Source organism: Perognathus longimembris, chromosome 13, assembly GCF_023159225.1.
Source record: "Perognathus longimembris pacificus isolate PPM17 chromosome 13, ASM2315922v1, whole genome shotgun sequence".
Lineage (NCBI taxonomy): Eukaryota > Metazoa > Chordata > Mammalia > Rodentia > Heteromyidae > Perognathus > Perognathus longimembris.
The window spans coordinates 53,057,050-53,129,138 of record NC_063173.1 but is presented as its reverse complement, the minus strand read 5'-3'; the positions used below and the strand labels follow the sequence as shown (position 1 = coordinate 53,129,138).

The following is a 72,089-nucleotide window of genomic DNA, read 5'->3' as shown; positions in this document are numbered from 1 at the left end:
CTGATTATTTCAGACTTTCGTCTCCACACCCCCATGTACTTCTTCCTTGGTAACCTGTCTCTGGTGGATTTTTGTTACTCTACTACTGTCACTCCCAATGTCATGACTGGCCTCCTTATGGGAGACAAGGTCATGAGCCACAATGCCTGTGCTACCCAGTTGTTCTTTTTTGCAGTCTGTGCAACTGCGGAGAATTACCTGTTGGCCTCCATGGCCTATGATCGCTATGCAGCAGTGTGTAAGCCCCTCCATTACACCACCACCATGACAACAAATGTGTGTGCATGTCTGGTCATAGGATGCTATGGCTGTGCCTTCCTGAATGCTTGCATCTACACTGGCAATGCATTCAGTGTCTCCTTTTGTAAGACCAATGTGGTCCATCATTTTTTCTGTGATATTCCAGCAGTCACGTTTATATCTTGTTCAGATAGCCATGCTCATGAACTGCTTGTTATTTATTTGGCTGGCTTCAACATCTTTTTTGCTCTCATTGTAATCTGGATATCCTACATGATCATTTTTATCACCATCCTGAAGATGCGCTCGGCTTCAGGGCTTGGGAAGGCTGTGTCCACCTGCGTCTCCCATTTCACTGCCGTCTTCATTTTCTACAGCACTGTTATGTTCATGTACTTGCAGCCCAGCTCCAGTCACTCCATGGACACGGACACAATCTCATCTATGTTTTACACAATGGTCATCCCCATGCTCAACCCTGTGGTCTACAGCCTGAGGAACAAGGAAGTCAAGAGCGCATTCACAAAGATAGTTTTCAAAAGAACACAATCTTGATTGTTTCTTTAATTTCTTAAAAGGCACAATACTTGTAGATTAGTCTCTCAGCTCTTCACTGTAATGAGTTATAGTCTAACAACTGAACTAAATTCAAGGTTCTGAAGTGCCGTGTTTACTTCTGCAATTGTTTGTTGTCTGAATGAAGCTAATATTATGTTCAGGTATATAAAACAAGTATATGACAGCTTTGTTTCTTCAAACCTTTACTGACTGTACTGATGTCCTAAATCATTTTTTCTCTCATGCGATTGATAGTTTGCATATGCAAATACATAAAGTAGCCCCCAAACAGAGGAAGTTCATGTAACTGCCGTCAGAGGACACAGATAAATGGATGTGAATGTTGGCCAGAATGCAATGTGCCTGTTCATGGTGGCTACATTTATGGGGTAATTTGACTGGATTAATAGTTACCCAGAGTCAGGCCTGGTGGCTCATTCTTGTAATCCTAGCTACTCAGGAGGTTGAGATCTGAGAATGTTGTGTTCTGATGCCAGCCTGGGGAAGGAAAGTCCGTGAGACTCTTATCTCCAACTAACCACCAGAAAACTGAAAGTAGAGCTATGGCTCAAAGTGGTATAGTGCTAGCCTTGAGCAGAAAATCTCAGGGACAGCACCCAGGCCTTGAGTTCAATTCCCATGACTGACCAAAAAGAAGTTACCCGGATAAGTAGTGAATTAATTTCACAGGTGTAGCTGTGTGAATGGCTCCAAAAGCAACTTCTATTTTTAGGAGTAGACTTTCTGAATAAGACTTTTTATTAATGGGAGTGGCTAGTTTCTAACCACATGGAGAACTCACCTTATGAAAAATAAAGTCTGCAAAGGGTGAGACATACCTTTTTACTCTCTCATATGTCAGAACTGCCAACTTTCAGGTTCCTACTTCCCAAGATGGACTCTGGTCCCATCTCACCACCCTGATTCTCAGGCCTTAAAATGAATCAGATCTTAAAATGGATCACAATGGCTGCCTTTCTGATAGCACAGGACAAGGCTTCATGATGTTGACAATCACCTGAGTCCACGCTCATAATAAATCCAACTTCATGTGTCTATGCACATTCTATCGATATTTTAAAAATTATTTTGGGGGACTGGGAATATGGCCTAGTGGTAGAGTGCTTGCCTTGCATGCATGAAGCCCTGGGTTCAATTCCTCAGCACCACATATGTAGAAAAAGCCAGAAGTGGTGCTGTGGCTCCAGTGGTAGAGTGCTAAGCTTGAGCAAAAAGACAGTACTCAGGCCCTGAGTTCAAGCCCTAGGACTGGCAAAAAAATTCTTTTTTAGTTTACAAGAGGGTTATAAGTTAACATTTCCATATATATATATATATATGTATATATATATATATATATATATATATCACATCTTCATTACAGTGATCTCTTCTCTTGGCCTCTCCCACCCGTCACTTCTCATATCAGTCATATCCTTCCCGCTTTTTCCCACATGTGTGAGATGAATTTTTTTACTGTAATCACCCATTTTGGATTCCATTTTCTACTCATCTTCGCCTTCTCACTGACTACCTTCCACCCATTGAAAACACATTCCAGCCTTTCGATATTCATTTTGTTAAATTGTCTGTTGCTTGTCAAAGGGTTTCACTGCTGTCTGTAGTGTACTGTAGGTGAATTATATGTATCCACATGCTCTTGTGTGCCACATGATCCACATAGCTGCATACTGTCACTACAGCTCACTAGTTTCAAACAGCAACCCAAAGTTAAATAAAGAGAACTGTAAGATTAAAACTATGAAAATCCTAGAAGAAAGAAAAGCAAATGCTTCAGGATATTGCAATAGAATGTGTGTGTGTAGGTGTAGTGTGTGTGTGTGTGTGTGTGTGTGTGTGTGTTATTTAAGAATATTCCCCAATGCCCAGTAAATAAACACAAAAATAGAAAAGGTGAATGACAACAAACAAGATAAATTCTGCATGGCAACCTATGTAGGAAATTGTGCATGGCAAAGGTTCTTGGTTCAAAGCCATGGTGAGCAGGAAACTGTGAGATTATTATGTGCTATTACCTATCAAGTAAGCCAGAAGTGGAGCTATGGCTCAAGTGGTATAGTCTTGAGCAAAAAAAAACAACGCTTGGGGACAGGTTCCAGGCCCTGAGTTCAAGCCCCTGGACTAGCACACACACACACACACACACACACACACACACACACACACACACACAGAGTGTGCAATATCACAAATTATCAAGGAGAGGCAAATCAAAACCACAGTGAGGTAGCTCCTAATGCTAGTAGCATGACTTTATCAAAATGATAGTAACTATCATGGGGAAGGATATAAAAAAAGAGAAAGCCTTACAGACTGTGGGAATTTAAACTACTAGACAGTTCTGAAAAGTTTTTGAAAATTCTTATGAATTTTAGTGGACATATTCTTAGGACTGTACATTGAAAATATGGGTCTCACTAAATAGAAGTAAAGCATCTACTAGAATATTTTGAAAAACCAGAAATGCCACATAATACAAAAATATGCCTGCATATTAAGATAATGAAATTGATCCCCACAGGTGATCTAATTGCTGCTTTCATACAAAGCAGGGTCAGGAGTTCCAGATGGTCTCACAGGGAAAATCTCTAGAGCTCTCCCCAAGACTTTAAAATTCTCTGCAGATCTTTCGGTATCAGCCTCTGACAACCTAATTATGACCGTACACCACATCTTTTTAAGCGGATATATCCATGGCCATCCCTCACCAGGCTTTATTATTTTTCACATGAGTGATATTTGTGGTTGGTAAATCCAGGCCTTGTTGTGATCTGAGGACTTGCTTTGTTTGAGCCTGTGGCCAAGGTCAAGGGCAACAAACTAGGAAAACAACAATAATAAACAACCCTGTACCACAGGCTTCTTCAGATTTACACAGAAATTTCTTTTCTGTTTATTTACAGACACCATCTCAATGGCATGACAGATATTGCCTTACTGTGTTTGCTCTGCAAATGAGGGTGGGGGGGTGGGCAATGGCAGGGGACTATTCCATGAAACCGAAAGAACTTCATGATAAGCTTAGAATCTGATCTATGATAATAATTTTTCTGCCATTTTCCCCCACCTCAGAGAGGGTACAACATTTTGACTAGTTGAAAAAGAGGGTGCCTCAAATCATGCTTCTATAGTATCAGGTGACTGATTTTACAGTTTTAGACTGCTTGGATTGAAGGATTTTTCTCCTCTAATAAACTGGTAAGCATCTGCATGTGATATCCATTGTTACTAACAAGCATACTTCATTAAAGGGCAAAGGAGAAGTGAATATGGGTTAAGAAGTGGGAGAGATGGCATCAATGTTTTTTTCTGAAACACATAGGTGTATGTTTAGAAAAAATGTAGACATTGCTATCATTAAATAATCATGATTATTTGGCAAAATATGAACAAAAATTAAGGCAAATAGAACTGTTGTGGAATATCTGTTCTTTTTTGTTACCTGGTTTTACTGCATGTTTTCCTATCATAAAAAGTTAGGAAACCAACAAAAGAAAAAGAAAAGAAAGGAAAAAAATTGAAAACTAAACACAGAATATTGAAATGGCCACTTTTGAACTATAAAAGTGTCTTAAGTATTAACATGCTTGAATAGAATTTTAATCTGTTCCCAAAACATTACTTAGAGGATACAGTGACATCTATAGTATCTACCTTTAGCCATTTTTGGCAGGTGACCATTACTGAGTTTTGCTAAGCGTGGAAGAAGCGAATTGGCAGATTTGACTACACATGACAATCATTCACAATTCAGTTAATTTACGCATATATTCTTTGACATCTTGTAGATGATCCATTAAAATTCTCCAGAAATAATCATCATAACAATAATTAATAATAGGTAACCTTATACATGAAGAGTCCACAAAAATGGGTTTCATTTCCATGCTCTTCTTGCAAAATCTTGAAGTACTAGTTGTTGCTACAGTGAAAGCGGATAATCTGTCCTGATTATAACTTTCAGCCTCAATTATGCTGTGTTTTTTTAATAATATCATTCCCCTATGTCATGGCTACAGAACATCTGGAGATTGTCAGGAAAATGCAATGGAGAACAGGACAGAAGTGACAGAGTTCATTCTACAGGGACTGACCAGTGACCCTCACCTGCAGGTCCCCCTCTTTATCATCTTCCTCATCATCTACATGGTCACTCTGGTTGGGAATCTGGGGATGGTCCTGCTGATTGTCTTGGACTCTCGCCTCCACACCCCCATGTACTTCTTCCTCGGTAACCTGTCTCTGGTGGACTTTTGTTACTCTTCAGTCATCACTCCTAAAGTCATGGCTGGGCTCCTGAGGGGAGACAAGGTCATGACCTATAACACATGTGTTGTTCAGATGTTCTTCTTTGGAGCCTTTGCAAATGTGGAAAATTACCTCCTGGCTTCAATGTCCTATGACCGTTATGCAGCGGTGTGCAAGCCCCTCCATTATACTACCACCATGACAACTAAGGTGTGCATGTGTCTGATCATAGGCTGCTATACCTGTGGTTTACTGAACGCCTCCATCCATATCATAAACACGTTCAGTCTCTCCTTCTGTGGGTCCAATGTAGTCCATCACTTTTTCTGTGATGTCCCGGCTGTCATGGTTCTCTCATGTTCTGACAGGCACATCAATGATCTTGTTCTTATTTATGTGGCCAGCTTCAACATATTCTTTGCTCTAGTGGTCATTGTCATATCCTACCTGATTATTTTTATCACCATCCTAAAGATGCACTCAGGTGCAGGCTATAGAAAGGCTATCTCCACTTGTGCCTCTCACTTCACTGCAGTCTCCATTTTCTATGGGACAATTATCTTCATGTACTTACAGCCCACCTCTAGTCATTCCTTGGACACAGAAAAAATCATATCTGTATTTTATACGATGGTCATCCCCATGCTGAACCCTCTGGTCTACAGCCTGAGGAACAAGGAGGTCAAAAGCGCATTCACCAAGATTATTCTGAGGGCAAGATAGCTTTCATGATTTTAACTTTAACTTTTTGATATGTTCTTTACATCGATGCTTCCCTCTCAGATTGCTCCCTGCACTTAGTATTTTTAAAATCCATGCTAATTCAAGTGCTGCTATGATCCACTTACAAGCTCTGCCATAGTCTATTCTTTTGGGGGAAAAGGAAAACACATATTCAGAAACATAAAATCAGAGTGATGTTTTATATTTTTGAGTCTATTGGTGAAAAAATTATGAGCGATATTTCTATAGTTGATCATTTATGTATGATTTTTAAATGACATTTAAATACAAACATATGTAAATCAAATGTAGAGAGAAGCCCACAAATAGGGTTTCTAAAATGCATGTGTCTACTGAGGGTATAAGCAAATGCTTGTGGCAGATTTTCCAGAATGAAATATGGGGTATCTAATTAATACTGTGGTTTATACATATCAACTGGATAAAGGGATACTCAGATAGCTAATAAGAATAGTTTCTATGTGTTTTTCTGTCAAAATAGTTCTAAAAGAGAGAACTTCTTGAATCAATAGACTTACAAAGGCCTTCTCAGTGATAAAGGTTATTGACCTATTTTTCGAGGTGTAGCCAGTTGGAACAAAAAGGTTGGAGAAAGGAACAGTTCTTTCTCTTTCTTAACTGGGATATCTATTTTTTTCTTGGATATCTGAGACATTCTACCACTGGTCTAGTACAAGTTATTAAAATTTACACTAGCCATACCTCACTGCCATTCACTTCTCAGGTCTTTGACATCAGAGTGAATTGTACTGTTTAGCCTTCCTGTTCTACAATTTACCTGGAATACATTATGGCTCTTCTCAGATTTCAGAATCATTTGAGATTCAACCCTTAACAAATATCTTCTTATAAAGACATACATTGATTTCTGTTCCCTGATCAACAGCAATAGTCTAGCATTTAAGAATCATTATTTATTTTTAATTGAATAAAAGTACATAATTTACACAGGATGTTTTTGTCTTTTGTGCTACTTTTTTTGAGCTGATCCTGGGGCTTGAACTCAGTGTCTGGGCACTGTCCATGAACTTTTTAGCTCAAAGATACTGCTCTACAATTTGAGCCACAGCTCCACTTCCAGCTTTTTGGTGGCTCATTAGAGATGAGTCTCATGGACTTTCTTGCCCAAGCTCTCTTTGAACCACAGTTCTCAGATCTCAGCTTCCCAATTATAGAACTACAGGCATAGTAAGCCAGCAGAGCCTGTGATCTCTGCTTTACTCCTGTTATATCTCCAGTTATATATTTCACATATTTTTGTGGGGAAAGAAACCATACATTTTTTATGTTTGTAAGTTTGGACTTAAATTGCTTAATATAATTATCTCAATTCTATCCATTTTCCTACAAACTTCGTAATTGTTTTCTTTTTCTTTGTTCAAGTAAAATTCTTTTGTCAATAGACATTTGCAAATGTCTATTCAAATGGACATGTTGAATGGAAACCCCTTTTACTATTTAAAGATAATAAAAATTGGGCTGGGGATATGGCCTAGTGGCAAGAGTGCTTGCCTCGTATACATGAGGCCCTGAGTTCAATTCCCCAGCACCACATATACAGAAAATGGCCAGAAGTGGCGCTGTGGCTCAAGTGGCAGAGGGCTAGCCTTGAGCAAAAAGAAGCCAGGGACAGTTCTCAGGCCCTGAGTCCAGGCCCCAGCACTGGCCAAAAAAAATAAAAATAAATAAATAAAATAAAAAAGATAATAAAAATAAATGAGTAAATAAAAACATCCATTGGTTGTGTGTGTCTGTATAGAAAACATGCAAGAATAAATATGGATATGCAGGGATCTCTGTAGTAAACTGTGATTCTTATTTATATGTACACAGATAGAGACTTTCTAGATAATAGTTATTCTATTTTTATTTTCTAAAGAACTTCCATACTGATTACTATAGTTGAAAAATCAATTTATATTTCTTCTAATAATATATAGGGTTTATTTCCCTTTGCATGCTCAAAACATTTATTTATGTCGTCTTGATAAGAGTTATTCTAACTAGGGTAAGAATAACAATATCATTTTGACTTGGTTTTTTTGTTTATTTACTAAAGAATATAGAAATACCTACTTTAAGAATAATGAAAGGGGTAAAATTGAGCAATCTGCATTGTACTCATTAATTGACATATTGAGTTGAAAACCTTTTGTATAACTATTTAAAGACAAAAACCTGCAAGAAAGAAGAAAAAAGAGGAAGAATGGAAGTGTTAAAAGGGAGACAGATGGAGTGAATACAATGAAATTATATTAAAGACAAGTATAGCAATAGTACATAAAAACCCTATATGGTACACTTAATGAAACTGAGAAATAAAGGTGAAAAATGTCATTGATAAATGCAGTAACATATATATGTATATATTACTTTTATATAACTTATATTTATAAGCTTTGACTACATTAGAAATAACAATTATCCACCATCAAGATAGGGAATCAGCCCAGATGCCTCTCAATGGATGAATGGATCAAGAAAATGTGATATATATACACAATGGAATTCTACCCATGAGAAATAATGACATTGAACCATTCATAAGGAAACAGAAAGACCTGGAAAGGATTATGTTAAGTGAAATAAGCCAGACCCAGGGAAACACAGGTGCCTGGTTTCCCTCATTAGTGGTAACTACAATGTGCCTATCTAAAGTAAGAACACTGAGTCTAAAGTAAGAACACTGGGTGGCACCCAAGTAGTTACAAATGAATTAACTGAAGTATAATAGAATCTATGGATAACACAAGCAGTATCATTCTGTAGAAAGACTAAGTCAAAGCCCAATACAATGAGTACTAAGAAATGGATACTTGTGGGGGTGGGAGTTGTAGAAGAATAATTGGAAAAAATGAATAGAAAGCAGGCAAGAATGCATTGTATAGGCCACAGAACAGAAAAATAAGGGAAGGGGTAGATGGAAAAGGGGACTGAATATGTTGAAGGGATGACATGGATCAAGATGTGTTGTATGTATCAATTGCTGTGTTAAATGGCAAACAATTCAGTACATAACCTAGAAATGAAGAAAAGTGAAGGAAGGGGTAGTGTTGGAGGGGTGGGTGAGAATGTTAATAGGAGTAACATTGATCAAGAGGTACTGCTCTGTTGAATGGCAACTCTTGTATGACTACCTAAAGAAAAAAGAAAATATATCTTGAAAAACCCATATGGTATACCTAATATATACTAAAAAATGAAAAAAATATGTCACTGATAAATGCAGTAATATATTACATGTATATGTATTATTTATATTTATAACCATTGACTACAATGGAAATACCATTTATTACAATTTTGAATTTCTTGGGATTAGATATCAGTGTGTGTTTCTATATTTGTTGTTTTTTTTTCAAATTTTTATTATCAAACTGATGTACAGAGAGGTTACAGTTTCATACGTTAGGCATTGGATACATTTCTTATACTGTTTGTTACCTTGTCCCTCATTTGTGCTGAGAACATTTGGACAACCCGTCTAGTCAATTTTTCACCATGCTGTTTGTATAGCAATAAACACTATATATGCAAATGCATATTTATATAAACATTTATGAACTGAACCCAGACCTGGTCTTTCTCCTGTTAGACTCGCATCACTGCTACCAAGGTCATGTGACAGTGAGGCCTGTTTACTTTCTATATCTAGCATTGCTCTTTATTATGAGAACTTTCTCATTAAAATAGGAAGTGAAATTATTGCTTTCCCATGGATTATATCCATAGAGTTCTCTTCTATATGAGTCTTTTCATGTTGGTTGGTGTAAGGAGCATGGATGACTGAACACTTTCACACATTGTTTACATAGAAATGTTTCTCTCCACTGTGAGTTTTTTTTTAAACCTATTTGAAAGGAACTGGAACATGTAAAGGCTTTTACACTTGCAGACACACACAGAGTTTCTGTCTACTGTGCATTTTTGCATGTCTTAGAAAAATCTTAGACCAGGAAGCAGGTACTTGAAAAGGGATGGGATGGGGTGAAGAGGAAAAGGATAGACAAATGAATAGAAGAAGAGGGGAAGAATGTACCCAAAAAATTCAATGTATATCCTACAAAATTAGGTAGAATGAAGGAAGGGAAGGGATGGGTGAGAATATTGAAAGGGGTGACATGATCAAGGTGCATTATATTCATAACCTGCTTTGTTAAATGGAAACTCTTTTGTACATTTACTTAAGATAATAAAAAATAAAAAAGATAATCTCTAAATGAATTGGAATATTTCGAGGCTTTCCCACATTGTGTATATCTGTAACGTCCTTTTCACGTAATGATTTCATTTAATACAATGTAAGTGTAATATTTTCAGATTCTTTCACATCGTTTACATAGGTGGGATTTTTCCCCACTGTGATTTTTCTAGATAATGGTGAGACTGAAACTTCATAGCAGAAAGTAGGTGGTGGGGAAAAACCAGCTCACTCCATTTCAGACAAGATGTACCTCAGGATAGAAGGAACCAGGGCAAGACAGAACCAATGGTACATGTATCAATGACCTGCTTCCTCCCAGGAGGCCTGACCTCCTACATTTTTACCTGCCTTTCATCAAAACACCGTAGCTCATTTTCAAGGCTTTTTGTTGATCAAAGTTTTTCCTTCCTCTATTTTCCTTTCGGATGAATATTTTTCTAAATCACTTTCTTCTGCATTCATTAGGTTCTGCAAGTCTTTGATATATTTCCCAGAGAAGGAATGAATCCATTTCTGGAAGAATTTTCTGTTGGTATGTTTGTGTGTTTTCCATTTCTCTGCATTAAAAGGCCCTTTGAAACCTTTAACCTGAGACTTTGAGGGTCTATGTTATTAAAAAAACAAACAAACAAAAAAATCCACCTAGTAGTTGCATGTATAACTCGCTAAATTATCCAGACGAATCTTGCATCGATGAACACCATCGCCGTGGCATACTATTGCTGTGCACAAAACGTTTATTTGCTTTTCTATTCAGAGCTCTAGTCCTGGGGCCGTTCTTCAGCTTCCTGGGGGCCTTAGCATCCTGCAGATGTATTTCTTAGGCTACTGCCAGCATATTGCACTGTTTGCATAGGAGAGTGTAGTTCTCTCTATGTGGTGTCTCTTAAGTGTATTGGCTGGTGAAGGAATTACCATCTATACAAACCCCTATCAGAAAATGAATCCTAGTGATTACCATGGAAGGAATGAAGACAATTGTAGGGCGCTGCAAACACTATAAGAAATCTTATAGTAGTAACAACAGTACTAATATTGATAACGATGATGATAATAAATATTTTCTCCACAGTCCATAATGCATATCTGTTACTCTCCTGTTTGGTGAAATTGGGGATGGAAGATATAGGAAACTAGATGGATTATTGTAGTACTAATATTGTCACCTATGCTGCACAAATATTATAAATATATATTATATATAATATATTATACATGTGTATTGTATATGTAATGTATATTATATGATATATAATATTATATATAATCATATTACCTCCCTACAACCCCTCCTAACAGTCTAGATAACAAGGCAATATTTTCTCCTTCAAAGAAAACTTAAATTTAGTGACGCAAACTAGATGCACAAACCCAATGTTTAAGCTCCATACGTCTTGAACTGAGATGGTGAGATAAGCCAACTGAGCAGTGAGGACTGGCATGCACTGTGCAAATGAAAGAATTAATCCCCCTTTTTCCTGCAAGAAGAAAACAAGCTCCTAACATTCAACTGTGATGGTAACCTAGATACATGTTGAAGAAGAATTAGCAATGATTTTCAAGTGTAAGTGAAAATGAAAGCAAGATAAAAATAATAATGGAAAATATTCAGCATGAAATATGGATTAAAATGTGCAAGTTTGAATTGATTCCTGATGGAAGGTTAAACAGTAGCTACTTTCAGAAAGTAGCTGTTTGGCAATTTCCTGTTTGAATAAATAAAAACTGCCATTTGCAAAATCAACCTGATACCCACACAACACACTTTAATGGATGGAAAAACAGAACCCTGCACAAAATTCTTCAGCCAATATTTAAAGCACCCTTTATAATAACACAACCTTATAATGAGTTCATACGTTCTTCAATTGCACAATCAAAATAATTTCTATTGCTCATGTAATAGCATACAAATCTCCAGTAAATAAAAGCTTCTAACAATAAGGATGGATCTTAATTGCTAGGTAAGTATGTTACAATCAAAGAACACGTATTCCAGGATTAAGCCCGCTATGGGAAAGTCAAAACACTGAATACAATTTTCCTTATTCTTAGGGCTCTAGGCTGAAGAAACAATAATAACATAGTTTAGTTGAATCTTGCTGAGGTTTATCTGATCATGAATTTAATAAAAATTTTAGAACTACATACTTAAGAAAGTGTTTGCCTAACTGCGTGGGCATTATATACTAAATGGATTCTTTTTTAAAAAAAAATGAAGAGATGACAAATAACACAAAAACGTGTGCCCATTACAATAACCAGAATGATCCCCACAGGTGTTTTAATTGCCTCTTCCCCAGAAGGTGGCATCAGGAGGTGAAGATGGTCACAAGAGAAATCTCCAGAGTTCTCCAAGTCTGTATAATTATCTCCAGATTGCACTTTAAAATCCTCATACAATTCCACATCACATTAGGGGGCATACAATAAAGCCATACTTCATTGGTCATTATTCTTCATTTGAATGAAACTCATTTAAAAAATAGTCCTTCCTCTGGTCTATGAATTTGCATTGAGTCTCAACAATGGTCAGAAAAAATGCACCATGATTCAAAACTATATCGAAAGGCATCTATTTGGCAATCTACATACAAGGTACATATAGACATCTCTTCCTTTTTTTACAGGCACAATGTGTGAATATGTGACAAATATTATATTATTATTTTTGTGTTAGAGATTGGTAGTGAGGAGACAGAAATGATTGTTTTGGTAGTCTAGGTGTTTGAACTCATGGCCTTATCTTTGCTAGGCAATACTCAACTATTTGAGCCATGCCACCAGGCTTTACAGGTTTTTGTTTTAATATAGAGTTTCATATTTATTTGGCTAGGTCCGGCTCTGCACAGCAACCCTTCTATCTATTCCTCCTAAGCAGTGGGACCACCATGCCTAGTATCTTGGTTGAGACGAGTCTCATTAAACTTTGTGCCTGAACTGACTACAATCCTCCTGATTTCTAACTCCCAAGTCGCTGTGATTACAGATGAAACAGAAATAATTTAAGGTAAGTTTAGAAACTGATTCATGTGGATTCCCCCTTTTTCTACTTATTTCTGCCTTGAAGAACTTGGCATATGTTAGGTACAACCTGATGGAGAATGTATCTCTGGTCATACTTACTATTAATTTCCGTGGTTGTTTCTACGATGTCCAATTAACTCTTCTCAATTGGTTGTATTTTTCTCTTCCAACATACTGATCATCTTTTGTATACATACACATTATTAGTGTGAAGTGTCATTTATACAAAGTCAAGCATACATACTGTGGCCTACTTAAAGGATGAATGAGATATTCAGTGGTTTTCTTGAAACATTGATAGAATCTGTCAATGTTTCTGTCATAGGAATTTACACAGTTGTCAGAGAACATCTTTTTGCTGTTATAGGAGGTTAGGAAACAAAAACGAAAGAAGTTACTAAAATGAAAATATAAAGGACCCAGATATTGTCCTAAATAAATTAACAAGCTTATAATGCACTTTAGTTTTTTTCTCCAAACTCATCCTATTAATGATAGAAAGAGTGAATGCTCACCCAAGGTGTCTAGAGAAGTTCCTTACACACACACACACACACACACACACACACACAGTGTAAAGGTGATATACAGAGGGGTTACAGTTATATAAGACAGGTAATGAGTGCATTTCTTTTTTAATAGTGTCACCCTTTCCCTTGCTCTCTCCTAGTAACCCATCTGTGCATCACCTTTACAGTGTGTGTGTGTGTATGTGTGTGTGTGTGAACTTCTCTAGACAAGTTATATGGTTCATTTTCCACTGAAACAAATCAGCATGTCACAATATGAAATTGCTTACCTCAACAGATGCATGCACATTTAAATTACATAGACTACCCATTGATCTATCAGATTCAATGTCAGGTAGCTTTTTATTATCACGTAAGTATTCTTCAGAGTCCTGGTGCAAAAACTGTTTTTTCCATGAAGTGATTCATACTGTACTTCTTCATTTGAACTCTTCATCATTATGTCTCTGTCCCTCATGCTACAGAATCTACTGATCACCAGAAGCAACTAATGGAGAACAAGAGCAGAGTGACACAGTTCATCCTGCTGGGACTCACCGGTGAGCCAGCTCTGCGGACTCCCCTCATAATAACCTTCCTCTTTGTCTATGTCATCACTCTGACTGGGAATGTGGGAATGATTCTACTAATCATCTTGGATTCTCGGCTCCACACTCCCATGTATTTTTTCCTTGGTAACTTGTCTTTCGTGGATTTTTGTTACTCTTCAGCTGTCACTCCAAAGGTCTTGTCTGGACTCACTGTCGGAGACATGGCCATCACCTACAATGCTTGTGCTGCTCAGATGTTCTTCTTCTCAGCCTTTGCTACCACAGAAAATTATCTCTTGGCTTCCATGGCCTATGATCGCTATGCGGCAGTGTGTAAACCTCTCCATTACGCCACCACCATGACAACAGGCGTGTGTTTGTGTCTGGTGATAGGTTCCTACATCTGTGGTTTCTTGAATGCCTTCATTCACACTGCGAACATATTCAGCCTTTCCTTCTGTTTGCCCAATGTGGTCCATGATTTTTTCTGTGATCTTCCGGCAGTCATGGTTCTCTCTTGCTTCAAGAGGCACATTAATGATCTTGTCCTTATTTGTGTAGGTAGCTTCAACATATTTTTTTCCATTGTGGTTATCTGGATTTCCTACATGATCATTTTTATCTCCATCATAAAGATGCGCTCAGCTGCAGGGACCCACAAGGCTATGTCCACCTGCGCCTCCCACTTCACCGCAGTCTCCATCTTCTATGGCACGATCATCTTCATGTACTTACAGCCCAGCTCCAGTCACTCCATGGACACCGACAAAATCGCATCCGTGTTTTACACCATGGTCATCCCCATGCTCAACCCTGTGGTCTACAGCCTGAGGAACAAAGAGGTCAAGAGTGCATTCATGAAGATAATTTTCAAGGCAAGATAATCTGTAGAGTTTTACATTTTAGTGTTTGGCATGCTCAAGCCTAGATGACCTCTTTTTATAGTCTCTCTCTGTTTCTTATTTTAAAACGAAAGTAGGTTCAGTGTCAAGAGGTGACCTAATTACTATCTGGAATTGGAATACTGTATTCAGAAACATAACACTTGAGTGTGAATATTTATGGTCTCTTTAGATTAGCTTTTTCCTAAATTGTATTATGATATTGGTATCTTTGATCATGTTCCGTGCATTTTTTTCTACAGCAGGTAAACACAAATATGTGATGTAGATGCATAAGGAGAGCTTAATATGGGTGGAGGGAATAGGATGGATGTTGTCAAAATAGTTTGGCTCCAGTATAAAAAAAGGCCACTGAAACTTATTGAATTATACTAGGGGAGGGCAAGGGTGAGTTATAGAGGGGGTGATTTATTAGAATATAGTGTATACAGACTTGTAAATGTAACAATGAAATCACCCTTGTGTAACTAATGTATGCTAATAAATAAGAAAAGAAGGCTCACGAGTCTCTGAAGTGCACGCAGGCTCCAATGAAGGCAAATGCAAGCAAGGGTGGAAAATTTGCTGGAAGAAATTGTGGTGTTGTGGAGGTGGTTTCTTTTTTATATTCATTTAACTGAGTAAAGGACTAACCACACAACTAGTGAAATTTCTCTCTGTGTGAGAGAATATGGAGAGAGAGAGAGACTACCATTTGTCAGTAGCCTTAGAAAAGAAGGTCTTCCCTCATCACAGGGGTGATCATCATCCCATACTCCTAGGCTTGCCCATTACAACCAAACCTCTATTCTCACATTATGGAACACAGAATGAATCACATCTCCAACTACCTTCATTCTGTAACTCACTTAAGTTCAATAAGTGCACAGTGTAATTTCTCAGCTTCAACGATCGTATGAGCTCAGACACTTAGCAAATAACCTTATATTAGTCTATATTTACTTATTTTAATTTAATTGTTTTGTAAAGGTGATGTACAGTGAATTTACAGTTATATAAGTAAGGTAATGAGTACATTTCTTGTCGAACACTATGTTACCCCTTCCTTCATTTTTCTGTTCTGCTCCCACTCCGCCGCCCCCTCCTCCAAGTTGTAAAGTTCATTTCCAATGCAGTGTCTTGTGAGTATTGCTGTTTCATTGTTCACCCTTTGTCCTTTGTCTCACCATTTTGTTATTCCCCTCCCTTTCCCCCAATCAGATAAACATATATACAAGACACAGGGTACCAAAATAAAAAACAAAAGAGGCTAAACCAAAAGGGGAAAAGTGAAAGTAAAAAGAAAATTTTGCACAGTACATTAAAAAGGAAAAGAAAAACAAAAAAAACCTTTCTTGTTTCCGTATCTTTGAGTGCATTTTGCTTAGCATTATTTTATATGGTCATAAGTACATAGCTACATATGTTTATTTATTTTTACTGGACAAAGTACAGTATAAAGTGTTAAAAATTATTTTATTGAGTTATTAATATATGAAATTCATAGAAGGCATTTACATTCCTTCCTTACTAGTGTCGGAGTCCTAGTTGGCAAAATGTTATGTACTATTACATGAGTTATGTATCCTCCTTGATTATAATATATATGTATAGATATTCTATCTATCTATATATATCTGTATATATAGACAAAAGACTCTAGTATGAGTTACTACATTTGACAGGTCTGGAAAACTTAAAACTTCTCCACATTGTTTTCAGAGATAAGTGTTTCTCTGCAATATGAGTTCTTTTCTGTATTTAGAAGCAATCAGGCTGACGAAAGGCTTTTCCACATTGCCTGCGTGCAGAATGTGTCTCTCCTCTGTGAATCCTTTACTGGCATCAATGAAGGCTTTCTTTTTCACATTGCTTACATAACTAAGATATTTCTTTTCAAATTTTACTCCAGTAGATTAACTATCTGGAATGCAGTTGAATAAACCTCAAAATTGGCTTCTGGGTTAGCAAGTACTTTCTCAAATGAAAATGGCACGAAGCAAACAATTTAAGAAATGGAAAGATTTGTTTCAGCTCCTGGGTTCAGAGCTTTTAGCCCATGGTTAGTAGGCGTCATTGATTTTGGGATAAGCTGGGGCTAAAGATCATAGCTCAGAACATGGAGCAGAGCAAAGCAGGTCACTAATGGCAGTCGGAAAGAAGTGCAGGACTATGTGAACTACCAGATACAGGCCGCAGTGACACAACCCAAGTTTCCACCTTCCAGAAAAGCCCAGCTCCTGAAGTTTCTAGATTTTCCCAACATAGAACATCATTTGGCTCTGGGTGTCAACACATGAGACTCTAAGGAGGGTATAACATTCTGTTTCTCCTCAGAGATTTCTAACCTCTTGATTTCTGAAATTTCTCCTCTTGTTGTCTGTTGTAAAGACTTCGGAAATCCCATTTTTACCTATAAAGGCAAACTAGGTTACATTTAAACAGGATTTTTTTTTTTTTGTCTGAGAAGGGACCAGAAAAGCACTTATCTCCAGGGTGAGGTTCAGACAGTCATGATCGAATGTCACTGACTCCTTTGCACACTGGAGTCCCAGGCACCCTCCCCCTAGCTCCTACAGTGACTGGAGATCAAGGCTGTAAAGACACTGAGCGCCTTCCCTCTCTCAGCAATGCAGAAGAAGTAGTAAGTATTGCTGGAAAGGAAATCAAATGCAAATTTCTCAACAGTATGTAATCTCTACTTGGTGTCTGTTCTCTGCATGCTTATTAATTTATCATCAATTCTAAAAATTCAGATTCTAATAAAACAATGATTGGAACCCAATAGTACTAACAATGCTACCAGATAAATATCTAGAATAAATAACCAAAAATAACATAGCAAAGAGTAAAACTGTCATTGTAAGAGCAAATCAATTAATCTCTATAATGAAATTTATAATGAAAATTGGCCAAAGACATGGAATACATTTGAAAACAAGGTAGCAGACATGTATGTACACCTTCCTTATAAATAATGTCATAAATGAATTGATTAAAGTTTTTCCAATTGAAAGGTATTCAATGAATAAGTGCATGCAATTAAGATCCAACTACATATTGCTTATAAAAACTCATTTCTCAAAAGATAGGTATAGAATGTATGTAAAGGATTGGAATAAGCTATTCCATGGAAGTAGAATACAACAACGAAAATTAAGAGTAGACATAGAAGTAACAAACAATCTTGAGTTAAAAATAGTAAAATGTGACATGAAAACTTCTCTACAGAAATTAGAATTTCAAAATTATGAAACTAAGAAATAATTGGGCTGAATAACTAAGAAAAAGAGAGCTTCAAATAAAATATAAAATAGGTAAAACTGATGCAAGAAAACACAACATCATATCATATAAACAAAATCAATGATGAATTGAGAAATACTACAATTGACTTATAGAAATACGAAATATAATTAAAATGAATTGTGCACAATCTATGCAAATATCTGAATCCTATAAATGATGGACATATCTATGCACAAGTATGCTGACCAAGACTGGATTGGGAAGAAATAGAAAATCTTAAACAGTAAAATAAAAACTAGCAAATTTGAATTTGTGAACAAAATATTCTGTCAAGGAAAATCCACAAGCCAAGATGTCTTCACTCCAGAGTTTAACAAAATTTTTAGAAGGACTCATACAATTTTCCCTTCAGACCTAAGGAATTTTTTCCAATGGACTGTTCAGATATTTATGGAATCCTTTACGTGCCTAGATTTGTTCATTTTTTGTTTGTTTTTTTGACCAAATGTTCTGCAGGCTTTTTATTAAACAAACTATTCTCCAGTTTTGAGTAATGAGGAGATTTTTTTTCCAAACACGTTCTTCAAGATTACCCTGAGTACATTATCCTCAGAATAGGAGACAATATAATAAGAGCCACAGATTAATATCTTTGAAAAGTATAAGTCCAAATTTCCCCCAAATTACTCACAAGCTAAACTCAGGGGCATGTAACATTTTGCACCAAAACTCAGTGGGACTTATCCCCTTGTATAAGGATCGCTCAACATATACAATCAATATAATAAGAGTACACAAAGAAATTAAAACAATATGATCATATTCATAGATGCAAAAATGCATTGGGGGAAATAATAACATTCCCTCACAATAAGCAATGTTGAACACAATTAGATACAAATAAACACAACTCAATACATGAAGACCACTTATAACAAGGCAGTAACAGCTAACATTGTATCAAGTGGTAGATATAATGGAAGTTTTTACTCAAAACAGCATGGTAAGAATGCATGCCACCACAACTTTATTTAACATAGCTCTGGAAGCCTTTGCCTGAGTAAATAGGCAATAGAGACTAAAAGACACTCATACTGGAAAACCATGGAAGCAGATGCAAATTTCTCCTTGACACCTGTATTCCTTGTTCCTTTCAGTGCTACTCACACGAGCTAAGAAGTGGCACCGCCCGCCCATCTATCCCCTGATCATGCATAAAGAAGACGTGGTACATACAGAACATGACATACTACATCAATGAAACAAGAATCAAACCCTGTCATAAAGTAGATCATTACTTTAAAAAAATATACAAACTAGAAAGACAATTGTGAAGTGAGCTCATTCATGTCAGATGTGCTGTTACAAGGTATGACGTAATAACAGTAGTAGATGACAAAGACATACTCTAGTTCCCCAAAATCTAGAACAGAATTGTAAAGTTTTAAAGAGGGCTGGGATATGGCCTAGTGGCAAGAGTACCTGCCTCATATACATGAGGCCCTGGGTTTGATTCCCCAGCACCACATATACAGAAAATGGCCAGAAGTGGCACTGTGGCTCAAGTGGCAGAGTGCTAGCCTTGAGCGGGAAGAAGCCAGGGACAGTGCTCAGGCCCTGAGTCCAAGCCCCAGGACTGGCCAAAAAAAAAAAGAAAAAAAAAAGAAATAGCACTGTACAAGAAGTTAAACCTGCCTAAGCTCACTTGAACATTCTATAATAAATATTCATATGAAAACAAGGAAAGGTTTCTCACTAATCTATACAGTTTTTATTATATATGTTAAAATAAATGTAATTTTTTAAAGTTAGTAATCAGCTCAAGTCCCTCAGGCAGAACAATTGCTTCTTCCCTAGAAAAGCAGAGTGAGATTTATATATTCTCATGAGGGAAGTCTCCAGCACTCTCCTAGTCTCTCTGAAAGAAATGCAGTCATTTTAGAAGGGTCACTCTCCTTCCTTTGTAGAATTGGAAGTAATTTATTATTTGAATGATAATCACTTGAGTACAAACAGACTTGGGGATTGCTATGTGCCTTTGACCATGGTCAGAGAAAACACTCAAAGGTAATCATGCTCCTTGACTTCTAAATGATAAACTCCTGACAAGATACTTTAAAGATTTTTTTAAATTTGTCATTCATAGACAGATTTTGTGAATTTCGTGAGAGAAATAAACTTACATTTCTTTACTTATGAGAATAAGGTAAGTAATTGTCAAATGGCAGAGAAATGATTTATGTTAAATTCAAAAGATGATCTTAGATCATGTTTTTTTCCTCTCTTTTCCATGTCTCACAGATTAGGGTCTTGTGACTACTACTGAGAAAATGCAATTCTAATAGAACTTATGGAACCTTCTATGACTTACCATGATTTCAGACAAACCATTCTGTATTTGACTGTTCCTCTTTTATAAAACATCTGGTAAACTTCTCTGTTTAATAAAAAATTTAGTAATAAGTGCAACTCATGCAAAGGAAATAGCCTATATATATAACCACTATGAGCTATCTGAAAATTAAAGGCATTATTTTTTATGTATTTCCAATGGTGAACTGTGTCAGGAATGTAAATATCAAAAGTTAGTCATAGGAGCTTCAGTGATTCATACTTGTAGCTTTGTTCCTAACATATATATATAGGAGTGGAGAAATGGTGCTTTAATTGATCAGTGATTTTTATAGTAACTATATATTTAAGTTTATGGGATGTTACAAAAAACAAACACTGGCAAACAAGACATAAATAATACCTCTTCAAACTAAAAAAAAAGTACCAAGACGAATAAACATTCTGTAAACGGCATTCCAAGCCTTCCAAAAATGTCTCAGGCTTATTGTTAGACATGGCTTCAACTAACTCTCCTTTTTGATATTGCATATTTTTCTTCATTTATTTATTTCTAATTAACATAGCATAAAGGCTACATGAGGTTTCATTGCAGTAATTCCATATATGCATACAGTATTTTTCAAGTGAGTTTATTCCCTTCTTTATATTTTCATTCCCCTGCCTCCTCCAGCCTTTATCAAATAGTTGTTATGAGATCCATTATGTTGTCTTTGTACATGAAAACAACATATATGAACATATTATTTGTGTGGGAGGATAGATATATCTATGTGGGGGTATGTATGTCTATATTTATGTATATATATATGTATTTATTAAATTTTTATCATGCCATCTGCATAGCTTTAGAGTATTACATAACTTCTCAAATCCTTTATTTTCTTAATGTAAAGTAATATAAATAATATTATCTCCCTTACATATGTATACATTATTCACATAAATCCCTATCATTAGCTACTAAACATAGTATACGTTAGAAGTAACCACATGTGTTAAGATTGGCAGTCATAATATCTACAAGAGTAGGTCATAAACTGAAGGTACTAAAAATTTAGGAGAATAATAATACGGAATAGTAACTAGTTTGGAATGAATATTTTTCAAAATGTTTGAAAGCCAAAAGAAATTTGAAACATTTTAATTATCTACACACGAAATTTTGTTGTTGTTGTTGTGAGGCTTGAACTCAGGACCTGGGTGCTGTTGCTGAGTTCTTCTGCTCAATGCTAGCACTCTACCACTTGGAGCCACTATGCCATGTACTGTTTTCTGGTGACTAATTGGGGATAAAAGTCTCATAGACTTTCCTGCCTGGGCTGACTTAGAACTGTGATCCTCATATCTCACCCTCCTGAGTAGCTAGGATTACAGGTGTGAGCTACCGTGTGTACACCAATCTCAATGAAACAAATACGAAGCCCATTATTCCTAATAATAACCTGACAGCTGGCACTGAACTGAGAATTTTGTCATCTTTTTTTATGCACTGTCTTATTTATGTCCTCAAAGTAGGTTTTATTACTGCTTTTGTGTTGCAGGTAGTTGTGTGATGATCATGGAGGTGTATTAGGAATAATGACCCGTGGTTAAGTTGAGTGAAAAATGGTTGCTGTGAGACACATCATGACTAGGAAACTATCTCACCATCAGCTATCCCCATGATATGCCCTTACTTAGAATTTGTATCTGCCGACTGTGCATATCCATACATAACACAATGTCACTTCTCCATCCCTATCACTTATGGATAGTTATCCTTCTTTTAACCTTAGACTAAACTTTCTTCAACCTAAAGTTCACATTCATAAGAAGCACAATTGTGAACACATATACATGTGTCTATGTGCATGGAGTTTTAAGGAAAAAGCCAAAATGCAATTCAAACCATTTTTTAGGATCTTGTGTTTTAAAGAGAAGTCATTTATCTGTTTGACTATTTTCTTTGTCTGATTTTTTTTTACCTCTAAGGAAAGGTAAACAGATTGTGGATGCCATGAAATTCCCACCTAATTAATCATTCAAGTATGGTGATATCTCAAAGAAGGAGGATGAAACAGAAGCAGACATCATTCTTGCAAATTGAGTTAAATTCAATTTTATTTGAATTCATTTTAGACCATTAGGTATAGGAACCATTTTGCATGAGTCCAAAGCAGAGAGGAATAATTAATATTACATAAATAGGAGTAAATTATTCAATATCTTGTGCTTCGTAATTTACATTAATGTGATCACCAACCATAGCCATAATACTACTGAGAAAGCAATGAATATATATGTGTGAATGTATATATATATGTATGTATATATGTATGTATATATGTATATATATGTATACACACATGTTCTTGACAACTGAGCAACATGGAAGTGTCACCTTTCCCTGAGCTCAGGAGAAGGTAACTGGAAGATAGAATCAACCATAAAAATCACATTTATCAAGTTATCAACTTATAAATTGGGTCTATAATCTGTGGTGAAGATTTAACAGCATTTCTCCCCAGTTACCACACATGCACATGATTGTATTATCAAGCCAACAATTCCACTAGTAAAAAAAAAATCTCCAATGACAAATTGTTCATATACTTTCAAAAGTCAATTCTATTTCGTTATTATCATTGTTTCTCCCCCGTAGTTGGAGTGCACTGAGACATATTCAGATAACACCAATGGAGAAGAGGACAGAAGTGACTGAGTTCGTCCTGCTGGGACTGACCAGTGACCCACACCTGTTGGTTCCCCTCTTCATCACCTTCCTCCTCATCTACATAATAACTGTGGTTGGAAATGTGGGGTTGATCCTCTTGATTCTTCTGGACTCTTGTCTCCACACCCCCATGTATTTCTTCCTTGGTAATCTCTCTTTGGTGGATTTTTGTTACTCTTCATCTGTGACTCCAAAGGTCATGGCTGGACTCCCCTCAAAGGAGAGGAGATAAAGTCATGTCTTACAACACTTGTGCTGCTCGGATGTTCTTTTTCGCAACCTTTGCTGATGTGGAAAATAACCTCTTGGCCTCAATGGCCTAAGAGCGCTATATAGCAGTGTGTACACCCCTCCATTACACTACTACCATGATAATGGGTGTATGTGCATTTCTCATTGTAGGCTCCTGTGTCTGCAGTTTTTTTAATGCCTCCATCTATACAGGGAACACTTTCAGTCTCTCCTTCTATAAATCAAATCTGGTCCCTCATTTCTTCTGTGCTGTTGTAGCAGTAATGGTTCTCTCTTGCTCTGATGGACATACGAATGAACTGGTTCTTATTTGTGTAGCCAGCTTCAATATCTTTTTTGCCCTCCTAGTAATGTTGATCTCATACCTAACCATTTTCATCACTATCTTAAAAATGCAATCAGCTGTGGGACTTTGTAAGGCCTTATCTACCTGTTCCTCCCACTTCCTCCCAGTCTCCATTTTCTATGGAACTGCTATGTTCATGTATTTACAGCCCAGCTCCAGTCATTCCATGGACATGGACAAAATTGCTTCTGTATTTTACACCATGGTCATCCCTATGCTGAACCCTGTGGTCTATAGCCTGAGAAATAAGGATGTCAAGGATGCTTTAACTAAGATTGTTTTCAAGTCAAAATCATCTTTAAAGTACTATTTTTAACTTCTTAGGATGCACACAATCTAGGTTAATAACTTCCCAATCTTCTCCTTTTAGTGAGATTATTTTAAAACAAACATTGAGCTCAAAGTACTCATGGGATACCTTTCTTGCTGCAATAGTCTGAGAAAAGAGAGTGAGATTTTGTCCAGAAACATAGTACCTGAGTCAGAATACAATATGTTTGGGACAACTTGTAAAAATATTAACTACATCAATGCACTCAATCATTTTCCATGCAATCTTTCTATCATATACCAGTGAAAAAGTAAAAATGAAGCATGAAAATAGAGGTGCACCTACAAATGTGTGTGGTCAATTTGTCACAGTTAAATGTAGTTTGGGTGACCAAAATATCATACTTTATATGTTAACTTGAGAGGATTAAGGATCCCAGATAAATGGTAAAATGTTGTATGAGTGTCTGTTGAGATGTGTCTAAGAAGAGTTTTTATTTTATTTATTTATTTATTTATTTTTTGGTGTGCTAATTATTTTTTTTTTCAAATTTTTATTATCAAACTGATGTACAGAAAGGTTACAGTTTCATACGTTAGGCACTGGATACATTTCTTGTACAGTTTGTTAAGAGTTTTTATTTTAATTGGTAGAATTACAAAGAAGGTCTCCCTCACTAATGTGACTGTCACCCCATCCATTGATTGCTCACTTGAATGGGAGAAACAGTACATTTTGTATTCTCTTTTTAAAGCAATGCATCTGCTTCTAACTGAACTGTCTGAAGTCACAACTGCTTCCACAGTCACCAAACACAGGCCACATCATTTCATTCCTAATTCTCAAATCTTTGATAATAAATTGAATGACAGCATCCATCCTCTCAGCTGTCTCACTTGCAGACAGAACATTGAGTCCTCTCAGCTTCTCTAATCACAAGGGCCCATACCACAATAAGTCTGCTTTTATATGTTTATGTACACCCTATGTGCATCATGTTGTCCAAAACAGAAATCAGAAAAGCAACTCTATTTTAAAAGTATATATAATAAAATAATGTATGTATATGTACCACATTTTCCTGATCCATTCGTCTACTGAGGGGCATCTGGGTTGGTTCCATATTTTTTTTTTTGGCCAGTCCTGGGGCTTGGACTCAGGGCCTGAGCACTGTCCCTGGCTTCCTTTTGCTCAAGGCTAGCACTCTGCCACTTGAGCCACAGCGCCACTTCTGGCCGTTTTCTGTATATGTGGTGCTAGGGAATCGAACCCAGGGCCTCATGTATACGAGGCAAGCTCTCTTGCCACTAGGCCATATCCCCAGCCCCCATATTTTAACTATGACAAATTGTGCTGCAATGAACATTGTTGTGCTGGTGGCTTGTTTGTGGTCTTTTGGGTAGATGCGCAAAAGTGGGGCTGCTGGGTCATAGGGAAGATCTATGTTTAGCCTTCTGAGGAATCTCCATACTGCTTGCCAGAGTGGCTGAACCAGTTTATATTCCCACCAACAATGAAGTAGGGTTCCCTTTTGGCCACATCCCCTCCAACAATTGTTATTGTTAGTTTTCTTGATATAGGCCATTCTTACTGGGGTGAGATGGAATCTCAATGTTGTTTTGATTTGCATTTCTTTTATGGCCAGTGATATGTCTCTTTGCCATTCTCATTTATATAATACATAATAAAAATCTATGGTAACTAATTTATCAGGACATGAAAGATTTCCCTCTTGAAATTTATGAAAGTTTAGATAAAATGTTTCAAAGTATTCCCTAATGATCATTTATATGTTTTGTATATCCACTCTCATCTCTAAATTTACTTGTGTGTGTCCTCTCTTTTTCCTGGTTAAATTAGTCTAAGTATTTGTCAATTTTATGTATCTTTTCAAAGAACCAATGTTTTGTTTCATTGACTATTTGTATTGTTCTTCAGATTCTATTTTGTTAATTTCTGCCCTGGTAGAAATGAAATATATTTATTACTCTTGGAATTGACTTAGTCTTATTTTTTAAGAGATTATAATGAATCTTCATGTTTTTTTTTTTATCTGAGATTTCTCTGGCTTTTTTAGTGAAGGCATATAAATGGCTGTAAATATCCTTATCAGCTACTAGCATTGTTGTGCCCCTTATCATGGAAAGTTTGCATTTCTCCAACTATGAAGAATAACTTTCTTAGGTACAGTAGTCTGGGTTGGCTGTTATTCTATCAGAGCCATGAATTCATTATTCCATACCTTTTCTCAGTTTTAAAGTTTCTGTTGAAAAAATCTATTGTTATGGGTTTACCTACATAGTTTGACACTTCATTCTTAAAGCTTTCAATATTGTCTCTTTTCTCTGAATGCCTAAAAGTTTGACTATGATATGATATGGGAGATTCTTTTTGAATCTTTGGTCTGAGTCCTAAAAGTCTTATATATCTGGAATATGATGTCTTTCTCAAGATTTGGAAAGTGTTCTGCTAGTTTTTTTTTTTTTATTGAATATGTTTTCTTAGCTTATTTCTCTTTTCCTATACCTATCATTCATGTTTTTTTCCTTCAGTGATCCCAAAGGTCTTGCATTTTCTATTTATATTTCTTCAGTCTTTATTTCTTTATCTTCATCTCCATATTCAAGTACATGTATTGTCTTCAGGCCCCGATATTCTTTTTTTAGTTTGATTCAGTATACTGGAGAAACTTTCCATGGAAGCTTCTTTAAAATTTGAATTTGGTTCATTGAACTTTTTATTTCTAGAAGATATATATATATATGAGCATATATATTTACACACACATATACATACACATGTGTGTGTTTATACATTAGGAATTACATATCATTGGTTGGAAATTTTAAAAACCTGTAGTCTTTCCTATAGGTTGGTTAGTATACTGGCAGGGTTAAGGTGCTATTTCTTCCCATTTACCCAGGGATATGGCTTACTAGCTAAACATATATTCATGTGCTGAGATTATCAGACCTGATCTCCAGCCCTGCTCAGATCAACTAAAACTTGCTGCAACCTCTTATACAGGCATCTCAGATGATTTTCCTATATAAGTTTTCCTTCTTTGTATATCAGTAACCACTGCTGGATGCAGGGAATTTTGTAGCATGCCTTCTATACCAAGGCTAGACTATATCACACAGAAAATCTTAACTGTCTCAACAAATAACAACACTGGGTTAAGACTTAAGAGAAATATAGTATTATTCTGAAGCAATGATTATCAGTCTCTTACCCCAGACATCTGATCTACCTTGTAATTTCTGGCTCCTCTATCCTGGGAAGCCTGGGGTGTGACTTGGAGCTGTTTGCAGTTTTTCTCTGTTGGCTTTGTTTCTCCATGATTTTTGCTATCCTGCTACCTCTTTCATTATTTCTGAAATCTTTCTTCCTCCCTTCACAATATAGTCTTTCCTATGTCACCTGGCTCTTCTTATTCACAGAGAAAATCTGCAATCTGCAATCTTGCCCATCTCTTAATTCCACTTTTAGACTTTTAAAGTAGTAACCTATCAGAATGATTTACTTGTTAAAATAGGCTGAAAACAGAACTTCCAATTAATACTTGTGAAAATATGAATAAATTGCTGAAATTCTTGTGCTTCATAATTTACAGTGATCTACCCATCAATGAAATTTCTAAAGCTTCAGGAAGCATACAGAAAGTATACTTCAAAATTGTGTATAGTAGTAGCTGTATAGGAGCATCATGTTGGCTTTTACTGAGGTTAGACTGCCGGAGCCAGCCGGCAGCGAAAAGGGAATCCTGAAAAGGGAATCCTGATTGAGGGGGGTGAGGATTAAAGAAAAAGAAAGATAGACAAGAGAAAAAAGAAGAGACAAAAGATGGGGTTTGGGAGGTCTGCAGTTTAAGATTGTAACTCAAGACTGCAGCCCCATTTATTCTTAACTTCCAGGTTATATTCAGTTTAGGAACCAGGGAATAGCATAGGGTTGCTAAAATTCAAGAACACAAAGGGGCTTTGAAGTTCGCAACATCTGATGGCAGTAAAGACAGGATGAGGTCGATTAACATAGGAATGTACTCCAGCGGACATAGCAAAGCAGACATAGCAAAGCAATTCCGGGTAGTGGCTGAGATGCTAGTAAACAAATGTCCTTGCACATAGCATATCCTAGTGATAACAACACAGCCAGAGGTCAGAATGAGATTAGCTGCTCCTTCGGCTCCCAACATTAGACGAGATTACTTGGCACATTATTTCATCCACACAGCCATTTGGATCAAGTTGTTAAATTGTTTACATCTCAGCATACAAATGAGTGAAAATTTAAAACTGTAAATATGATCCAGATTACTCAGTTTAGATAGTAGGTAAAGCTGAATGTCCCCACTGTACTCAAATGATTCTGAATACAGGGCTTCAAGTGCGGGGACTTGCATTTGATAGAATATGTATTATACTTGTACCTCCCAATTTCAGTTCAATATCTTTTTCTTTTTAATTTTTATTGTCAAGGTGATATACACAGGGGTTGCAGTTACATATTTAAATGTACTGAGTACATTTCTTGTCAAACTTGTTATCTCCTCCCTCATTTTTCTCCTACCCTCCCTTCTTCCCAATCCCTCCTCTCCCCAGTTGTTCAGTTGGTTTACAGTATATTGTCTTGTAATGCTGTTGCATTGGTTTACCTTTTATCCTTTGTGTCACCATTTTGATATCCTCCTTCCCTTCCCTGAGTCATACTAATATATATACAATTCCCAGGGTACCAAAAGCAAATACAGTGACAATAGGGACTAAACAATAGGGAAGATAAACAAATGGAGTTCTAAGCTTCCATCAGAAAGAATGACATTGCCCCATTTGTAAGCAAATGGAAAAACTTGGAACAAATCAACTAAGTGAAGTGAGACAGACCCAAAGAAACATAGACTCCATGGTTTTCCTCACTGGTAATAATTAGTATATGTCTAAGACAGTCCTAGCAAATGATCACAATAGCTCAACAGCTATGTATATTTGATCACGTAAGATGATGCTAAGCAAAATGAATTCCAGGATATGGAAACAAGGGGTTTATCATTGTTGTTATTTTTAACACACTAAGTGAAATTATGTCTTTTTTTTTCAATTCAATATCCTTGCCATTCTGCTGCTTATTTCCATTGCTACTGAATCTTATATGACAATTGTGGAGAACAGGACAGGTGTAGCAAAGTTCATCCTCTTGGGTTTAACCAGTGATCTTGATCTGTAGGCTACATTCCCTATAGCCTCTCCTAGATCACCACTCTGACTTGATTCATAGGGATGGTTGTGTTCATTTACTTGGACTCCTGGCCAGCATATGGGGCATCACCATAGCAATATACCGTATTTCTACCTGGGAGAGGCTTCTCAGGAAACAGTACCTGTGAGTGTGCAAGCAAGCTTTTTTGGATGGGTTTCACAATGAAGAATTCCTAGTGGTGATAAGCATGTACCCAGATTGATTCTAAGAAAGCACAAGATACACAGTACAGAGCAAGGGGAATAGCCTAGGAATACAAACTCCATCAACACTGAGCAATTCTCCCAGGTCACTGAGCTACCAGTGATTCCATTTTGAGTTAGAAGCACAAAGGGAACACTCAGAATGGCGATGCCCTACCATCTCAATGATATACTTATTTTTACTTTGTGCATAGACTCTAACTTGTCTCATTATGGTTGGGGTTAGAAACAAGGGTAGGATGAGTTCTTTACACTGTTTGGATTTTTTAAATGTCTTTCCACTTAACTATTTAAAAACCACAGAAACATTTTTAGGAGATTTTGCTGTCCTACACAAATGTTAGACTGACTCAACTGCTATCTAGAACTCAGGAAAGGGACAGATAGAATACAATTTTTCATGAATTCTTGTTTTTTGAACTCTCTCCACTTTTTTTATTTTGTTTTTGAGGAACAGATGGAATACAATTTTTCATGAGTTCTTGTTCACTGAACTCTGTCCACTTTTTTTAGTTGTTGTTTGTTTTGTTTTCTTTTTGAGATAGATGCTTGCTGTGTATGCCAGGATGACTTCAAGCAGTCGATTGTCCTATGCCAGTCTCCTGAGTACTGCAGTTACTGAACATTTTTTGATCTCTGAAATTGAGGAACTAAATAAATTTACATTATATGCCATCTGTTATTACTCAGACTCACTACTTTTTCAAGCATGAGATCCAAGATGTGGATTGTAGAGATCATTCTCTGGATCTTTCTGTGTCACCACAAACATAAAGAAGATTATTTTGAAAGAGAGGCTGGGATCCCACATTTTTGCAATAATTGTTAAGAGCACTAGTGCCTGAAAACTCTGGCTCCACAGTGCACACAAGAATCATAGCATGATTCTAAAATCTGAGAAGTCAAAATGAAATGTAAATATAAAATATAATTCTGAAATAATTACACATACAGTGTGTATTCATGCACATTTTATGCCAATAGTGAGATGTAGTGGCATTTGACAGTGCCTAGAATGATAATTTCTGTAGGTATCCTTTTACTGTGGCTTGAACTCAGGGTTTCATACTCTTGCTCAGGTTTTTGCTCATGGATGGTGCTCTGGCATTTAAGCCATGACTCCAGTCAAGCTTTTCTCTGATTAACTACTGGTAGAGTCCCACAAACTTTCTAAAGTGTTGACTTCAAAGTGTAACCATCTGATATCAGTGATCATACCTCATCAGATTTCTGAGTAGTTTTCATGGAAGACATGATCCATCTCCTGGCTGTAATATAATTTTAAATTGAAGCAGAAGGGCTAGGAAAATGGCCTAATGGTTAAGTGCTCCTCTTGTACACATGAATCCCCAGGTTCGATTCCTCAGCACCACATATATAGAAAAAGGCAGAAGTGGCACTGTGGCTCAAGTGGTAGAGTGCTAGCCTTGAGCAAAAAGAAGCCAGGGACAGTGCTCAGGCCCTGAGTGCAAGGCCCAGGGCTGGCAACAAACAAACAAACAAATAAATAAAAATTGAAGCAGGATTCCATTTCTGGGAAAAGATACTTAAATTTTTTTCTAACCAGATTATTGGCAGGAGGGAGTGACTCAAGTCATCTTCCTAGCAAGCTCAAGGCCCTGAGTACTGTCAAGCCTCAAGTCTCAGTACTGTCATTAATAATAAAAAAATAATAATCTCTACTAATTAAGGACATAGTTATGAAGCATGAAGAGAATCGGCCTTTTCTCTAAAAGAACTGTACAGAGAAGTTAAAGAAAATAAAATAATTATAATTACTGTGTGAAGACAGAACAAAAGTTTCACGATTGGCAATCCCTTTGCAATTCAGTGACTATGCCCATTGAAGATTTTGCTTTGCCAACAGCCTTCTTGAATGCACCTTTGACCTCCTTGTTCCTCAGGCTGTAGACCAGGGGGTTCAGCATGGGGATGACCACAGTGTAGAACACAGAAGCAATTTTGTCAGTGTCCATGGAATGACTGGAGCTTGGCTGCAAGTACATGAAGATGATCGTCCCAAAGAAGATGGACACAGTGGTGAGGTGCGATGCACAGGTGGAGAAGGCTTTCTTCTTTCCCTCAGCTGAACGCATCCTCCGGATAGCAACAAAAATAAGCAGGTAAGAGTTCAGGATGACCACGAGAGAGAAAATGACATTGAATGCTGCCAGCACAAGGAGCACAACCTCATTTGTGTGGATATCAGAGCAAGAGAGAGCCAGCAGAGCGGGGATGTCACAGAAAAAGTGATGAATCACATTTGAACGACAGAAAGAGAGGCGGAAAGTGAGGGCAACGTGGATGGAGGACTGCAGGAAACCACTGGTGTAGGAAAGGGCCACGAGGAGGACACACACGGAGTGTGTCATGGTGCTGCTATAGTGCAGGGGTTTGCACACCGCTGCGTGGCGGTCAAAGGCCATCGAGGCCAGGAGCAAACATTCAATAATGGCAAAGGCTACAAAGAAGAACATCTGGGTGGCACAGGCGTTGTAGGAGATGACCTTCTCTCTGGTGAGAAACCCTCCCATCACCTGGGGAGTGACCGTAGAGGCATACACACAGTCCACCAGGGAGAGGTTGCTGAGGAAAAAGTACATGGGGGTGTGGAGGCGAACGTCCAACAGAATCAGTGTGATCATCCCAAGGTTGCCAACCAGAGTGATGAAGTAAATGAGGGTGAAGATGATAAACAAAGGGACCTGCAGCTCTAGAGCATCCGTTAACCCCACAAGAATGAATTCAGTCACCTCTGAAGTGTTCCCCATCCCAGTCATTTGGGAATCACCAGGACAGGCTCTTTGAACACCACCATGAGCAGTGAGGTGTGGCCAAGTCTCCTGCTCTTGTGTCAGCTTCCTGTCCCATGCAGGAGTCCCTGGAAGGAACTGGCCTGGTGCTGGGGTAGCGCAGCTTATGTGAGGTCATGCACATGGAAGTGGTACCCGTGGGCACCTGAGCTTCTTTGCTGCCCACAGCTGCTCTTTACCAGGCATAGTATAACTCAAGCTCATTTCAGTTTGCCTGGTGTATGCTAATCAGCATTACACAAAATCACAGTCTTCTCAATATCACACAAGCACCTGGTCTAACATACACCTGGACAGCTAGCTAAAGAGCAGAAAGTACAGTGCAGGATCATGTGGTCACACTTTTGTAAATGATGGTGACAAATCTCTTTTTTTTTTTTCTTTCTTTCTTTTTTGGCCTGGGCCTTGGACGCAGGGCCTGAGCACTGTCCCTGGCTTCTTTTTGCTCAAGGCTAGCACTCTGCCACTTGAGCCACAGCGCCACTTCCGGCTGTTTTCTATATATGTGGTGCTGGGGAATCGAACCCAGGGCTTCATGTATATGAGGCAAGCTCTCTTGCCACTAGGCCATATTCCCAGCCCTGGTGACAAATCTTGACCCAAACCTTGCCCACCTGTGACAGACCTTCACCTTTCTAGTTGAAGGTGTTCAAGCATTCCAGCTGTAGGGACACTCAGGACTCTCCCTCAAGTTTATGAAGGTCCCTAACAGGCTTCTACCGCCAGAAACTCAATGACACAGAGGAGGCATTCTTCTTGATAACCTGAATTTGCTCAATATCTCAAAATGTGAAGAAAGAACTCTTCCATTGATTGGATCAAAGCGTTTGCTCTTTTCTCTTCTTGTTGCAAGCTTTATTTTGCCGAGGGGCTGTGTTCCCTTTCCTACCAGCATCCAGGTCTTCAGACTTTAGGTAGGGAGAACAGGGGAATAAAAAGTATTATTTTCTTGTCCCCTAGACTAGAGACTGCCTTCAACTAAGCGGGAGTGAGTGAGCAATCTGGGTGCACTTACCTTCAGTGTGGCTCCGGTGACAGCTGAGTCTGGAATTGTGAACAATATTCGTTCTTTAGGAGTAAAAGATGTTCATATTGAAGGACTGAGCTAGCATAGCATTTGCTTTAAAGATAGCCAAGGTGAATGCAGTCAAGAGTTCACTGTGCAAACGGCACAATTAAGAAATGTAAGGGAAGGGGTGGGTCCAAGGGGGAGGAGATTGTTGAAGGGGGTGACATAGACCAAGATGCATTGTATTATCTTCTGCTTTGTTAAGAGACATCCCCCCTTGTATTACTAAAGATAATAATAAAAAATTAAACAAAATAAAACTTGGTAAGACTAGAAGAATGTGGTTAAATCCCTAAGATTGACAAATTAAATTATATTTTACAAAAGCTTACATGACCAAAGGCAGATCAAATGACACCTAGGTTGTTTTATATTGTCCTTTAAAAAAAGAAAATCTCTCTTTCTCTTCCTTACAAGTTATCCTGCCCTTATGTAATAAGGAATATAAAAGTTCTGTGAAAGCCAAAATGTATTAAAATAATGAAGTCAAGTATTTGGATTCATCATTTTCATAGGCTATCTCATCTCCTACTTCTCTCAACAATATGAAATATCCAGAGTTTCATATTCTTAAACTCAGCCATAAGAAGAATGAAATTGTGTCCTTGGCAGGGAAATGGGTGGAACTGGAGATCATCATGTGAAGGACAGTAAGCAAGGTTCAGAAAGACAAAGGTCACATGTCGATGCTAGACATAATTACAAGCATGTTTATTAACACACACAGGATCATACACACCTATGCACATACATACCCACATACATGCTTGTAATTGTGGGACTGACTGAGAAGATCATGAGGAGGAAAAGAATGTTAGAGGTGTGCAATAACCTAAATATCTTGTATCTGCAAGTGAAAATGGCCAAAGAAAACTCATGGAAGGGAGGGATGAGGGGTGTGAGAGTAAGCAAGGAGGTCAATTTGATTAAAATACTGCACATGCATTGCACTGTGCAACTATGGTGAAACTCCTTTGAATAATTAGTACACACTAAAACAATAAGCATTTTACTAAAAAAAAAAAAAGGCAGGTTCTTCTCCAGGATGTGGATGCTAGTGGGAAGGAGGGAAAGAGGAAATAAAAAGAGTGAAAGAGTGTGAATATGATTAAAATATTTTATGTACAGGTGTGAATATTCAACAGTGAAGCTCTCTTAGGGATTGTTTTGGAAAGAAGAGAAGGTGATGAGAAAGAGAGAAAAATTAGATCTAGTTAAGGTATATTACATGCATATATTAGCATGTAAAAATGAAACACCTTTGCAAAACTGAGGCTAATTAATAAAAATGTGAAAGAAAGAAAACAGAGCAACATTTGAGGTGGTCAAATAGACATAATAAGTACTATAATCCCAAATCAAAAATGGAGATATAATTTTTTAACTACTTTTCTAAATATAAGAAATTTGGCCCTAATGTGTGTGTATGTGTGTGTGCCTGGGTGTGCATGTATGTGTGTGTGCATGTGTGTTTGTTTGCTGGCTCCATGGCTTGAACTCAGCCCCAGCACTGTCCCTGAGCCTTTCTGCTTAAGGAGAGCAACTCTCCCCTTGAGCTATAACACCATGTCTACCTTTTTGATAGTTAATGGACTTTTATGCCAGGGATGGCTTCCAAAGGTGAGAATAAGATCTCAGCCTCTTGAGTAGCTAGGATTATAGGTATAAGCTACCAGCTGTGGTCTTACTTTTCAGTACCACCATCACCCCAGCCATTAGTATCAGGCATCTGGTGGTAATAAGTGTGGGCTTACGGACAAAGTAGAGAAGTACAGTGAATTGGAAAGACCATTGCACCAAGAGTAGGAAGATAAATTCTAGCTCTGTGTCTTGCTGTAGCTGTGTATAGCCTTCTCAGTTTTACGTTTCCATTGTTTTTGTTTTCAAATGTAATATAAAAACAACTGGCAAATTATGATGCTGATTTAAAAACTAACTGACCATCTCTTGCCCTTTGCAAATCTAACTGGCTATGTCTATAAGTTGGTAATACTTACTATTGACCCGGGAACCGACAAGTGCAGGTGCAAAGGGGGAGGCGAGGAAACTCATCCTGTCCCACCCATGGAGTCGCCTGTTCTGGACAGAATCTGGGCCTTTGTCCTGCAAATATCAAGGCAGAGATGGCAGCATTTGCACACAGGTCTCAGGGGAAGCCATGCTGTGTAAGTGGGTGTCCCTGAGGTACTTCTTGCCACTGTGGCTCCTCCATGCTGATCTTGACAGAGACAAGGTCATTGTCCTGGGCGGCAACAATATTCGCATTTTGGCTGAGGATACTTATGAGGACATGGGGGAATAGAGGCTTAGGGGAAAGAGCCTCCCACGATCAAGTCAGCTGTGTCACAGCCAGGAAAGGAAGCAGACAAAAATCCTACCTGAAATATCTCACTTAGGTTGTTTTAGATCCTAACAAGCTTTTTATTATATATAAGATTTTTTTCCTGAAAGGTCTAGAGATCTCCAAGTACATTTTTATTAGTTTTTCCTCAATCTTGAAAACAATCTACTCGTTTGTCTTAGCACTGTGGAGAGATTTCAAAATATTTCCCTGCATTTTATGTTCAATATTTTATTAATATGTAATTATTATATATCTTAGATAGTATAATGAGATGCTTTGATATGCTTATGTTAAATAATGATCATTGTGTAAATCAGATAAATCAATGCATCTCTCACCTTAAATATTTATCATTTTCTTGTTGGGATATTATTCAAAATATTCTCTTCCAGATATTTAAAATAAAGCATTATTTTACCTATATTCACCTTATTATAGAGTAGTGTCACAAAAGGATTATATTTCTCTCAACATATATTTATTAAATGAATGAAGCAATTGATTGACTCTTGAATTTAATTGTACCAACATGTAAAGCACTTCAACTACTGGCTAGTTTGATGAATCAAATACAATATCAGGTTCCAGATACATAATCGGTGTGTTTCAAGACAGACTGCTAACTTTCTGCTCAATTGAAACTTATTTTTCTACATTCTCACTCACTTCTTACTTTAAAAGACAAAATAATTTCCTAGAAAGTCATTAGCAAGTACATCATTTCAAACTCTTTAATATTTTTCCTTGTGAAATGTCATTAAGTGACCAAAATATATCAAACAAGCATTAGTTCATGAATCATAAAAAACATTTGAGATTTTATATTTTTAATGGTTATTACTAGAGTGATTCTAACTTTCCATTTGAAATATAAACATGACAAGAAATATAAAGATGACAAGAGGAAATATGAGGTAAATTCAGTAAGCTTTTCTGTTTGTGCTGGGGCTGGGACTCGAACTCAGAGCCTAGGTGCTGCCCCTTAGTTACTTCGCCCAAAGCTAGTACTCTTCCACTTGAGCCATGGCTTCACTAATTGATAATGGATACTAATTATAGCTAGATAGGAATAAAAATCTCTCAAACTGATCATAGATAAGACAGATTAAATTTCAAAAACTGGATTTTGAAGGTTTTTACCTTAAGGAAGGTTATTGATCAAGGTACAGTATACACTTCAACTGAGATGCTGAATGGCAATCCCAGAAAATAATGATGCATTTTTTTAAATAGTAAAAAAAAAAAAGTTAACTTGGATGTGAACAATATGCAATGTGTATGTGCAAGGAACTCAGGACAATTGGTTAATGTGGACAATTTTCATGTATTTCTTTATGTTAGAAAGAATGTAACTTTTATAAAGCAGTAACCATCTTGATCCCTAAGGCAGGCTAATTGCTAAAAGCAGGGTGGGGAGATTTAGGTCTTCTCCCTGGGGAGAAGCTCTCCAGAGCTCTGCATGATGCCAAAATATGGTTATGACTTAACTTCTGTTTTGTTTTGTTTTTGCCAGTCCTGGTGCTTGAACTCAGGGCCTGAGCACTGTCCCTGGCTTCTTTTTGCTCAAGGCTAGCACTCTACCTCTTGAGCCACAGCGCCACTTCTGGCTTTTTTCTATATATGTGGTGCTGAGGAATTGAACCCAGGGCTTCATGTATAGGACATGAGCATTCTTCCACTAGGCCATATTCCCAGCCCATGACTTAACTTCTGAAATTCCAACATGACTCAAGAATGTAGCAGCTTTAGAAGGAGCACCAAGCATGTCATACTGAGATCCTTTATTACCTGAATGACCACCTTCTGAACTAAGGTTTGCTATGAAACTTCAATCAGGGTTAGGGTAAGATATGCCAATAAAAATATCACATTGTTTCACTTTAAAATTATAATTTCTTCATGACACACTTGTAGATTGTTCTTATTTGTCAGCAATAATCACAATCTGTGGTTATATGGGAGAAATAATCTTATCACTGTGTTTTCTTATTGCTGGTAAAGGAGTAAGTGATTCCTCCAAAGGCAGAAAAAAGAGTTCATGCTAGATTTAGCACTTCATGCACATTACTGCCTTTTCCTCCATTTTCAGCCTTACTGAAGTTGGAACTTTTTTGTTTGTTTGTTTGTTTTTTGCCAGTCCTGGGTCTTGGACTCAGGGCTTGAGCACTGTCCCTGGCTTCTTTTTGCTCAAGGCTAGCACTCTGCCACTTGAGCTACAGCGCCCCTTCTGGCCATTTTCTATATACATGGTGCTGGGGTATCGAACCCAGGGCTTCATGTATTCGAGGCAAGCACTCTTGCCACTAGGCCATATTCCCAGGCCTGAAGTTGGAACTTTTTGACCACTACAGGAGAGGGCTCTTCTCAAATAGGTTTTGTACAGCAAAACCATGACTGATTTTATGATTTCAGACTGACTATGATGGATTGAGCGCATTTTCTCAACAGAGACTGGTAAGCTCCTATAGTTTATAAACATTTTTAGGAAGAAATGTAATTCATGCTAAAGTAGTGAACCACTTGTCACACTTTCTGAAAAATGTAATTTAAAATAATATTATCTGCATTTTACTTATTCTTTTTATTAGCTTTAAGTAGCTGTACAAAGGAGTTGCCATTTTCCAAAGCAGTTGATGGTTATAATGCGTCCTTATCTGTGTCACCTCCTTCATCATCTTCACCCACCCTTCCTGACCCATTACTTCCCTTCTTTTTCTTAATTGTGTAGTATATACATTAAATTCCCGACTGTGTTCGCCCTTCCTTCTCCTCTTCATTTCTGTCCCCCTCTCCCCTTGACTTGACCTACCTCCTCTTGCAAGTACCCATTTCCTGTTGCTTATGTTGTTGGGCTTTGTCTTTTCTAAGGAATTACAGTAATTGAGAACTCCTTCCAACCTGCCACAATTGAGTTAATACATTTGTAACCCTTTGCATACCACCCAATGTGTTTATTCCAATTCTATCTTTCACATATGAGGAAAAATATAACCTTTATCCCTCCAGGCCTGATTTATTTCACTTAATATAATTTTTTCCAAGTCCTTCAATTCCTTACAAATGGCACGTCACTCTTTTTTAATGGATGATTAAAATTCTATTGTGTATATGTATATACCAAATTAAGGGGCATGCCGAATTTAAAAAAAATTCATATACTAGAGAGCTAAATCTGAGAATAAATCCCCAAAATTCAGCATGTGGACTTCTGTGATCTATAAAACATCTTTCTGCTTTCTCAAACCATGAACATATGTTGATAGATTGTGCTCTGACTAACTGGAGATTGTATTCATTAAGTGTTTTGTCATCTCTCTAATTAGCAAGCATAAGCAAACAAAAGCTCTTAAAAATGAACTGATTCTTCTTCAAACTGAAAAATGACTTTAAAGGAATTAACTTTCTCTGAAATTCTTTTTAACCCTTTTGCATCATTTCCTGTTTATTCTTGGAAGGTAGATTTAACTCTTGAATCTTGTGTCTCATACTCCTGAAAAACTTTATTTATACATCACCCAGATGGTTGAATTTTCAGTTTCCTTATTGATAGAGTAATACTTTTTAAACCCATACTTTACACACACACACACACACACACACACACACACACACAATTTGTATATAAATCCCCTTCTGATGACCAGACACATTTTAACACTGACCTCTTTTGTTAAACTTGGCCAGTGTAATGCTCTCCAGAGACAGGCTCATGACTGAAGTTGCCAAATACTTAGGAGCACTAAAGTAGGGGAAAATAGTGTAGGGCAGATATCCTTCCAAAGCTTTCAGGGAAAACATAAATTATACATACTCTTACTGTGGAGAAAGTACATCAAATAAAATATATGGCAAAGTAGAACTCTCCATCTATAATGTATTTGTGAGCTAAAGACAGCCTTTAAAATGGGTAATAGCATGTTAAGTGAAATAGATCAGGCCCAAAGAGATAAAGGATGCATGTTTTCTCTCATATATGCTACCTAGAATTAATGTAAAATTTGTAAGTAATCACTTTGTTATGATAGCCAAGTATATACATAATTCTATTCACTATAACATGGTAGATTCAGGAGAGAATTTGAATACTGCAATGCCTAAGCATGGCTAATTCATAGTCCAAAAATAAATCCCAGGAAACAGGTATGTGAAATGAGGGGTGGGATCCAGGGCAAGGCAGAGAGAAATGAAGAGAGAAGCAGAGAGTATGCAGTCTTAAAATTTAATGCACATCCTATAAAATTAAGAAAATTGAGGGTTGGGGTGAGGATGGAAGAAATGGGGAAAATCAGGAAAGGGGTGATGTTGATTAAGGTGCCTTGTATTCATAAAATACTTTTTTGAATGGGAACTCCTTTGTAGAGCTACTTAAAGATAATGGGAAAGATGGTTAATTTCAGACCTTGGTCTTGGTGATTTGGATAGGATATATTATATTAGAGAGAAAAGGGATGAGGTTTGTGGACACCGGATTCCAGATTCCAGTATTATAGATTTTGGAGCACATGATGCACATGGACTTGCAGGAGACCCACCATAAACTGAAAACAGGAAGCGCAGACAGACACGGTGCCCACAGTGCAGCTCACAGGGAATTCAGTGGAGATGATTAACGACTTCAGTCACCCACAACTCATTAGCGGTAGTGAGCATGCGCTGGAGTCAGACCGCTCCCCCTCACAATCACGTGATAGCTGCCACCTTCCATTGTGCTTAGCTCACAGTGTTTTATCTTGTCTGTGTATCCTGGATATTTATCACTACGAGACCTCAGAGTAAGACCCCTATAATCTTCATTTCACAGACTGATGTGTAATGTACCCTGATGGCTGACCAGTGGTTGAGTTAGGTGGCAAATGGTGGCTTTGTTACTCATCTCTTCTAGAAACCTAAACTCTGTGTGTGTTACATGTGATTATTTATCATCATTCAGAATTGCTTCTGCCCGTGCGGCCTACTCCCCAAATGCCTGCACTCTGACCATATCCACTATGCACAAAGTTGTGTCTTGTGATCCAATGTGGCAAGTTTATGGTTTCCCTACACCATTGGTTGTGCTGGTGATAATCAGCATGAGAATGTAGGGAAGAGGCTAATGTGCAATTCAGAGCTTGTTAAATTTTTTATGACTCTTTAGATTTGCAAGAGGGTCATTTCACAGTTTGAAATTTTCATTTGAGAGTTTGTTCTATCACTAATGAAAGACACATCTATATGGAACGGCTCACCATGACACTGTGAAAACTGAGATTGATAGGTCATTAGATTTACAAACCACTCAGCTTGAGTCCAGAATCAGGACAATTATACTGTGTAAATATGGACTAATTATTCTTTCTCTTGTGCTTTTTAATGACACAAATGTAACAACCAATCAAACTCCTATTATTGGGAGCAAACAATGAATATACATTTGCAGCATCCAAAGTGACCCACCTGATGTGTGCATACGGATTTCTTCGATTTTATTGAGCTCATGAGAAATGAACTGGAAGATAGGTAGAGCCAAATCAGTTGGTTTCATGAAGAAACTAAATTCTCTATATCTCATTTCACAAGTATGCACACATATATTTCAATTGAATAGATGATTTATTAAGAGTTTCCAGATTCAGAGGTTTGTAACCCTGTGAATAATTAATGCAACAAATTTGTTTTCCAAATCCCTAAGTTCCCTAGGGAATTTAAAACTACAAAACGTTGCTAAAGTACATTGTGTGTATACGTTCCAGCTTTGAGTTGATTTATTTATCATCCTGTTTCTTTGTTCCCTCTGATGGATGTGGAACACATAGAGATTCCCCAGTCACATGGATGGAGAAACGTACCGATGGGACACAGTTCATCCTGCTGGGACTGACCAGCGACCCACCCCTGCATGTCCCCCTCTTTATCACCTTCCTCATCATCTGCATCACCACATTCATTGGGAACCTGGGGTTGATCCCCCTCATTCTCTTGGACTCTCGTCTCCACATTCCCATGTACATTTTTCTCAGTAACCTCTCTTTGGTGGACTTGTGTTACTTTTCAGTTGTCACTCCCACAGTCATGGCTGGACTTCTCATAGGAAACCAAGTTATGTCCTACATTGCTTGTGCTGCTCAGATGTTCTTTTTTGAAGCCTTTGCTACTGTGGAGAATTACCTGTTGACCTACATGGCTTATGATCACTATGCAGCTGTGTGTAAGCCCCTCCATTACACCACCACCATGACAGTTAGTGTGTGTGCATGTCTGCTCATAGGCTGCTATGTCGGTGGCTTCCTGAGTGCTGCATTTACACTGGGAATGTTTTTCTTCTCTCCTACTATCGATCCAATGTAGTCCATCATTTCTTCTGTAACAATCCAGCAGTGTTGCTTGCATCCTGTTCAGATAGACGTGTCAATGATTTGGCTTTTACTTCTGTGGCCAGCTTCAACATATTTTTGGCAGTAATAATAATCTTAATATCCTATATACTCATTTTTGCTACTACCCTAAAGATGCACTCAGATGCAGGACATTGGAAGGCTGTGTCTACCTGTGTCTCCCACCTCACTGCTGTCTCCATCTTCTATGGATCAGGCATCTTTATGTACTTGCAGCCCAGCTCCAGTCACTCCATGGACACGAACAAAATCGCATCTATTTTATTTTTTTTCTCAAATTTTTATTATCAAACTGATGTACAGAGAGGTTACAGTATCATACGTTGGGTATTGGATACCTTTCTTGTACTGTTTGTTGCCTTGTCCCTCATGCCCCTCTCCCTCCCCCCCTTCCCCTCCCCCCCCAGGTGTTCAGTTCACTTACACCAAACAGTGTTGCAAGTATTGCTTTTGTAGTTATTTCTCTTTTTTTACCCTGTGTCTCTCAAATTTGGTATTCCCTTTGAATTTCCTACTTCCAATACCAGTAAACACGGTTTCCAATATACTCAGATAAAATTACAGAGATAGTGTAGGTACAACCATAGGAAGGTGATACAAGAACATCATCAATAATAGAAACTACACATACACATAGGACGTTGAAAGTAGTTACAACTGTGATATATCACTTGTTTCCATAACATGGAGTTCATTTCACTTAGCATCATCTTATGTGTTCCTAAGGGTATAGCTATTGGGCCTCGTGATGCTCTGCTATGGCTTGCCTAAACCTGTACTAATTATTCCCAATAAGGGAGGCCATAGAGTCCATGTTTCTTTGGGTCTGGCTCACTTCACTTAGTATAACTTTTTCCAAGTCCTTCCATTTCCTTACAAATGGAACAATGTCATTCTTTCTGATAGAGGCATAAAATACCATTGTGTAAATGTACCACATTTTCCTGATCCATTCATCTATGGAGGGGCATCTGGGTTGGTTCCAGATTCTCGCTATGACAAATTGTGCTGCGATGAACATTGTTGTGCTGGTGGCATTACTGTGATTTTGTTTGTGGGCTTTTGAATAGATGCCCAACAGTGGGGCTGCTGGGTCATAGGGCAGTTCTATATTGAGCCTTCTGAGGAATCTCCATACTGCTTGCCAGAGTGGCTGAACCAGTTTACATTCCCACCAACAATGAAGTAGGGTTCCCTTTTGGCCACATCCCCTCCGACAATTGTTATTATTAGTTTTCTTGATATATGACATTCTTGCTGGGGTGAGATGGAATCTCAATGTTGTTTTGATTTGCATTTCCTTTATGGCCAGTGATGTAGAGCATTTTTTCATATGTCTATTGGCCACTCTCATTTCCTCATCAGAGAAGTTTCTTTGTAAGTCTTTAGCCCACTTGATGAGGGGGCTATTGGTTCTTTGCGGTTTTGTTTTGGAAGAAGGTAATTTTTAGTTCTGCATATATTTTAGAGATGAGGCCTTTGTCTGTTGAATGTCCGGTAAAGATCTTCTCCCAGTCTGTGGGCTTTCTGTTTATCTTGAGAGCTATGTCCTTTGCCCTGCAGAAGCTCTGCAGTTTGATGCAGTCCCATTTGTCCAACCTTTCTTTGATTTGTAGCCTTTCAGGGTCTTTGTTAAGGAAGTTCTGTCCTGTGCCAAGGAGCCCAAGTGTTTCTCCTACTCCTTCCTTTAGTGTTTTCAGGGTGCCTGTTTTGATGTCAAGGTCTTTAATCCATTTGAAATTGATTTTGGTGCAGGGTGATATATAAGGATCTAGTTTTAGTTTGTTGCATGTGTTGAGCCAGTTTTGCCAGCACCACTTGTTATAGAGGCTATCTTTCTTCCATACTATTGTTTTAGCTCCTTTATCAAAGATTAAGTAGGCATAGTTCTGTGGGTTTAATTCTGGGTCTTCAATTCTGTTCCATTGGTCTTCAGGCCTGTTCCGGTGCCAATACCAAGCTGTTTTTATTACTATAGCTTTATAATACAGCTTGAAGTTGGGTATTGTAATTCCTCCAGCACTGTTCTTTCTGCTTAGGAGTGTTTTTGCTATTCTAGGTCTTTTATTGTTCCATATGAATTTCTGGATTGCTTCCTCTATTTCATTAAAGAATGGTGTTGGGATATTAATGGGTATTGCATTGAATTTGTAGATAGCCTTTGGCAATATTGCCCTTTTGATTATATTAATCCTCCCAATCCAGGAGCATGGGAGGTTTTTCCATTTTCTTAGTTCTGACTTAATTTCATTTTTCAAGCTTTTAAAGTTCTCATCAAAGAGGTCTTTCACTTCTTTGGTTAAGGTTATTCCTAGGTATTTTATGTTTTGGGGGGCTATTGCAAAAGGAGTTGCTTTCCTGATTTCAGCCTCGGTCTTCGGGTTGTTAGCATAGAGAAAGGCCGTTGATTTTTGAAGGTTTATTTTATATCCTGCACCTTTGCCAAAGTTTTGGATCAGCTCTAGTAGCTTGGGGGTAGAGTCTATGGGATTCTTTAGGTATAGGATCATGTCATCTGCGAAGAGAGAAAGTTTAACTTCATCTTTTCCTATTTGGATCCCCTTTATATTCTCTTCTTGCCTAATCGCTCTGGCTAGGAATTCTAGTACTATGTTGAAGAGCAGGGGAGAGAGTGGACATCCCTGCCTTGTTCCTGATTTTAAAGGGAATGGCTTCAGTTTTTCACCATTTAGAGTTATGCTTGCTGTTGGTTTGTCATAAACTGCCTTGATTATATTCAGGAATGTTCCCTGGAATCCCAGTTTTTCCAGGGCTTTTAGCATAAATGGGTGCTGGATTTTATCTAATGCTTTTTCCGCATCCAGCGATAAAACCATGTGGTTCTTTACCTTGCTCCGGTTGATGTGGTGGATTACATTAATTGACTTGCGTATATTAAACCAGCTTTGCATCCCTGGGATGAATCCAGTTTGATCGTGGTGTATGATTTTTTTGATGACCTGTTGAAGTCGATTGGCCAGAATTTTGTTGAGAATTTTTGCATCTATGTTCATCAGGGAGATTGGTCTGTAGTCCTTTTTCCGTGATGAGTCTCTGCCTGGTTTTGGGATGAGGGTTATACTGGCTTCATAAAATGAGTCTGGCAGTGAACGTTCTCTTTCAATTTCATTGAAGAGTTTGAGAAATATTGGAGTGAGTTCTGTTTTGAAGGCCTTGTAGAATTCTGCGGTGAATCCGTCTGGACCTGGGCTTTTCTTGGATGGGAGATCATTTATTGCTGTTTCTATTTCAATACTGGATATGGGTCTGTTTAGAAGGTTTAAGTCTTCATAGTTGAGTTTGGGGGTATCAATTTTTTCTAGGAAATCATCCATTTCTTCCAAGTTCTCGAATTTGTTGGCATAAAGGTTTGCAAAATAGTCCCTTATTATTTTCTGAATTTCGGTTATTTCTGTGGTGATGCTACCTGTTTCATCTCTTATCTTGTTTATTTGAGTGTGCTGCCTTCGTTCTTTGGTCAGGTTTGCCAGGGGTCTGTCTATCTTGTTGATTTTTTCAAAGAACCAACTCTTTGTTTTGTTGATTCTTTTGATGGTTTTTTTCGTCTCTAATTGATTTAATTCTGATTTGATTTTAATTATTTGCTTCTGTCTATTGACTTGGGGTTTGGCTTGCTGTTCTCTCTCTAGAAAATTAAGGTGCTTCCTTAAATTACTGAGTTGCTGTTTCTCCAGTTTGTTGATGTATGTACTCAGAGATATAAATTTTCCTCTGAGGACTGCCTTTGCTGTGCCCCACAGGAGCTGGTACTTTGTGTCCTCAACTTGGTTGAAGTCCATAAACATTTGAATTTCTGTTTTAATTTCTTCAATGATCCACTGATGGTTCAGCAGTGTGTTCTTTAGTCTCCATGAACTGTGGGATTTTCTGTGGTGGCTGAATGAGTTGAGCTCTAATTTTATTCCATTGTGGTCTGAAAGAATGCAGGGAATGATTTTGATACTTCTGAATTTGTACAGATTTTCTTTGTGCCCTAAGATGTGATCTATTTTGGAGAATGTTCCGTGTGCTGCTGAAAAGAATGTGTATTCTGTCCTTGCTGGGTGGAATATTCTGTTGATGTCGATTAAGTCTAGTTGGTCTATGCAATTGTTTAGTTCTGTGGTTTCTTTGTTCAGTTTTTGGCGTGTTGATCTGTCCAGAGGTGATAGTGGAGTGTTAAAGTCCCCCACTATCATTGTGTTTGGGTCTATGAATGTTTTTAGAGCCAGTAGTGTTTGTTTGATGAAGTTGGGTGCTCCTGCATTTGGCGTGTAGATATTTAGGATGGTTATTTCTTCCTGTTGGAGAGATCCTTTTACTAGTATGTAGTAACCTTCTTTGTCTCTTCTTACCTTTTTTAATTTGAAGTCAATTTTGTCTGATACTAGGATTGCAACTCCGGCCTGCTTATGGGGGCCATTTGCTTGATAGATTTGTTTCCAGCCTTTCACTTTTAGAAGATGTTTACTTTTGCTGGATAGATGTGTCTCTTGGAGGCAGCAGAAAGATGGATCTTGATTTTTGATCCAACTTATGAGCCTATGTTGTTTGATTGGAGAATTAAGTCCATTAATGTTGACAGGATTGAGAGGTGATCGTTTGTTCCTTTCATTATCACTATCTTGTTTAAAGCTGTGTCTTCCCATTTCTTGATCTAGTGTTTACTAATTAGGGTTCATTTCTCTGTCTGTGTTGGGATCTTGATTATTTTCCCTGTATAGTACATCTTTAAGGATTTTGTGTAAAGCTGGTTTGGTGGAGATATATTGTTTCAGTTTTTCCTTATTGTGGAAGACTTTTATTTGACCTTCGGCTATGAAGGAGAGTTTGGCTGGGTACAGAATTCTTGGTTGGTAGTTATTTTTATTTAGAGTTTGGTATACTTCATTCCAGGCTCTCCTTGCTTTCATGGTCTCTGCTGAGAAGTCTGGGGTAATTCTGATTGCTTTTCCTTTATATGTGATTGTTTTCTTTGCCCTAACAGCTTTGAGTATTTTTTCCTTGCACTCTGCTGAAGCTGTTTTGATCACAATGTGTCGGTGGGAAGTCCTATTCTGGTCTGGTCGATTTGGGGTTCTAAATGCTTCTTGTATCTGTATAGGCCTTTCCTTCTGGATGTTTGGGAAGTTCTCAGCTAATATTCTGTTAAATAGGTTGCCTATCCCATTAACCTCTTTCTCCAAGTTTTCCTCAATACCTATTATCCTTAAATTGGGCTTCCTGATCGTGTCTTGAATCTCCTGTAGCGATCTGTTTTGTTGCTTGGACTGGATTTGTATTGATTTTTGATCTTTCTCCATAGAATCTAAGGAATCTTCAGCTCCTGAGATTCGATCGTCTGCTTCAGTTAGTCGGGACTGTAGGCTAGCTACTTGATTTTGAATCTCTTTTCCTTCTGACTGGTCTTTCCTGATGATTTCCATGTCATTTCTTAGGTCCTGTATGGACTTCTTTACTTCATTAACTTCATTACTTTGGTTTTGAGTGTTGTCTCTCATATCTTTAAGCTGGGTAGCTATCTTTTCATTTGACTCTTGAAGCTCATTTATCTTTCTATTTGTGGATGCCATGAAATTCTCCATTAATTTTTGCTTTGCCTCCTCACGCTCTAACATAATTGACTGAAGAGTTTCAAACTTTTCATTTATCATGTTTATCAGTAGACTTTGTAGAGCATTTTGGGGGTTTTCTTCTATGTTTTTGATTGACTGCTCTGCTTCCTGCTTGTTTTGAGTGGGGGATAAGACTTCATTGTTTGCCATCTTTCTTGTGTTTCTTCTGCCCATTTGAATTGGGAATGCCAGTCTACCAGCACCTGTGAGCACCGTTTAAGACCCAAAGCAGCCCTTACCAAGCACTGTTGTGTAAATCTTACAATTTCACAATTATATACAGATAACTTGTATACCTGTCTATAAAGATAGATTTGGTGTTCCTAAAGGATACAATTTCAATATAACAACCGATCCTGGGCTCTGTATTCAGTAGTTACTTATTTACTGTTACAACCCTATATGCAATTCTTGTTTTTATATTAAGTTCTTTTAGGACTGGCTTTCTCTATGAACCCCTTTGATTAACTCGTATTAAGCTGGGATACCCTCTATCCAATAACCAGGAGTCAATGGAACCTGGAGGTCCAAGCAGTAAGTCAGGAGGGTAAGTTGGAGGTAGTAAAGAGAATAGAGTAAAATGTATTGGGGGGGGTGGTGATTTTGGTTTAGTTTCAGTGACGTGGAAATGTGGAGAAGAGTAGAATCAGTGGAAAGAACAATGTTAAAATGACAGACACTGGAGAGTTAGTAGAGAAGGGTGGAGGTGTTATTTATAGGAAAGTAATTTTTAAAGGAAGAGGATGCAACGAGAGAAATAAAGTAAAAGTACTGGAAGACAGATACACAAAACAGAGAAAAATTATTTAAAAAGGAAGCATACGTAAATAAAAAGGAAAATAACAGAAAAGGAACAACACAAACAAATAAACAAACACGAAAAAAAACTTGATAAAACAAACCGGTAAAAATGGAAAACAAACAAACAGTTGGCAAGGGGTGGTTCTGTTCTGACCTTCTCCCCTGTTGGTGCAATCGTGGGTCTCTGAGGTTCGCACAGCTTGCAGGCAGGCCTTGGGCGTCCTCTGTCGATGGGGACGTGGGCAGTCACAGGAACTGTGGCTCCTCTGTCTGCTGTGGGGCCGCTGCCTTTGATGCCTGGACTTGACTAGACTGTGAACTCAGCAGAGCGTGGCGCCTCTGGCCTGTTTTGCTCCACTAAGAGTTGCTTGCCTGAGGGAGGCGGCCTCCTTGGCATAGGTAGCTATGGAATGCAGCTCCGTTTTGGGCTGGGAATTAGCTTCCTCTGTGACGGGACCGTTTAGCTGTCCCCGGAACTGTTTGTTCCTCCGTCTGTTGTTTCCGTGCCCCTGGTAGCTGCTCGAAGCTTTTGCTTTAAGTTTAGAAGTTCCGGCGGACAGGGCGGGGCACCTCTGGCTAAGCCTCGGACTCGCCTCCCGCCAGGGCAGGGGGCGTTATTCTGGGCGGAGCTGGTTCTCACTGATTCCGCCCCTCCTGCCCTTTTCAAAGATGGCTTTTTTGACCTCGCTTTCCCCAGGCCCGCTTCAGTTCTAGTCCGGTCTGACCCTATGCCAGTGGCAAAGATGGCGCTTTGCTCTGGCGGTGGGGGCAGGGATGCCTTCCAGAAGCTGGACTGTGGGCACAAGCGAGAATAATTTTTTTGTGGGGTACTCACGCTGTCTCTGGGATGTCAGGTCCTCCGTGCTCGGCTGCCGTCTGGAGTATTTCTCGCTTTAGCTGCGTGGAGTGGGGGGGGGGGGCTGTGCCCGGCACTGTGCCGGAGCCGGTGCTGGCGTGGTGGCGGGACGCCGCCCGGAGCTCAAATCTATGTTTTCAGACCAGCAAAGTCGATTTTTCCTTCCTGTTCAGAATCCCTGTAATGTTAGAACTTACTTTGGCTGTCTTTCTAGGAGTAACAGTTTCTATGGGGTGAGAAAACTACGATATCGGAGGGAGCTCTGCAAGGGCTCAGCCGCTCCTCCGCCGTCTTCCTCCGCTCCCTAACACTCTCGCATCTATTTTATACTATGGTCATCCCCATACTGAACCCATTGGTCTACAGCCTGAGAAACAAGGAAGTCAAGTGGGCATTCACAAAGATGTTTTTCAAGTTTAAATGCTTTGTATGGTAAAATTTATCTCTTGGGGAATGCACAATGCCTTAATTACTAACATCCAGGTCCTTTTACACCGAGTCATATTTGGAAACCTCAGTGAATTCCAAATGGTGAATTTATAAAGTCACCTCAATAGTAGTCTCCTGTTTGGAAAAAAGTTAACTTCATGTTCAGAAAAATCCATACTTGAGGAAGAATAACTATGATCTTTGAGTCTACTGTGGAAAATCTTATTAATTGTGTAAGTATATTAGTCATTTTCCCTGCTGATTTTTTAGGTTACAGTCAATTATAAAAGTCAATTATAAATAAGTGCATTAAAATCTCATGGACAGATGTGCATGCAGATGTCCTGTGAAGACACAAATAAATTCGTGTTGCCAATTTTCCAGAATTAAATGCATTGTGGTTATGTGTAGTTGTTACATTTAGGTTTTAACTTGATTAGGTTAAGATATACCAAAATTTCTGTGCACGGCTCTGAGAATGTATCCAAAAAAATAATTGTATTTGAAAGAGTAGAAGTATTGGAAGAGGATCTTGCCCTACCTGTGTGGGCATAGCCACAGTGAGGGCTCACTGAAGAGCACAGAAAGTTGAAGAAAGGGAATAACCTCCACTCTCTGTTCTGTGAGGGAGACATCCATCGTCCCTCTGTTATGGAAGTCAGAGTTCTTGGCTTTCAAGCACTCCATTTCCAAGACTTAGACAAGTCACACCTGACCGCCATGATGATAAAATCTTTGGCTACAGAAATGGTGATCCACCTTGAAAATAACCCCTTGTGGGGAGGCTTTGGCTTCCATAGTCAAGTGGTCAGATCCTCATCATAAATTCCTCTTATGCACATCGTTTTGATTCCTCTGAACTGGAGCCCCCTGGAGAATGAACTAATGCTGTAGAGTAATTTCGTATTTACACTTGGTACTAGAATCATGCATTTTGTAACATATTTCTTTTTTTTCTGTTCTGACTCCTAATTTGAGAATAAAACACAATGAACATTTAAAGGAATGCATGCATGTCTTCTGTCCACATTTTAATGAAAGCTCCCAAAATCCAGTACTTTGTGTGGACTTCCTCTTGATTTTCTGAGACACCGATAATGTTAACATGCACATGTTCACATTTTCAAGCTCGTAAAATAGCTAGATCACAAGATAATAGAGTACGGACTATTTGTTTACTGTATTTGTGTGTTGCTACCATTTTTAGAGTATTTGACCACTATGTGTAGGAAGTACTACTTGTTTTCTTTGCAAATGCACTGAAGTTGTTAGCAATGCCAATTGGTTTTACATTTCAGTTGAATTAGATTTTCTATCATCACTTCCTTAATCTTTTCATTGACTTTATTACTATCAGTATCTGTAATATTTCTTTACAGTTCAAACCACACTCATGCCTCAGGGCCTTTGAACTTGCTGTTTTCCAAGAGGAATGCTCTCAATCTAGTCACACATTTGCTCAAATGCTTCTTGGTCATGGAGCCTTCCCTTAGATTATACACCTTTACTAGTATAGCCTGAAAATTATTTAGATGAGAAGTAAAACTAGCTTTCCTTAATTTATTCAAAAACATAGGAGAAGAATTAAACTCTCCAAAACACATTCTATAATGTCAGAATTACTTTAGTAACAAAAAAACATGGACTGTATGGTCTCCCTCATAGGGAATAATTAGCACTGGTTTAGGCTAGTCACAGCAGAGGATCACAAGAGCCTAATAGCTATGTCCCTATGAATGCATAAGATAATGCTAAGTGAATTGAACTCCATGTTATGGGAACTAGTGATATATCACTGATGTAATTACTTTCCACATGCCATGTGAAACCGTAGCTTCTATTGCTGATGATCCTCTTGTATGCCCTTCCTGTGGTTGTACCTGCACTCTCACTGTATCTTATCTGAGTACATTGGAAACCGTGTATACAGGTATTAGAACTAGGAAACTGAAAGGGAATACCAAAATTGAGAGACAAAGGATAGAAAGACAAACAACTACAAAATCAATACTTGCAAAAATTGTTTGGTGTAAACCAACTGAACAACTCATGAGGGGGAAAGGGAAAGGAGAAGGGGGGAGGGGGGAATGAGGGAGGAGGTAACAAACAGTACAAGAAATGTATCCAATGCCTAACATACAAAACTGTAACCTCTCTGTACATCAGTTTGACAAAAAATAAGAAAAAAAATAAGGACACAACAACAGAAATTTAAAAAAACAACAACCTAGCTACAGATTATTATCTTTGATGGCCTTGGATTAAAATCTTCTTAACGAGGCTGGGGATATGGCCTAGTGGCAGGAGTGCTTGCCTTGTATACATGAGGCCCTGGGTTCGATTCCCCAGCACCATATATACAGAAAATGGCCAGAAGTGGCGCTGTGGCTCAAGTGGCAGAGTGCTAGCCTTGAGCAAAAAGAAGCCAGGGACAGTGCTCACGCCCTGAGTTCAAGGCCCAGGACTGGCCAAAAACAAAACAACAAAAAAAACCACAAAAAAGTCCTTAACGAAATATTAGCAAATCAAATTCAGTAGTTGGAAAGATTATGATCATCTAAACACAATTAAGTGGGATTTATCCTATGAGTATAAGACTTTTCCAATGTATGTGTGTGTGTATGTGTGTGTGTGTGTGTGTGTGTGTAAGAACAAACCCTATCTGCTTCTTGCCTAAAATAAAGTTCAATAGCCCCTCACAATTAAAATTACTAAGAAATTAAATGAAGAAAGATGACAAGTAAACATAATAAAGGTCACCTGGAAAAGGCCACCAGCTAACACTGCTCTGGATGGAGAAAAGCCGAGAATCATCTTTTAATGTCTGGAACATGACAAGGACGCTCATTGCTACCACCATTATTTACAATCAGTTTGGATGACCTAGTCAGATAATCAGGTAAGAGATAGAATTAAAAGCCATTCATAATGGATGATGAAACTTGAAAAGGTTACAGAAAAAGACAGGACATTGCATGCAGAAAAAAAAGAAGGACACAAAAGTTGAAACTAATACATGAATTTGGCAAATGATACCAAATCAACACACAAAATGCAGTTCCATAGACACATATCAGTAAGTGGGACTGTCTATAAAATAAATCACATTTTAGAATGTGAAATAAATACTAACAAGTACAAGAAAGTTTTTAAACAAAGGAATGGAGGGCTAACCTAATTGGAACACTATGCATTGTATGGGAACATTGCAAAACTCAATTTTGAACACTAGGTTCAAAATGTGTGTTCTATTTAATGGCTAATGCTTAAAAAGCTGAAACACTCTTGTTCCGTGCAGGCAGGTTATTTGTTTCTCCCCTAGGAAAACAGGCTGAGGTGTGTTAGATAGTCTCAAGGGGGCGGGGAGTCTCCAGAGCTCTTCAAGTCTCTGTTATTTCTCTCCAGACCATCCCATATTAGCATGCCAAGCACCAATTGACATCATCTATTAGCTGAATGATAAGCATCGTTCGCACACACAGGCTTTCTTCTGACCTGAACAATTGCTGTAAGCCTACAAGCATGATCCAGGAAGACAAAGATAGAAATTATATCCGTTAACTTTAAAATGACAAACTAATTCATGCAACACCTCATAGGCCTTTCTTATTTATCATTTACAGGTGCACTCTCTGAATTATGTTAGAGAAGTCATCATTTTTAAATTTTATTTTATATTATTATCTTTAAGTAGTTGTACAAAGAAATTGCTGTTTAACAAAGTGATTGATGAATTTAATCAATCTTGAGAAATGTCACCCTTTACAACATTCTTACCCATCCCTCTCTTACCCCTACCTTCTTCCCTCACTCTTCTTAATTTTGCAGGTTATACGTTGGAGTCTTGTCTGCATTTCCCCCCTCTTCTCCTCTTATCACTTTTCTTATTTATAAAGATGTTAGGTGATTCTTCCAAGGGCAAAAATGTTTTATCCAGAACTTGATTCTGGCTGATATCCTTTCCTTCTTATTTCCTTACCTTACAAAAGTTGCAATTTTTTGACTACTGCCTGGAAGAAAACTCCTCTAACACAAGTCTTACATTATTTCATGACTGATTTATGATTACAGACTGAACTGAACTGGTATTCTGGACTGAACGGTGTTTTTTTTTTTTCTCTACTAGAAAACAGGTAAGCTTCTACAGTACAGAAAATATGTGAATTATTTACAACAAGAAGGAGATGTTTTCAAATACTTCTAAAATGGTGAGCTTCTGGAATACAAAATTTTATTCCTAAGAACTTTAGTGATTCTGATAATAAATATTTTTACCACATGAAACTTACTACCATGAACAGATGTGTGAATGAAGGACAAGCTGGGAATGTTTAACACTTGCTATTGGGGGTGAGGCTATGGGGAGACAGTAAGGAAAGAATTAGATGAACAAAAACTAAGGCCTGTCTAACTCAGCCTGAATTATGAGTTTCAAGGAAGCATTTGAGGATGATTCAGTAATCATTTCCCAGGAGTCAGAACACAGAATTGCAAGATCTCAAACTCACCCACCTCTAAACCACTGGGCAACAGAATCTACTTCAATCTAAGCAGTGTGTTTGTTTCCCACCAAAGTTCTCTTTACTGTTTTCATTTTGCAGATGAAAATATAATGATCAGGGGATCAGTGCTTAAGATTTTAGCTTAGAATCAGTGAACAGTGGTTATGCCGGGAGGTGAATGGTGGCTCTGATTGACATTGCTTCCACCAACTTATGCTTTCTCCCCAATGTTTCTGCTCATTCACCCTCACTCAGAAGTTCATCTTATTGACAATACTCCTAACATCTGGTTTACACAACATCTGATATGCTAACAGTAATGCTACATGTGTAAAGATAATAATGCTACCTGTGTAAACATAAGGAATGTGAGGATAAGGTTAAACTGCCATTCAGAAATTGTTGGTTCATGTTGGACCTCGGAAGTGTTGGAAAGAAGTTTGCCTCACTGTCACCAGGTTTTTCTTGCTTGTTTGTTTATTTCCAGTGTCATGAGAGGCAAACATAAAATGACCTGATAAAATTAGTAGCTAACAGGCATTCTGTTTGCTGTGAGATCCCAAATATGGTAATTGAATGAAAGCAAACAATTAATTGTAAACTAAGTAGAATTCAGTATCATTTCAATTAATTTAGATCATAAGACATTGGAATCTACAGTATGAGTTAGGGATTGATATGAATCTGATACAAAAAATAATCGTAGCCTGTGTAAATATGAATGAACTAGTCAGTCTCTTAAGTTTAGTACTTCAAATGAGAGCTGCACCAATGAAACTCAGATTACTTGAGAGGAAATGATGAACAGACATCAAAATTGTCTACAGCTTGTTGTGTGAGCAACTTGGGATTGGTAGGTATATTTGACTCCATATCTCATGCTCATCTGTTCAGTAAATTTTCTATCATACACCTTACATTTTTAAAGTGGGTAGATGATCTGTTAAGAGAAGAGTCAACAGTATGAAAACTTATTTCCAATAAAGACAGCAACATAAGTTTTCAACCTATCTCTATCATCATTTTTTTGGGAATCTCAAGAGGTAAGTTGTTTCCATAATGGAACAAAATACACCTTGTCAGTTCACAATTTCAATCTTGATCATCCTGTTTCTTTCTTTCTTTCTTTTTTTTTAATTTCTCATGGCTGAAAGATTCTTGAAAATTCTTAGGAAACCCTGATGGGGAATAGGACAGATGTGACCGAGTTCATCCTGCTGGGACTTACCAGCGACCAAGACTTGCAGGTCCCCCTCTTCATCACCTTCCTCATCATCTATATTGTCACTGTGGTGGGGAATCTGGGAATGATCCTCCTGATTGTCTTGGACTCTCGTCTCCACACCCCCATGTACTTCTTCCTCGGTAATCTCTCTCTGGTGGATTTTTGTTACTCTTCAGCCGTCACTCCTAAGGTCATGGCTGGCCTCCTCTTTGCAGACAAGGTCATCTCCCACAATGCTTGTGCTACTCAGGTGTTCTTCTTTTCAGGCTTTGCTACCGTGGAAAATTACCTGTTGGCCTCGATGGCCTATGACCGCTATGCAGCTGTGTGTAAGCCCCTCCATTATGCCACCACCATGACAACCAGTGTGTGTGTGTATCTGATCATAGGCTCCTATGTGTGTGGTTTTCTGAGTGCTTCCATTTTTAATTGGAATGCATTCAGTCTGACCTTCTGTGAGTCCAATGTGATTCATCATTTTTTCTGTGATCTTCCAGCAGTCATGGTTCTCTCTTGCTCTGATAGACACTTCAATGATCTAGTCCTTTTGTATCTCGCCAGCTTCAATATATTTCTTGCTCTCATAATAATCTTAATATCCTATGTGATCATTTTTATCACCATCCTAAAGATGCGCTCAGCTGCAGGACATCAGAAGGCTGTCTACACCTGTGCCTCTCACTTCACTGCTATCTCTATATTCTATGGGACTCTTATCTACATGTACTTACAGCCCGAATCCAGTCATTCAATGGACACTGACAAAATCTCATCTGTGTTTTACACCATGATTATCCCCATGCTCAACCCTGTGGTCTACAGCCTGAGGAATAAGGAAGTCAAGAATGCATTTACTAAAATTATTTCCAAGGTCAAATACTCATGTGTTTGACCTTGACTTATGGGATATACAATAGCTGGATGTATTCCTCTCATGTTTTGATGAACAACATATGGCTCAGTCTTCTCCTAAAAAATATCCCTCAGTCATATTTTAAATCTACAATTGGCTCAAGATATTTTATTTTTAATTTTTATTGTCAAACTGATGTACACAGAGGTTACAGTTTCATACATTACGTATTGGATACATTTCTTGTAGTGTTTGTTACCTCCTCCCTCATTCCCCCCTCCCCCTCCCCCTTTCCCTTTCCCCCCCATGAGTTGTTCAGTAGATTTACACTAAACAGTTTTGCAAGTATTGCTTTTGTAATCATTTGTCTTTTTTACCCTGTGTCTCTCGATTTTGGTATTCGCTTTCAGTTTCCTAGTTCTAATACCTGTATACATGGTTTCCAATGTACTCAGATAAGATACAGAGATAGTGCAGGTACAACCACAGGAAGGGGATATAAGAGGATCATCAATAATAGAAGCTACGGTTTCACATCGCATGTTGAAAGTAATTACAACAGTGATATAACAGTCATTCCCATAACATGGAGTTCATTTCACTTATCATCATCTTTTGTGTTCATAAGGGTATAGCTATTGGGCTCTTGTGATCCTCTGCTGTGACTTGCCTAAACCTGTGCCAATTATTCCCTATGAGGGAGACCATAGAGTCCATGTTTCTTTGGGTCTGTGGCCAAAAGGGAGCCCTACTTCATTGTTGGTGGGACTGTAAACTGGTTCAGCCACTCTGGAAAACAGTATGGAGATTCCTCAGGAGGCTAAATATAGAACTCCCCTATGACCCATCAGCCCCACTTTTGGGCACCTACCCAAAAGACCACAAACAAGAACACACTAAAACCACCAGCACAACAATGTTCATCACAGCACAATATGTCATAGCTAGAATTTGGAACCAACCCAGATGCCACTCAGTAGACGAATGGATCAGGAAAATGTGGTACATATACACAATGGAATTTTATGCCTCTATCAGAAAGAATGACATTGCCCCATTTGTAAGGAAATGGAAGGACTTGGAAAAAATTATACATAGTGTGCTCAAGATCTTTTGCCTATCTGATAATCTGTTTTCTTGGGGAAAGGGTGGCAGCATTTTGTCAAGAAATGTAAGAGCTAAGTTAAAATGAGCTATGATCTTTTGGGTCTCTTAAGAAAAACCTTACTATTTCATGGTATTACCTCATTTTCTGTACACTTTTTTCTGTTGCATGTCAATGCGAATGTATATAACTGGAGTGCATGCAGGCATCTAATGAGGACAATCAATTAGTGTGGCGCATTTTCTAAATGAAAAGAACTTTGGCTATTTGTGGAGGTGACTTTCATGTGGTAATTTGTCTGAACTAAGGGATATGCAGTTTTGAAATGTTTGTAAAAAATCCTAGTAAAGAGATATTACTGCACAATTGGATATAGCTGCCTTTCACTGCCTTTAGATGTTACTATAATTGTCATATTATTTAAAGTTTTTCACTGAGAAGTCAATCTTTCTATTTGTTTTTCTTTTTGAAAATGTTTTTCTTTTTGAAATTGACATTCTTCTTTTTATTGCAAAGGTGATGTAAGAGGGGTTACAGTTACATAAGTAAGGTAATGAGTATATTTTTTTGAACAGTGTTACCTCCTCCCTCATTTTCTCCCATCCCTTCCCCCAATTCCCTTCTCCTCCAAGTTGTAAAGTTCATTTCCAACATAGTGTCTAGTAAGTATCATTGTTGCATTGGTTCACTCTTTGCCCACCATTTCTGTGATTCTCCTTCCCTTCCCCAAATCAGATAAACTTATATACAAGACAAAGTGTACAGAAATAAAAAATGGTGACAAGAAGGAATAAGCCAAAGGAGCACAAAAAAGAGAGAAAAAGTAATAACTACAACAGCACATGCACACACAAGAAAAACAAATCTCTAGTTTCCATTTCTTGGAATTCTTTTTTTTTTTTTTTTTTTTTTTTTTGGCCAGTCCTGGGCCTTGGACTCAGGGCCTGAGCACTGTCCCTGGCTTCTTCCCGCTCAAGGCTAGCACTCTGCCACTTGAGCCACAGCGCCGCTTCTGGCCGTTTTCTGTATATGTGGTGCTGGGGAATCGAACCTAGGGCCTCGTGTATCCGAGGCAGGCACTCTTGCCACTAGGCTATATCCCCAGCCCCTTGGAATTCTTTTTGATAAGCATCATTTTATGTAGTGCTATGCACATAGCTATTGAGCTATTGTGATCCACTGTGTATTGACATTCTTAATGCAGAACACTTATTTTTACTATAAAGTTACACTGTTTGAATAACTTTCCTAGTCTTTTCCTTCAGTCCACTTATTCTGACTTGTATATTATTTCTTTATAATACAACTATACTTACCTAGATTTACTTGATTTTCCCTGTAAGAAATGCCCTTAATCCATCCAAATCTTTAGAGAAGTGTTACTCTGTCTGTAGTCCTTCCTTGATCTCTTTTATAATCTCACCACTGTCCCCAGCCACAAAATCTGTTCTCTTGTCAGTCATTCTTCATAGATTTTACAAATCCTTCTTTACTGTGTATTTGCTATTTATTTCTTATTTATCTTCCCAAGGAAATTCTAAACTCTGAGGGTTCAGTAACTTGATCAGTTTTCTTTTTGCTCACCTTATAATCATTACTCAAATAGATGTCCTTCACAGTAGGTTTGTAATAGTTGTGAAATGAGTGGATACAGTCATTAAGCTTTGGCTTCAATTGCACCAACCTATTGACTTTTGTGCCATTCATGATTATGGTGTGCCTTGCATGAGATAAAGTTCCAAATATGCTAGAAAAGTACACAGTGGAACACAGATCATTTTATTCTTTGGAAAATTTCCTCCTATAGCTTCTCTCCAATATTCATACTCCTCAATGTAGACAAAATGATTTTCTGAAAAAACATCTCACCATGGACTGGGCCATGTCACACATTCCCTGAGAAGTAATGTCTCATAAAATGGCAAGTGTGACATCAAATAAATACTGCTTAGAAAATCATAAGAGAAATTAAATATGATATTACTTAGAGGCCTCATTTGGTTGTACTTTATAATTATGTCATGTACTCAAACTATACAACAAACTGAAAAGATTTTCAATTTCCACATTGATCATGACATTTGTCACAAATAAACATAAGGTGCAGATGATATGCTAGTATAATGGAGCATACCTATACATTAGTTATGATCCTCAGGGATTATACAAAACCTAACCACAGGACTGTGGCTCTATGTGTAATCAAGGATCACCATGCAACAGGAGGCTTCAGCATCCTTGGGTATGAGTGTAAGATGATCATGTTGGTATTTGTGGAGCTGTGTTATAGATCTCTGACTCGTTACAGTAGCATTCTTATTTGCTTCTTCATGTTGCTAAAAGTTTCTCCCATTGAAAGTATTTCTAACTATTGTTTGGGATTTATGGAAATATTTTAAAGTGCTGTAAAATACCATGGGCCAACTGCACTCTTGTATGTCACTCATACCACATTCTTGTGGTGACTTTTGATACCTTTTTTTTTGCCAGTCCTGGGCTTGGACTCAGGGCCTGAGCACTGTCCCTGGTTTCTTTTTGCTCAAGGCTAGCACTTTGCCACTTGAGCCACAGTGCCACCTCTGGCCTTTTCTATATATGTGGTGCTGAGGAATCGAACCCAAGGCTTCATAGATACGAGGCAAGCACTCTTGCCACTAGGCCATATTCCCAGCCCCTTTTGATACCTTTTTTTTTTTTTTTTTTTTTTTTTTTTTTTTTTTTTTTTTTGGCCAGTCCTGGGCCTTGGACTCAGGGCCTGAGCACTGTCCCTGGCTTCTTCCCGCTCAAGGCTAGCACTCTGCCACTTGAGCCACAGCGCCGCTTCTGGCCGTTTTTTCTGTATATGTGGTGCTGGGGAATCGAACCTAGGGCCTCGTGTATCCGAGGCAGGCACTCTTGCCACTAGGCTATATCCCCAGCCCCCTTTTGATACCTTTTAATGTTCCTCTGGGTGGCCCAGAGGAAGATATGACTAGGTGAAGGTTCTTAAGAATAAGAAATACTTGTGATCATCCCTGTCAGTCTTAAAATCAAATCCATGAGTCTTTATAAAAGGGTGGTGGGTAGGATGACAAAAGTGGAGTAGGCAAAGTGACTGGAGAATCAACTCTGAAGTCAGGTCACCACAAGTCAGCAGCCACAGGAGGTTGAAAGGTACGTAGAGTGTTCCTTTGGGACTGTGACAAGTTAATGACCTGGATTTCTATTCAGTTTTCCAGAACAGTGAAAGAATCAATATCTACTCCCTATTTCCAGTAGTTACACAGTTGTATAACACTGTTGACACCTTTCACCTGTTTTCTTCTCAGTCATATTTTACTACATGTATCTGATTGGGAGAGTTCACAAATGATACCAGCAACTGATGGCATGAGGTTGTAATTGCCTCCCAAACACCAAAGGAATGACTAGAGAAAGGTGGGGTGGGAGAATGCAATCCTAATAATATTCAAGGCATATCCTATCAAAATTAAGCAAATTGAGAGAAAGGGTTGCATTGGGAAGGGTGGGGGAGAATGATGAAAGGGTAATAAGGATCAAGATGTATTGTGCTCATAAACTGATTTGTTGAATGGTTACTCCCTTGTGCAACTACTTAAAGAAAATAAAACTATAATTAAAAAAGAAACCTACTGCAATTATCCATCATCATGAGTCATCTCAGGTAAACCTTTTCTCAACTAGACACATTGGAACTCTTAAACACACTTAGTCATGTGAACACAATGACTTTCAACCTCACAATACGAGGCAACCGTCCCCATACTCTTCTTCCTTTCTAGAGAATGTGGAGAAATGAATGCTCACACACATTCTTGGATAGATTTCAAAGCTAGATAAAGAGGATTTTGGAAGATTTTCCCTTAGAGAAATGATAAATGATTTCAACCTGAATAGGACACAATGTGTCCCTGCACAGAAACATCTCATGATACCTAGTTATTATGCACACTTTTTAATGGTGTTTTTAAAAAAGTATCTGTTCTAGATAACAATGGTTTTAAAAATGTTATAACTAGCTTGATCCCAATAGGCCAGTTAATGGCTTCTGCCCTTAGAAAACAGGACAGGAAGTTTCAGATACTCTCAAGTGGGAGTCTCTAGAGCTCTCCAAGTGTGTGTGATGCCTTAGTCTCTGAAATCCCAATGGGCCTCAACATCACACTGGTTTTGAGAGACCACGCTGCCTGCCATGTATCTGGAAAGCAGCCATTTATTCACTTGAATGAAAACCACTCCTATTGTAGATGAGTTTTCTTTTACCCTGGGACTTTGCTTATGAGCTTTTCATCATGATCAGGAAAAAGATGCGAAGATAAAAATCATATGGATTGAGATTTTTGTTATTAAGCTGTATCAATTGTACAAAATACTAGCTTTCATTGTTATACTTGTAGAAATGTATGACATAGACTATGATCATATTCCCTTTCTGGGATTTACTATTAAGTGATATCCACTTCTCAAGTTGTTTTTCAGACCTGCCATCTTTGTTGCTTATATGCATAATATGTACGTTATCTTACACACAAGGAGGTAAGTGAATCATCTGAAGGTGTAGAAAGAACTGACGGTAGATTTAAGACTTGATTCACGTTGATGTCCATTTTTCCTAGCCTTTGATGGTAGTATCACTTCAGTGACCGAGAGAGAACTTCTATAATAGAATTTACATATTTCGATAAGGTTGATTTTATTATTTCAGAATCATACTTCTTCTGGATGAACTATTCTTTCTCTCCCAGCCAAGTGTGAAGGTTCTTTATTTCACAAACATGAAAGTAAAAGGGGTAGTTCATGGAGCAGTAGTGAATTGCCTATAGCAAATACGAGTTATTTGTAAACAAAATATTTCTAAAAGGAAGAGCTAAGTCTGGGATATAAATTTCATTGTCATGATTTATAGGATAAATCATTCTTTTTCTGGAAGTACACACAGAAAATAAGATAAAGGAAGATTGTATCTTTTTCAGAGGAAAAGCACAAACACATGGAGACAGAAGTGCCGACCAATATTTTTGCAGTTTCTTAAAGTGCAAAAGATCCCTAAATGGCTTAATATTTCCTCACCTGTATTCCATCTCAGGCTAATGTGATTTTAACTTGTGAAGCAGGGTTTTTTTGATGCAATCTATGTAACCTTAGGTCATCTTGTAGCTTCTCAAATCTCCAGGTTGTTATTGGCAAAGCCAGAATAATAATACTCCCTATATTTGTCTCTCTTGTATACCTACACAATTTATAAGTAAATTGATTATAACTACCTGTAGATAATAATACATTTCAAAAATGACCCTGTGTTTTGATACTGGCAAACATAATGTTTTCAAGGAGCAGGCTTGTGAACTGAAGTTGCTACACTTAGAAGAATGACGGAAGGAAATATTAATGAGTTGGGAATGAATATTTTTGCAAAGATATTAAGACAGACAAGAAACTTTAAATGGTGATGGAACACAAAAAAAGGATTCAAAATAAAGCACTTAAAATCATTGAATTTTGGACAAAACCTAGAGTCTATAAATTAGGGGGTTTTAGTTTAGTTCTATGTGACTCAGATGCTTTTAGAAAAACAATGGATTCTTTATCTCAAACTAAAATACAAATTTTAATGAAGTAATTTTTTATACTTTCAACTTTTATTATCTCTGACGTCTGTAGCATGGTACTATATATGGAATTGACAGTTATAATACTAATCAGAAAACTCCAATATATTGAGTGTGCATACAAAGGGAGCAGGGAAACCACTAAAAATACAGATTCATTCGGGAAATTTTTTTGCCAGTCCTGGGCCTTGGACTCAGGGCCTGAGCACCGTCCCTGGCTTCTTCCCACTCAAGGCTAGCACTCAGCCTCTTGAGCCACAGCACCACTTCTGGCCATTTTCTATATATGTGGTGCTGGGGAATCGAACCCAGGGCCTCATGTATATGAGGCAAGCACTCTTTTTTTTGTTTGTTTGTTTATTAATTGAACACAAATTTTTTTACAAGGTGTTGTGCAAAAAGGGTACAGTTACATAGTAGGGCAGTGTGTACATTTCTTGTGATATCTTACGTCCCGCTTTTCTATCCCTTCTCTAGGTCAGGTAGACATATATACAATATACAATGTATCAAGAACATATACTGTATTCACAGACTTGGTCTCTACTGTCTCTCCATCTCTCTTTGTTAACAGTCATATATCAGGGAGATCATGCCCCTTTGTTTTCTGGGTTCTAGGCTTGTCTCCCTCAACATTATTTGTTCGAGTTCTGACCATTTCCCTGCGAGTAACAATATTTCACCATTCCTAATCGCTATGTAGTATTTCATTGTGTATAAGTACCATATTTTTTTGGATGCATTCGTCTGTGGAGGGGCATCTGGGTTGTTTCCATATTTTGGCTATTGTGAATTGTGCCGCGATAACCATGGAAGTACAAATGTCTTTTTGATATCTTGGGGTTTGCTGTTTAGGATAGATGCCTAGGATAGATGCCTAGTGGTATGGCTGGGTCATAGGGTAGGTCTATATTGAGCTTTTTGAGAAACCTCCATATTGTTCTCCAAAGTGTTTGTACTAATTTGAGGCAAGCACTCTTGCCACTAGGCCATATTCCCAGCCCCTGGGAAATTTTTTTCAACAAAGTAATTTAAAAATAATAGTTCATATTGCATTTGGAGAAGTAACATTGGTGTTTAGAGCAAAAAGAGACAGAGAAAGACAAGAGTTACCAGAGATTATCAGTGTGGGAAGGAAGGTAAATTGGGAAGAGGGCAGTTTTACAAACTGACATGATACTGAAACAATATTGAGATCATTATCTCAACTTGATATTGATAGCATTGATATTGGCAGTATTTGGTTAACACCCAGAACTTGGTGTTTTTTTTTTAATATTATATATTTCATCCTCAAAATAATACCTCAAAGATCGTCTCATAGTTGAAGATGAAAATATGTTTAGAAGAGTTATGTTAGGAACTGTGGTTTCTAGATGTCAAATGGGTTATGCCCAGTAACCTAAAGTCAACATTTTGAAATCTTATATTCTAGCATCGATAGAATGAACTTTCCCCCACCACACAGTTTTCCCACCACATGAAATATGCACAGGATCTCCTATAATGATCCAAGAGCTTAATTCATCTTCAGTCTGATCAAAGTGCATGCATTGACCACAGAATTGAAAAAATGCATAGATGTGCTAGTGATGACAATTGAGATAGCATAGGAAAGGGCACATGAAATTAAGAACTTGTTAGTTCTTTGTGGACACTTTCATCATTGAATTAAAGACTCAATTCCCTTTCCCAAATTTTTGCTTGTTTGTTTGACCACCAATGGGAACTAAATGTATACTGAATATTATTCAATATGAAATTCCAAATATTATAAAGAGTTGTAAGCTCATTGCATTTTAATTCACTTTAGACTCATCATCTTACAAGCTACGCAGAATGGTTTAAAGTCCAGAATAGAGAATTTCCAATTAATACTGTACAAATCATAAGTAGTATATTCAGCCTTTTTGTTTTGTAATTTAAAAGAAAGTAGGAACTGATCAAATTCATAATGTTGTATAGACGTGAATTTACAATGAAAATGTGTTCATCAGTTTCTGGTAGGTGTGCACCAGGTAGTGGCTTTTACTGAGGTGAGAGGAAGTAATGTCAGCAATACTTCATTCACAGAAGTTAATTTAATCAAAATATTAATGCAAATTGTCTCCATCTAATTTTGAAATGCATAACAAATGCAAATTCAGTACAAGAACTGTTAGGAGTCCTCTCACTTCTGTCAATATTTCCATCTGAATATGGGTAGTTTATTGAATTTGATTCTAAAGCTCAGGATTTCCTGAAGAACATCGAATAACTTGATAGCGATTAATGATGGAACACATGTTATATGTATGTTTCTCTTTTTGTAATTGCTGATTGTTGATTCTCAGATAAGGTTAATGGAGAACAGAACAGAGGTGACAGAGTTCATCCTGCTGGGACTGACTAGTGACCCAGACCTGCAGGTCCCCCTCTTCATCATCTTCCTCTTTATCTACATCATCACGCTAGCTGGAAACATAGGAATGATTTTCCTGATTCTCTTGGACTCTCATCTTCATACCCCCATGTACGTTTTTCTTGGTAACCTGTCTCTAGTGGATTTGTGTTATTCCTCAGCTGTCACTCCCACAGTCATGGCTGTTCTCCTTGTAGGAGACAAGGTCCTTTCCTTCAGTGCTTGTGCTGCTCAGATGTTTTGCTTTGCTGCCTTTGCTAGCGCAGAAAATTGCCTCTTGGCCTCAATGGCCTATGATCGCTGTGCAGCTGTGTGTAAGCCCTTGCACTACTCCACCATCATGACAACTAGTGTGTGCAGCCGGCTGATTGTAGGCTGCTATGTCATTGGCTTCCTGAATGCCTCCATCTACACTGGGGATGCCTTCAGTCTGTTCTTCTGTAAGGACAACGTGGTCCATCACTTTTTCTGTGACATTCCAGCAATCATGGTTCTCTCTTGTTCAGACCGACACGTGAATGAGCTGCTTCTTGTTTATGTGGTAAGCTTTAATATATTTTTTGCACTCATAGTTATCTGGATATCCTACCTGTTCATTTTTATCACCATCCTGAAGATGCGCTCAGCAGCAGGACACAGGAAGGCTGTGTCCACCTGTGCCTCCCACTTCACTGCGGTCTCCATTTTCTATGGCACTGTCATCTTCATGTACCTACAGCCCAGCTCCAGTCACTCCATGGACATGGACAAAATCGCATCTGTGTTTTACACCATGGTCATTCCCATGCTCAACCCTCTGGTCTACAGCCTGAGGAACAAGGAGGTCAAGAGTGCATTCTTCAAAGTCCACAGTACATTTGTTTTTTGGAGGCAAAATTAAAATTATAATTTTAAAATTGGGGTGCAGAATTTCTGGATTTTGTTCTCTCTCAAATTTTCTCTCCACAAGTTCCCGAGGTGATTCTCTTTGTCTCTGCAACATCTCATGTCCTAAAACAACAACAACAAAAAATAGAAGTATTAAGTCCAAAATGCATAACTGAAATATAATGGCTAAAATATCTCACAGTTGGTTTGGTAAAACACTAATTCAAGGTAGTGGCAACATTCACTAATTTTACCACAAGTACATAAAGAAAGTCATGAACAGAAGACATTCACAGAAGCCTCCCCTGAGCACAGATAATACAGATTGCGAATTTTCCAGAACTGAATCGAGGGTGCTTCGAGTGGCGGTTAACTTTATGTATTAATTGAAGTATATTTACAACTATAACATACTCATTCAAATATTTTTATTTGTGTGTCTGTCTGCAAGGGCATCCCAAAAATTCTGATATCTGAAACAGCAGACTTAGTAATGAAGACCAGGCTTCACCAATGTAGGAAGCAATCATTCTGTCAGTGAGGGTTCACCTACATAGAACAGGACCTAGAGAAACACTAGACTAAACCTTTCACTTTTCTTTTTCTCTTCCTTTCTTCTTTATTTTCTTCTCTCCTTTCTTTCTCCTCCTTGTCCTCTTCCTTCTCCTTCCCCCTTTCCTTTAGCTTACTTTATGTATAGGGTTACTTATCTGGACCTGATTCTTGGTCCTTTGTTATTTCAATTTTATACTAGTCACATATTGCTTCCTCAAGATTTGCACTCAAATTGATTTATCACCCATTAAACCCGTTTTCCAACTTACAGCCTCCATACTCACATGAGTCCATGCCTATAACAAATATGCATATTTGTGTGTGCATTTGTTGATACCTTTTGATTCCATTCCCAAGAAAAACCTGAGTAATAAAATAATGCTCACAATCATTACAAATCACAGCTTTATATTTGAATTGGGTTCTTAAATAAAAATTTTCTCTAGCAATTTTTATGTTTTTACATTGATTGTAAACCTAAAAGAAATGAACTTCTACCTCTACAGAGAGACCCAGATGGAAGGTGAAGAGATATACTTCACCTGTACAAAGATCTAAAAGAAAGTAGGAGTGAGTGTAGTTATAACAGATAGCATGATCTTTCAAAAAGAAACAATAAAGAGAGATAAGAAATCTCTTGCTCTATATACTGATACACATATGTCAGTATGCCAAGTAGGAATTATAATTGCGTGGAGATAATGACACAAAAATGCTTAAAACATACCAATATTGGACCATCTACTCATATAAAACAAACATTAAGCAACCTGAAGGTACTTATAGACTCTAATACAATTATTATAGATTGTCCTACTCTCAGTCAATGACACCTCATATAGACATCAACTCAACCGAGAAATGTATATGTAGTCACTATTTTATTCCTGTGGTCAGTTCAATTGTTATGAGAGGCAGAATAAGAAACTTCAAATATTCGCACAGAAGAAATCTCCAGAGCTCTCCAAGTGTCTATATTTCTCTGTCCAGATCTCCAGTATTAGGCCCTGAAATCACAAAAGGACTAAAACCATAGTCAGTTTAGAAGATTTACCCTGCATGCCATACTCCCCGAATCATGTATTATCTGAATGACAACTATTGCTATGGTACCTACAGGCCTTCTGGACTGAGGACTGCTGTGGGCCTTCCAGCTAGGCCAGGAAAACACACAAAGACAAAAATGAACACTCGTTGATTTTAAATGGCAACCCCTAAGATACATTCTCCACAATTCATAGCAGTTATTTACAGGCACAATTTGTGAAGTCTGTGATAATAACCTTACCATCTCTTACTCATAACAAGGAGGTGAATTATTTTTCTAAAGGCAAGGGAAGAATTCATTATAGATTCAGAACTTCATCCGTGTTGATGTCCTTTTCCCCCATTTTATTTTTCTTGCCTTGGTGGAGTTGGAACCTTCCAATCACTAGCTGAGAAGGAGCACCTCCGACAGAACGCATGCTTTAGTTCATGGCTGATTTTATCATTTAAGACTGACCATCCTGGGCTGAGTGGTCATACACAGAAAACTGGTAAGCTTCTGGGGGCTGGGAAGGTGGCCTAGTGGTAATGTGCTTGCCTTGTACACATGAAGCCCTGGGTTCGATTCCTCAGCACCACATGTATAGAAAAAGCCAGAAGTGGTGCTGTGGCTCAAGTTGCCAGAGTGCTAGCCTTGAGCAAAAAGAAGCCAGAGATGATGCTTCAGGCCCTGAGTTCAAGACCAAGGACTGGCAAAAACAAAAACAAAACCCCAAAACTGGTAAGCTTCTATACATTATAAAATTTTAATAAGAAGTGTCATTCATACACTAGGAATAGGATTTGTATACTTACTATGAACTATTGGAAAACACAAGGTGATGCTGAAATGTTTATTTACAATGGTGAGCTGAGTCTTTGTTAAAACCTCAAAAGGTCAATCACAGGAACTTTAGGGACTTCTATGATTTAACAGTGCTTCATTTTCAAAAATATGAATAAAAATCAGAAATATAATGCTTTAGTTGCTTAGTGATCTTATTGTATTCACTGTATATTTTATTTCATCCATGTCTAAAAATGACTAGCTAATGGAAATCTAGAATAATGTACTATTTTCTCCTCTCGCTGAAAAATTCTTAAGTAAACTGGTATTTCTTTCAAACTGTGATTCGATAGTTTCACCACTCTCCAATTCTTATTCTTGTAAAGTAGACAAGTCATTCAATATTGTTTTTTGCTCTTTCAGTAATTATCATATCCCTCCCATCATTTTTATCACCATCCTCAAGATGTGCTCTACTCCAGGACACCATAAAGCTGTGTCCACCTGCGCCTCCCACCTCACTGCGGTCTCCATCTTCTATGGGACGATCATCTTCATGTCCTTACAGCCCAGCTCCAGTCACTCCATGGACACCGACCAAATGCATCTGTGTTTTACACTATGACCATCCCCATGCTCAACCCTGTGGTCTACAGCCTGAGGTACAAAGAGGTCAGCAGTGCATTCACGAAGATTGTATTCAATGCAAAATAATCTTTATTTTACTGTGTGAGCTTTATTGGAGTCACAACACCTGGATTCAATACTTTTAGCTCTTCTCTGAACGGAGCCATATTTACAAAAACACATTGATTTCAAGATATTGAAGTGACATATTTACCTTTGCAAAACTTGGTTCTCTGTTAAAAGAATATAATGCTACTTAAAAATATATAAATATATGTTACATATGTTACATATGTTACATCTTTGGGCTTGCTTGTGAAAAACTTTTATCGACTGTATTGATGTTTAATTATTGTCCATGCCTATAGGAGTCTGCCATTAAAAGAGAGCTACTTTCTCGGTCTCTGTATATTCTCTGTGTTCTGGTTTGAACAGGTGTAGCACAGCTAGTCAGGAAGGATGCTCCTATTCTTGAGACCCCCACTTTTTCCTGTGTGGGAGATGCATTTGATGTTCTGGCAGCATCCCAAGAACAGGGGAACACAGAGGTTGAGTACCATTCCTCTCTTGCTCAAGCCTTTTTAATGGTGTGGGGAGGAAAGCAGCAGAATTATTGCACTCCTCTACCCAGAGCAATGTGTGAGGATCTTTACTCCTCACTTGGCTGGACATTCACATGGCCTGTGTTGGCTGCGCAATGCTCACAGCGATGAAGTAAATTATTGAGAAATTCCAGCATAGCTGGGTGCAGGTGGTTCATGCCTGTAATCCTAACTGCCCAGGAAGCTGAGATCTCACAGGAACTGTGCAAAGTAGCCTTTTTTGTTGGAAAAAAAATGATTTCTTGGCCTGAAACTTGGTGGTTAAGTAAGTGTGTATTGGTGAATAAATAAGTTGGACTAAGATTTCTTGATGTGCTAGAGAATGATCAAAATATAAAACAAAAAAATAATAATGATAATGTAAAATATAAACGATGGGTGAAATTGCAGAAAAAAATGAATTCCTTGCTGACAGGGATTGAATGGATGCTACTTTCAAAAAACATGCAATTTGGCAATTTTTATTCCAGTTTAAAACCATTTAACCTTTGAAAAATTAACCTGGCATCACATAAAAACAGATGTCTTCCCAAAATTACCTCAGTAACTATTTGAACAACTTGTATTGATAATAGCCAATTGCTGCAACCAACAGAAATATTCTTCATGTGCAGAATGATTAAATAATTTGTAATGTCTATATAATACACTAATCTTGAATTAAAGTATTTTCCAACAGCAGGGGCAGGACTAAATTGCTAGACAAATAAGTCAGACTGAAGACCACAGACTCCACAACCCCAGTGAAGCATGCTGAAGCAAATGCAAATTCTATAGTTAATAGTAATTTTCCTTCATGCTATGGGCAGCAGAACGTGAAGGCAGGAGAGGCAGTGGTCCAAGAGAAGCTCAGAGGAATTGCTTCAGTTCATTGTGGTAGGGTGACAAGACCATAAACTTGATAGAAACCTTAAAACTTTGCAGCAACCATTTTTGGTCTTGCAGTATAGAAATTATTAGTTCATTCAAACATTTTTAGTAATGCTACAAAAGAGTTGATATGTAACAAAGCAGTTTCTGAATGCAGTACATCTTGATCAATGTCACCCATTTCACCATTCCCACCCCCCTTGACCCACCCCTTCCCTTACTTTTCTTAGTTTTGAGTCTATATTGTGAATTCTTGACTGAATTCTACCCCCTTCGCCCCTCCACTCCTCTTCTCCTCTCCCCTTGGACCCACTCCCCTTGCAAGAACCCATTTCCTGCACTTATTTTGTTGGGCTTTGACTTTGTCTTTCTAAGGAATTTGAGTTCCCCCTAGACTCCACTGTAATTCAGTTAGTACATTGCTAGCCACTTGTGCACCACCCAATGTGTTTATGTATAATCCATTTTTAAAACCAAGAAGTGACAAGTCATACAAACATATGAATCTCACGAACATAACCACCATGGTCCCAGCAGGTGCTTTAATGATGACATCTCCAGAAAGTAAGGCCTCGAGCTACAATAGTCTCACAGGGGAATTCTGCAGATTTCTTCAAGGCCAAGCAAGTCTCTCCAGGTCTTCATGTATTAGCCTCTGAAAAACTAGCATGGCCCACATCCTATCTTTTGATACCATGTTTCAATGGTCACTATTTTTTCCTTTCCAATGACAATCATTGTGAATAAATACATACCTTCTTACCTGAGGACCAACTGTGAGCTTTCACTTTGTTTACCTCTTCTCCAGATGTTCAAAAACATCTATTTGTTGTTTACACTCACAGTCTGTGAATTATGTGACAACTGTTGTACTGTCTGGTTAGTTTTGAACTGGAGAGGAATTAAGCAATTCCTCCACAAAGCAGAAAGTATTTATGATAAATTTAGGAATTCTTCCATGTTAATGATTCCTCTTTCATTATCTTAGAGAAATCATGGAACATTCTGACTTCTTCCTGAGAGAGGAGAGATCTCTAATCATCTTTCTTCAATGACTGCTTTTTTTTCCTCTAAGAGGTAAGTTCTATATACTATATAAACTATTAATGAGAAAAATAACTTATGGAAATA

At 38.0% G+C, this 72,089-nt stretch overlaps 6 protein-coding genes and 2 pseudogenes across 6 annotated transcripts in view; 7 read left to right on the top strand and 1 right to left on the bottom strand.

The window, feature by feature from the left end:
• The window catches only part of LOC125362592 (olfactory receptor 5B2-like), a 933-nt gene extending 138 nt beyond the window's left edge, over positions 1–795 (top strand). The window contains exon 1 of the mRNA XM_048361412.1: positions 1–795. This exon is cut by the window's left edge and continues 138 nt beyond it. Within this exon, the coding sequence (XP_048217369.1) occupies positions 1–795 (795 nt within the window).
• A 4,071-nt stretch (positions 796–4,866) lies between these two features.
• LOC125361451 (olfactory receptor 5B2-like) lies at positions 4,867–5,790 on the top strand. The gene has a single exon (XM_048359937.1). It carries the CDS (start codon positions 4,867–4,869, stop codon positions 5,788–5,790), a length of 924 nt encoding a protein of 307 aa, XP_048215894.1.
• Positions 5,791–14,062: 8,272 nt separating this feature from the next.
• LOC125361453 (olfactory receptor 5B3-like) lies at positions 14,063–14,986 on the top strand. Its single transcript, XM_048359939.1, has one exon. It carries the CDS (start codon positions 14,063–14,065, stop codon positions 14,984–14,986), a length of 924 nt encoding a protein of 307 aa, XP_048215896.1.
• Positions 14,987–23,262: 8,276 nt separating this feature from the next.
• On the top strand, positions 23,263–24,214 carry LOC125361510 (annotated as a pseudogene).
• Positions 24,215–31,433: 7,219 nt separating this feature from the next.
• LOC125362591 (olfactory receptor 5B12-like) lies at positions 31,434–32,411 on the bottom strand. Its single transcript, XM_048361410.1, has one exon. It carries the CDS (start codon positions 32,409–32,411, stop codon positions 31,434–31,436), a length of 978 nt encoding a protein of 325 aa, XP_048217367.1.
• A 9,257-nt stretch (positions 32,412–41,668) lies between these two features.
• Positions 41,669–49,936, top strand: LOC125362590 (annotated as a pseudogene).
• A 5,627-nt stretch (positions 49,937–55,563) lies between these two features.
• On the top strand, positions 55,564–56,548 carry LOC125362589 (olfactory receptor 5B3-like). Its single transcript, XM_048361409.1, has one exon. The coding sequence runs from the start codon at positions 55,613–55,615 to the stop codon at positions 56,546–56,548; it is 936 nt and encodes a 311-aa protein (XP_048217366.1). The 5' UTR covers positions 55,564–55,612.
• Positions 56,549–65,562: 9,014 nt separating this feature from the next.
• On the top strand, positions 65,563–66,585 carry LOC125362141 (olfactory receptor 5B3-like). The gene is made up of 2 exons (XM_048360807.1): positions 65,563–66,483; positions 66,574–66,585. Exons 1-2 carry the CDS (start codon positions 65,566–65,568, stop codon positions 66,583–66,585), a joined length of 930 nt encoding a protein of 309 aa, XP_048216764.1. The 5' UTR covers positions 65,563–65,565.
• The last annotated feature ends 5,504 nt before the right edge of the window (positions 66,586–72,089 follow it).

Coding starts and splice junctions, on each gene's coding strand:
- LOC125362141 (XM_048360807.1), top strand. CDS start 65,566: ATGGAGAACAGAACAGAGGTGACAGAGTTCATCCTGCTGGGACTGACT.
- LOC125361453 (XM_048359939.1), top strand. CDS start 14,063: ATGGAGAACAAGAGCAGAGTGACACAGTTCATCCTGCTGGGACTCACC.
- LOC125362591 (XM_048361410.1), bottom strand. CDS start 32,411: ATGACTGGGATGGGGAACACTTCAGAGGTGACTGAATTCATTCTTGTG.
- LOC125362589 (XM_048361409.1), top strand. CDS start 55,613: ATGGGGAATAGGACAGATGTGACCGAGTTCATCCTGCTGGGACTTACC.
- LOC125361451 (XM_048359937.1), top strand. CDS start 4,867: ATGGAGAACAGGACAGAAGTGACAGAGTTCATTCTACAGGGACTGACC.